Below are 71,364 nucleotides of genomic sequence, written 5' to 3'. Positions count from 1 at the left end.
GGACGGGCCGCATCTTGGATCCCTTCAGAAATTCGGCCCCCAAATGCGTCGTCCTAGTTAATATTCCATATGAGAAGCAAAACGAGCATGATCGCTAAGTTAGGTGCAGACTCAGGTAAGAAAAAAACATCGCTCGTCCATGTTAGATATTTTTGTAACATACACAAACACACACACACACACACACACACTGATACGTGCCATACTATCCACATGTGCTATGTTATAATGCAGCAAGTTGAATTAATTCAAAGTTAAATCTTCTCTCTCTCTTCCTTTCTCTCTCTCTCACTGCCTTTTTTCCCCCTTTCACACTCACACACTTTTTTGGCCAAGGGAGCCCAGATCCCAACGTTTGGGAGAGGAAGGCGGAGAAAGTTAGAGACGCAATGCAAATGGCAATCCCCTCAAGGCAGATGTGGTGTGTGTGTGTCGGGGGAGTTCCTTAGGCCTTCATCTGAATGGGATTTAAGAGATCCCTGGGCACTCTCCTTCCGCCTGCCTCTTCTCGAGCTGGATCCGCCAGCATGCTAATAATAATAATAATAATAATAATAATAATAATAATAATAATAATAATTTATACCCCGCCCCCCATCTGGCTGGGCTTCCCCAGCCACTCTGGGCGGCTTCCAACAAAATATTAAAATACAGTAATGCATCAAACATTAAAAGCTTCCCTAAACGGGGCTGCCTTCAGATGTCTTCTAAAAGTCTGGTAGTTGTTTATTTCCTTGACATCTGACGGGAGGGTGTTCCACAGGGCAGGCGCCACCACCAAGAAGGCCCTCTGCCTGGTTCCCTGTAACCTCACTTCTGGCAGGGAGGGAACCGCCAAAAGGCCCTCGGGAGCTGGACCCAGGTGTCCGGGCTGGACGATGGGGGTGGAGATGCTCCTTCAGGTATACTGGGCCGTTTAGGGCTTTAAATGTCAGCACCAACCCTTTGAATTGTGCTCGGAAACGTCCTGGGAGCCAATGTAGGTCTTTCAGGACCGGTGTTATGTGGTCTCGGAGGCCGCTCCCAGTCCCCAGTCTAGCTGCCGCGTTCTGGATTAGTTGTAGTTTCCGGGTCGCCTTCAAAGGCAGCCCCACGGAGAGCGCATGGCAGTAGTCCAAGCGTCTAATCCGGCATGCGGTTCTTGTGGCGCCTCAGTGGGAAACGCGCAAGCAGGACCCGATCCCAAGAGCCTTCTCTCCCCCCACCCCCACCCCCCACTCCTTCGGTTCCCAGCATCTTGGATTGAGAAGCATCGCTGCCTCCCACCGCGGAGGCGGAGAACACGGTTTGCTAGCCAACCCTGGGTTCCGAAGGGAGCGCGTTTGGCCACTTGCTTTCCAAGCTTTCCAAGACAGCTAGTTGCCTTATACCGAAGGTCCACCCAGCGTTGCCGACACGGACTGGCAGCAGCGGCCCTCCAGGGTTCCAGGAAGGGGTTTTCCCCCGAGGAATGCCGAGAACCGAACCTGGGACGCTGTGCGCAAAGGAGGCGCTCTATCATTGAGCTGCGGCACGTCCTCTAAAAACAGCGCAAGGCGCCAGTCCTCATTGTTCTGTTCAAAAAGGGCAGAGAAACAGGACATAGGAAGCAGGTTTCTACGGAGTCTTGAGCTTCGGTCTATCTCTCTCAGTAGAGCCTGCACTGACTGGAAGCGGCTCTCCAGGTAGGACACTCCCAGTCCTACCTGAAGATGATGCTCTAAACACTTGGCTTGCCAGCCCACGCCGCCAATATATGAAAATATCCACGTTTGACAAAACAAAAACAAGCACCCCCCCAAAAAGAAATAAACAAAAATAATCTGGAAAGTCGTGTCCTCGGGGGATAATTTTCGGCGTGATGATCCGAGTGTTGATTGTAGGCGCCACGGGGCAGAGACACCTCCTTTAAACCCAGCGGCTTTGAGTGTTATTTTTATTATTAGATTTATATACACCGCCCTTTGTCAAAGGATATCAGGGCGGTTCACGAGATAAAAGCAAGTTTGAAAGTGAAAACAGAAAGGAACTAATAACACGCCCCCATGGACGTAGCCGTGATTTATTTGAGGGGGCAGGCTTTATTTTTTTTTTGGGGGGAGAACCCAGTTATCTGCGACACAGTTGGTCAGTTAAGTATTTTTTCTTTATTTACTTGATTTGGAGGGGGGGACCTGCCTCCCTCCGCCACCGCCCCCCAGCCTAACTTAGTTCCATCGCTTTCCATAGGTCGGGTTTGGTGGAACGCAACTCCACTCTATTTCTGGAGAGATGAGAAGGAATCCGAACTCAGTTCTTTTAGGGATTTTCTAGGGGTGGTTGGCTGTCGACTGCCAACCCGCCCCCTCCCCACCCCCAAGAAAGGAAGACCTAGGTAAATTAAATTAAGACTTTGAATTAATTCATTTATATGCCGCGTATCTGACAAAATGCCTTCTTGGTGTTCCGGGCATCAGGGGTCTGAACATATAGAAATATTATCGCGATTGCAAGGTCTTCGGGGCAGAGCTCTCTCTGTGTGTATGTGTGTGTGTGTCAAAAAGTATACTAGGCAGACAGCGTAACAGTAAAGAACCAACAACATTTTATAATAATAATAGCTTGGGGGGGGCTGAATAATACACTCAATTATTATAAAATATAATAATATGGCCTGCCTGGGACGCTTCAAACGAAGGAAAGGAAGACGCCGGATCTCTGCCCCGAGGTCCATACAAAAAACGATAACTGTTTTTTGCGCGTGTTTTCAATATATTGCGGATCCTTGGAAGGTGAACATATTACCCCCTTCGCTCTCGCAGCTCATTCCTCGATTCCCTGAAAGCCGAGTCGTTTCTTGGGGAGAAACTATTCCGCACTGAGATGGATGAGGACTGTAAGCGCCGCGAGGGCAGAGACCTTTCCCCCCTTCTTCTTTAAGCCTGCAGCGCGCCCCCCCCCATTCCGGGGGGGAAAGGCGCATGGGGAAAGTCCCTCGCCCTCACCCCCACCCCCCAAATGAAATGCCCAAGGTGCGCTTCCTGTTCCACCGCCGACCCCTCCCCAAAATGTAAATCTTTCCTTTATTATCCCCCAGCCAACCAGGGCGCCTCTCCCACCGCCCCACCCGCCCACGGAAAGCTGGCTTGCGGTCGCCTTTGGACAACTGCGGGCGAGCCGAGGCGCCAGGAAATATTTTTCCCAGGGTATATCTATCGATTGCCCCAGCAGAGAAAACAAATCTTTATGTGTCGAGGGCTGAAGTGTTTATGATAGATCTGCGGGGAAGGAGGAAGGAGGAGCTGCGGCAAAAAACACACACAACAACAACACACACACACACACACACACACACGAAATTTAAAAGCCCTGGTGTCCTTTTTTTGACACCCCACCTCCTCCTTCCTTTCCTTTGTTTTTTCCTGTTTTCTTTCTTTCCATCCTCCTCACTTTTCTTTCAGTTTCTTTTCTCCTTCCTTCCTTAGCTCTAATATACTCTGCTAAGGGGTTGTTAGGGACGCGGGTGGCGCTGTGGGTTAAATCACGGAGCCTAGGGCTTGCCGATCAGAAGGTCGGCGGTTCGAATCCCCGCAATGACGGGGTGAACTCCTGTTGCTCGGTCCCTGCTCCTGCCAACCTAGCAGTTTGAAAGCACGTCAGAGTGCAAGTAGATAAATAGGTACCACTCTGGTGGGAAGGTAAACAGCGTTTCTGAGCGCTGCTCTGGTTCGCCAGAAGCGGCTTAGTCCTGCTGGCCACATGACCCGGAAGCTGTACGCCGGCTCCCTTGGCCTGAAAGCGAGTTGAGCGCCGCAACCCCAGAGTCGTCCCCGACTGGACCTATTGGTTAGGGGTCCCTTTACCTTTACTAAGTTCCCTTATATCCCTCTTAAAAGAATAAACATGCCACGATCTTGTGTAAAGTATATAAAAGAAGTTTACTCACGTCATCAGTTCGCAGTTGGATCCCTGAAGGCAGATTTACAGTGGTACCTCAGGTTACATACAATTCAGGTTACAGACTCTGCTAACCCAGAAATAGTGCTTCAGGTTAAGAACTTTGCTTCAGGATGAGAACAGAAATCATGGGGCGTCAGCAGGAGGCCCCATTAGCTAAAGTGGTGCTTAAGGTTAAGAACGGTTTCAAGTTAAGAACGGACCTCCCGAACGAATTAAGTACTTAACCCGAGGTACCACTGTAGTTACAAAGTATATTCATGTGGAACTATCCTATATGGCAGTGGTTTTCAACCTGTGGGTCCCGAAATGTTGTTGGACTACAACTCCCATCATGCTAGCTAGGGGTGATGGGAGTTGTAGTCCAACAACATCTGGGGACCCACAGGTTGAAAACCACTGTTCTCGATGCTGCTGGGCTCCAATTCTCATTATCCCCAGGCTGTCCCAGGTCCTGAATAACCTTAAAGGTAAAGGTAAAGGGACCCCTGACCGTTAGGTCGAGTCGTGGCCGACTCTGGGGTTGCGGTGCTCATCTCGCTTTACTGGCCGAGGGAGCCGGCGTTACAGCTTCCGGGTCATGTGGCCAGCAGGACTACGCCGCTTCTGGCGAACCAGAGCAGCGCACGGAAACGCCGTTTACCTTCCCGCCGGAGCGGTACCTATTGATCTACTTGCACTTTGACGTGCTTTCAAACTGGTAGGTTGGCAGGAGCAGGGACCGAGCGACGGGAGCCCACCCTGTCACAGGGATTCGAACCGCCAACCTTCTGATCAGCAAGTCCTAGGCTCTGTGGTTTAACCCACAGCGCCACCCGCGTACCTTACCATGGGTCTAAAACGATGTGAGGAACTCTTGGCCCTCCAAATGTTCTTGAAGTACAACTCGCAACATCCCTCGCTATCGGCTATCCTATCTACCAGGAGGCTCCAACAACATCTGGAGAACCAGTGGCTTCCTCATCCCTATTCTGTTAAGAGGCATTCTCCTCTCTTGAGAGGCCAATGCTTCTTCTGAACTCAGTCATTCTTCTTTCCATCTCTTGCATGCAACAGTGAATGCTGCTACTAAGATCAGGGAATGTGGGGAGTGGGACCACCTAGAACCCAGGCATAGGTAAACTCGGCCCTCCAGATGTTTTGGGACTACAATTCCCATCATCCCTGACCACTGGCCCTGTTAGCTAGGGACCATGGGAGTTGTAGTCCCAAAACATCTGGAGGGCCGAGTTTGCCTATGCCTGCTATAACCCAATGGATGTTGCTGGACTCCAGATCCCATAATCCCTGACTACTGGCTCCGCTCACTTCTGGGATTACTGGGGCTACCGTATCTTCAACAGCTTCTTCAATGGTGTTGTAGGTTTTGGGTTTTATTTACATTATATGAAAAGCAGACACACTGAAATTCATTGGCAGTTAGTCTTGTCCATTCGGGTCGGTCTGGAGTAGGATTAACGTTGGACCTTTTTTTGGTAAATTTATTTATTTGGGTTTTTCAAATTAAAATTTTACAATAGCATATCAACATACAATATAGAAACAAGATTCCACAGATTCTACTGGCCTTCCATTCTCCTAATCATTTCCTCCTGCATCTTTTATAATAATCCAAATCTTTTGCATCTCCATTACGTCCAAAATCCACCGTTAAACTACAAGTGTTATTCCACTAACGCTTTTAACTGTTTTACAATGGTTTTTCAGATGCTATAAATTTTCCCCATTCCTTATTAAAATTTTGGCCTTCCTGATTTCTGATTCTTCTGGTCATTTTTACCATTTCAGCACAATCCATCAACTTGATCTGCCATTCTTCTCTGATTGGGACTTTTTCTTCTTTGCATCTCTGGGCTGTTGTCTTTGTCCATGGAGTTTTCTTGGCAGGGAAACTGGAGTGGCTTGCCGGTTCCTCCTCCAGGTGGAACCATAAAGAAGGCTGATCGCCGAAGAATTGATGCTTTTGAATTATGGTGCTGGAGGAGACTCTTGAGAGTCCCATGGACTGCAAGAAGATCCGACCTCTCCATTCTTAGGGAAATCAGCCTTCCTAAAAATGACTAATGACTTCCTAAAAATCACTGCAACCCCCCCCCCGCCCACATGACCTGGGTTGCTGTGCGTAAGAGAAACGTAAACTGCAGCAGGGTCTCCTTTGATTTGGACTTGGCTTGCTACAATCATAGAATCTTAGAGTGGGAAGAGACCCCCAGGGGTCATCCAGCCCAACCCCCTTGCAATGCAGGAATCTCAGCTAAAGCATCCATGACAGGTGGCCGTCCAACCTCTGCTTAAAAATCTCCAAGGAAGAAGAGTCCACCACCTCTCGTGGGAGTCTTTTCCACGGTCAAACAGCTCTTACTGTCAGAAACTTTCCCCCTGAATGTTTAGTTAGAATCTCTGACTAACTTGAAGCCATGGGTTCGAGTCCTACCATCCAGAGCAGCAGAAAACAAGCTTGCTCCATCTTCCATGTGGCAGATATCTGGAGACGGCTATTATATCTCCTCTCAGTCTCCTCTTTTCCTGGCTAAAAATACCCAGCTCCTTCGACTGTTCCTCATCAGGCTTGGTTTCCAGACCCTTGATCACCTTGTTTGCCCTCCTCTGCACTGTGGAAATGTTCAGGGTGGCAGGAGAGGATATATAGTTCATTAATATCCTTCCTAACTTGCGTCAGCAAGTTCCTTTACTTAGCAGAGTCACATCCCCCTTTTTGTATGCACAGCAGATAGCTGGTTGCAGGCTCGTGTGAGTCTCTCGCTATTATACATTTCAGTCTGTCTCGGATTGAATTGTACGTTCCTGGTAAGTTTGCTTGAATCCCTCTTAAAAGAATAAAGACGCCACAATCTTACTCAAAGTCAATAGAAGAAGTTTACTCACATCAGTTCACAGTTGGATTCCTGAAGGCAGACTTAGTTACAAATATGTACATGTGGATTACCCCATATGGAGGAATAATCCCAGTGCCTCTGCTAGCTGAGAGCTAGCAGAGCAGTCCTAGCTAAAAGCTGTTCAAACGAAGGAGGAAGTCAAAAAGAGAGAGGTGTGCTGTGTGACTCGTCCTTTTGTTACCTGGACAGGTGAGGTCACGCCCACCTTCTATCTCATGCAAAAGGACGGATGCTCCAGCCAGGAAGAAATGGCTGAACCAAGCATTCCCTCGCATGTCTTCTCTAGCATTGCAAGGAATGTTGTACTTGACTGTCTCTCATGGGTCACATCCCACATGCACCGCTTCCAGCTTGTCAGTGTCCTTCTTAAATTGTGGTGCCCAGAACTGGACACAGTGTTCCAGGTGTGGTCTGGCCCGATTCAAACTGAACTATTCCTTTGTTCTTCTTATTCCTCTGTGTGTGAAGAAATGACTCCTTCTAAGCGGTAAATTTGGATTTCAGGGAGAAGGGGGTCTATTTGAAGCAGGGTTTAGGTTTGATGAGGCCCTTAGCTACTGAAGGTAATGGGGCCCTTTATATGTCCAGCTGTCCTTTGTCAATAACAAATGGTCACTGTTTTTTGTGTTGAATGTATGCTATATGGTCATTGATGGATCTAATAGGTATCTAAAGGCATTTGCACGTAACAAAATATGTATTTTATCCAAGTCATTGTTGAACTGAAATGCAATTAAGAAGAAGTATATTAATAGTGAAATACAATTAAGAAGAAGTATTTGAATAGTAAAATAATTGTTAAGCTCAAACTGTATGTAGGTTTGTTTTTTATCTTATATTTTGGAAATGTACATCTCCTTTAAATATTTTAGGGGGCCCCAAGAAAATGGGGCCCTAAGCTATAGCTTATTTAGCTTATACGTAAATCTGGCTCTGATTCGAAGCCTACATAAACACACACACACAGAGCAGACATAATTTTCTAGGTTCGGGGAGGACTTTAAATAAATTAATAAAATATTGTGGGTGTGTGGAGGGAGAGGGGTCACTGAATCGTGCAAAAACCTAAATGTCCTGCCTTCGATTGTATAAAGATGGACATTGCTGGTGTACAGAAGGTCCTGGCTTCAGGGAACACCCTCCCATCTCCCAGTGGATTATCGGTGGCTGTGGAGAAGCAGAAAGAGTTGACCATACAGTAATATTTATCTGCCACGTGAAACAGACTTCCAATCCTATGGAGGATGCGAATTAGCACCTGAGCTGCATCCATTGTTCTTCTTACCTTGCTTTTTCTACAAAAGATCTTCCCTGGTGGCTTAAAACAGCCTTTCCTTCTTCCTCCTTCCTTCCTTCCTTCCTTCCTCCTCCTCCCCTCGCTGCCTTACCACATTTTCTGGCCTTTTGCCTAATGACATTGTATTGATTAGGCTCTAGCAACGGGGTGTCACTGCCCAGTGGAAAGGAGAACAAGCCAGCATAGCTCAATTATATTTTATTAATTACAGAGCGGTTGGGGAGAAGAAAGTCCGGCCAACGTCACAGAGAGAGAGTGGGGGAGGGAGACAGATTGCACCGCGAAGCACCCTCGGCCAGGCCGCTTGGGGGGAAAACCAAACAGGGCAGGGGGGGACTTCATTTCCCCGGCTTTGAAATACTTTTTTCCTGATTGTGATAATAGTAAGGAGATGATAGATAGATGATAGATAGATAGATAGATAGATAGATAGATAGATAGATAGATGATAGATAGATAGATAGATAGATAGATAGATAGATAGATAGATAGATGATAGATAGATAGATGATAGATGATAGATAGATAGATAGATAGATAGATAGATAGATAGATAGATAGATAGATATAGATAGATAGATGATAGATAGATGATAGATGATAGATAGATAGATAGATAGATAGATAGATAGATGATAGATAGATAGATAGATATAGATAGATGATAGATAGATAGATGATAGATAGATAGATAGATAGATAGATAGATAGATGATTGATAGATGAGAGATAGATAGATGATAGATGATGATAGCTGGATAGATAGATAGATAGATAGATAGATGATTGATAGATGATAGATAGATAGATAGATAGATAGATAGATAGATATAGATAGATAGATTAGATAGATAGATAGATAGATATAGACATAGACATAGACATAGACATAGACATAGACATAGACATAGACATAGACATAGACATAGACATAGACATAGATAGATAGATAGATAGATAGATAGATAGATAGATAGATAGATAGATATAGATCGATACATATAGATAGATTGATATCACTGTTATGCACACATAGAGAAAAAGAGATGCTATTTTAATTTATCATTCAACACACACGTGATTTATTGCATTTATAGCCCAGCTTTCCCCCTTCCAAGGAGTTCGAGGTGAGTTCGAGGTGATGAAGGTAGGAGAGGATATATTGTTTATTAATATCCTTCTTAACGCGCTAGCAAGTTCCTTTATGTAGCAGAGTTACATTCTCCTTTTCACACGAACAGCAGATAGCCGGTTGCAGGCTCGTGTGAGCCGCTTGCTATTATACAAAGCAATCTGTCTCAGATTGAATTGTGTGTTCCTGGTAAATTCCCTTTAATCCTTCTTAAAAGAATAAAGACACCACAGAACGGCAGTCCAGCAACGTCTGCAGGGCCTCGGGTTCCTTACCGTCTTCCAACGATCACCAGTGTCTAAGCAATGAGTCTTCAACATCAACTTCGTTGGACTGGTCATGTTGTGCAGATGTCTGATTAACGCCTTCCAAAGCAACTACTCTATTCCAAACTTAAAAATGGAAAGCGTAATGCTGGTGGTCAACAAAAGAGGTTCAAAGACTCTCTCAAGGCAAATCTAAAAAACGAAACAGTAGTATAAACACGGACAACTGGGAAACACTGGCCTGCGAGCGCTCCAGTTGGAGAGCAGCCTTGATGGAAGGTGTCGTGGGTTTTGAAGACGCTCGAACTCAGGACGAAAGGGAGAAACGTGCTAAGAGGAAGGCACGCTTGGCAAACCCTCACCGGGATCAACTCCCACCCGGAAACCAATGTCCCCACTGTGGAAGGATGTGTGGATCCAGACTTGGCCTCCACAGACACTTACAGACTCACTTGAGAGCCAGTGTGGTGTAGTGGTTAAGAGTGGTAGTCTCGTAATCTGAGGAACCGGGTTCGCTTCCCTGCTCCTCCACCTGCAGCTGCTGGGTGACCTTGGGCCAGTCACACTTCTCTGAAGTCTCTCAGCCCCACTCACCTCACAGAGTGTTTGTTGTGGGGGAGGAAGGGAAAAGGAGAATGTTAGCCGCTTTGAGACTCCTTCGGGTAGTGATAAAGCGGGATATCAAATCCAAACTCTTCTTCTTCTTCTTCTACTGCTAAAATTGTGTTTATGGAAGACAATCTTACTCAGCTATGAGGGATCGCCAAAGAAGGAGCAGAAGAAGACCCCATCTTAGACCAAAGGTCAGATGCTTCAGGACTAGGGACAGCTCCCAGAGGGTTCCCTGGTGGATTCTCCCAGGGCTAGATCATAAAATGAGTTCTTATATCCCCAAGGAGACCATAGTCCTGAACCAGGTCTAATCAATAGTGACAGTCCAGTCAATGGAGGGTGGGACAAAGAAAGCCCCCCCTGCTTTAACACACCATTTACTCACAGCTGCCCACACCCGTCCTTTTCCAGGTGAGATGCTTCCCTCCTGAAAGAGCCTGAAGAGTCCACAGGTGGAACAAGCAAAAGGGAAACTGATCTGATTGGTTCTGAGGTCAGTGTCCAGTCCCTGCTGTGCTTGTATCAACGAAGGGCAGGTTAGGACTATATTCATTTATTATTGGACAAAATCAAATGTTGGCTGTACACAGAGCGGACCTATTAAAAAGAACAGACCTGGGTCACGTAGCTCCATTAATTTCAGTGGGGCTACTTTGAATAGAAGGGACACATTTGGTGCTGTGGGTTAAACCACAGAACCTAGAACTTGCTGATCGGAAGGTCGGCGGTTTGAATCCCCGCGACGGGGTGAGCTCCCATTGCTCGGTCCCTGCTCCTGCCAACCTAGCAGTTCGAAAGCACGTCAAAGTGCAAGTAGATAAATAGGTACCTCTCTGGCGGGAAGGTAAACGGCATTTCCGTGTGCTGCTCTGGTTTGCCAGAAGCGGCTTAGTCCTGCTGGCCACATGACCCGGAAGCTGTATGCCGGCTCCCTCGGCCAGTAAAGCGAGATGAGCGCCGCAACCCCAGAGTCGGTCACGACTGGACCTAATGGTCAGGGGTCCCTTTACCTTTACTTTGAGTAGAATGTAGCTGGAAACAACCCAAAGAGAACAGCCTTTATTCTTCAGCTGAGAAGCTGAAGAAGAGTTTTTTGATATGGGGGAGGAGGACCTGGGTGGGGAAACTGAGGACCAGACACTGAAAACAGCCCTCCAGGTCCATCTGCCAGGGCCCCAGAGCTGCCCCCAGGCTGCACACCCTCTCCCCAGGGACACACCCCACACTCTGTTCACGAATGGTGGTCCTTGAAAGCACTTCTACTTGGCCCTCAGAGCTGTAGCCTGGCCACGCCCCTTCTCAGCAAGCCACGCCCCTCAGTAACCTTGCTTGATGCCTGATAGGCCTGGGAACTGAGACCATCAAGAAGGCTGATGGCCGAAGAATGGATGCTTTTGAATTCTGGTGCTGGAGGAGACTCTGGAGAGTCCCATGGACTGCAAGAAGATCAAACCTCTCCATTCGGAAGGAAATCAGCCCTGAGTGCTCACTGGAAGGACAGATCCTGAAGCTGAGGCTCCAAGACTTTGGCCACCTCAGGAGAAGAGAAGACTCCCTGGGAAAGACCCTGATGTTGGGAAAGATGGAGGGCGCAAGGAGAAGAGGACAACAGAGGACGAGATGGTGGGACAGCGTTCTCGAAGCTACCATCATGAGTTTGACTTAGGGAGGCAGTGGAAGACAGGAGTGCCTGGCGTGCTCTGGTCCAGGGGGTCACGAAGAGCTGGACACGACTAAACAACGACAACAACAACAACAACAACAGAACTTATGGCATTCAGAAGACCCCCAGGTTCTATTGCCTATATCTCCCCCCCGGGGGGAGAGGGGGCTGGGAGAGACGCCTGGTCTGAAACCCCGAAGAGCTGTTCCTAAACCCATCCTTAAACCCAGGGCTATCTAGTTTAAGCTTCTGTTCTCGGTGTGGTCCGCCCTCCCCACGTAGGTTAAGGAGGCTGTCTCTGAGCATAGCTGGACCTGAGGCGTCAATGAAGACCCTTTGTGGAGGGGGGGGCGGCTCCTTAATCCGGGCCCATTAGGAAACGCTCCCCTCCCCCCCCCAATACTTCCCACAGACCATCTGCGAAATCCTTTCTCTCCCCCTTCCCCCGTGATCTGAAGTGATCGATAAGGGCACAGCGCGGGGAGGGCGGCTGTGCTACAGCGGAGCGCCGGAGCCACTCCCCCCCCCTTCCACGCCGTCTCCAAGGGCCGGTGGTGTCGGTGGGGATCTAGGAAGGAGAGAGGTCATTTTGGGACTGTGTGGGGCGCGTAGAGCGATCCCCACAAAGGTTAGGCAGATGAGAAGCCTCGGTTGCAGTAGGGGGGTGGGCAAGGCTGGCCTCCGGTGTGGACCACTCCCCCCCCCACGCGCGCGCACACACAACCAGAGCGCGCTCAGAGCCTTCCCCTGCGAGGATAGATAGACCAATAGAGCAGAAAAGCCCGTGATAGATGGAGGCAGAGATTAGGCGCGATGGAGTGTCGTGATGTATGGCTCGCTGATACAGTCGGGGGCGGAGGCAGACGGGGCCGAGGGGCGAAGAGGGCAGGCGGGGCAGGGGCGCTTGCTCAGGAGCTCAGCTAACCTGTCCCAAAAGACATAGCCTAAGTACTCCTTCCTTCCTTCCTTCCTTCCTTCCTTCCTTCCTGTTTTTTTCCTCCCTCTTTCCACTGCTCCCCTCTTTCTTTCTTTCTTTCTTTCTTTCTTTCATTCGTCTCGTTCCTTCTTATTTCATTCATTTTCTTCCTTTCCTCCAACCCTTCGATGCTCCTTCCTTCCTCCCTTCCTATTTCAATCCTTTCTTTCCTTTCCTGCAACCCTTCCCTGCTTTTTCTTTCTTTCCTTCCTTCCTTCCTTCCTTCCTTCCTTCCTTCCTTCCTTCCTTCCTTCCTTCGTCTAATTGCTTCTTATTTCATTCATTTTCTTTCCTTCTTTCCTTCCTTCCCCCCTCTCCTTCCTTCCTTCCTTCCTTCCTTCCTTCCTTCCTTCCTTTTCCACCCCCTCCCTCAATCTCACCCTCCCTCCCTCCCTCCCTTCCTTTTTCCTCCCTTTCTTTGCTCCAACCCTTTCCTTCCTTCCTTTCTTCTCATTGCTTCCTGTTTCATTCATTCCTTTCCTTTCCTCCAACCCTTCCCTGCTCTTTCTTTCTTTCCCTTCTTCCTTCCCTCTCTCTCTTTCCCTCCCTCCTTCCTTCCTTCCTTTTCCACCCCCTCCCTCAATCTCACCCCTCTCTCTCTCCCTTCCTTCCTTCCTTCCTTCCTTCCTTCCTTCCTTCCTTTCCGCCAACCCTTTCCTTCCTTCCTTCTTCTCGTTGCTTCCTGTTTCATTCATTTCTTTCCTTTCCTCCAACCCTTCCTTCCTTCCTTCCTTCCCCCACCCCTCCTCCCTCCCTCTCTCTCAATCTCACCCCTATCCCTCCCTCCTTCCTTCTCGCCTTCCCCACAGATTCACACTCCCCCCCTCACCGCCCGCCCTACAGCCCAGCTGAAACTCTCGCTCACCCTCCAGCCGCAATTGATTTTATATCGCTATTCTCCCTTCCTCCCGCTGCTGCCTCTCCTCTCACCCCCCGCTTCCCCCCCCCGCCCACCTCCCAGCACTCGCCTTTCCCTGTGGTGTGTGTGTGTGAGAGAGAGAGAGAGAGAGAAAGGGGGGAGAGGGAGAGAGAAAGAAAGGGGGGCACACACCCTTGTCGATGCCTTCTACACACAGAGAGAGAGGCAGAAATCACATTCATAATAGGAACCAGAGAAGCCACACTGGGGCTGGCAGGTGGGCGCTCGTTAGGAACACGCTGGGCAGGTTGTGTGTGTGTGTCTCTGTGTGTTTGGGGGTGGTGTCGGTGGAGGGGGGGCGGACAGACCGTAGCTGGGCGCCGTGACGTCAAGGCGAGAGGGAGGTTGAGCCGAGGAGCAGAGCCGCGCGATTCGCAGCCACGGCGCACAGAAGAGGAGGAGAAAAGCCAGCGAGCGAGAGAGACCAGCCAGAGCCTTGCGCCGAGAGGAAAGGAGCGCCCATCCCCGCAGCTTTGGGCAGGAGGGGGTGGGGGGGTGGGGACCCGCCGCCGCCGCCGCGGCCCCTGAGCACCACCCGCTCCTCCGCCTGCGCGCGCGCCCAGAAGAGATCCGGATGGAGATCTCCTGAGATGGATCTGGCTTAAGGCGGCGGGGGACACAGGAGGAGGGAGGGAGGAGGAGGCGGAGATCCAGGAGGGGGAGGGGGAGGAGGAGGAGGAGGAGGAGGAGGAGGGATCGCCTGGCCGGGGGAGAGCGAGCGAGCGATGGAGTTGAGCCTCGACGGGCTGGGCAGCCTCCACCAGGCCGGAGAGCTCTTGAGCCCCGCCGGGGCGCACGCCAGACAGCCCCCGCCTCCTCCGCCGCCGCCTCCCCCTCCGCCTCCTCCCCCGTCGGCGCACCGCAACCTCGTCTCCTCGCACGGCCGGCCGGCCATGGTCTCTAGCATGGCGTCTATCCTCGACGGGGCGGGAGACTACCGGCCGGAGCACACCTTGGGAGGCCCTCTCCACCCGGCTATGAGCATGGCTTGCGAGTCGCCCTCGGGGATGAGCACCTACACGACCCTGACGCCTCTGCAGCACCTGCCGCCCATCTCCACCGTCTCCGAGAAGTTCCACCACCACCACCACCCTCACCACCACCCGCACCACCACCCGCACCACCCGCCGCACCACCAGCGGCTCTCCGGGAGCGTCAGCGGCAGCTTCACCCTCATGCGCGAGGAGCGCAGCTTGGCCGCCTCCATGGGGAACTTGTACGGCCACTACCCGAAGGACATGCCGTCTATGGGGCAGGCGCTGTCGCCCCTCTCCAACGGCCTGAGCCTACACAACGGGCAGCAGTCGCTGGCCCCCTACGGCCCCGGCGCCCACCTGGCTGGAGACAAGTTACTTTCGCCCAACGGCTTCGACCCTCACATGCTATCCAGGAGCGAGGAGCACCTGGCGCGGGGTCTGGGGGCTCCGGGCTCCGGCATGATGCCCTCCCTCAACGGCATGCACCCCCACGGAGGGCACCCCCACGGGCAAGCCAACGGCGCCCTGCTGGGCGAGCGCGAGAGGCAAGGCTCGTCCGCGTCGGGCTCGCAAGGCGGCGGCTCCGGGCAGGTGGAAGAAATAAACACCAAGGAAGTGGCGCAGCGGATCACGGCCGAGCTGAAGCGCTACAGCATCCCGCAGGCCATCTTCGCCCAGCGGATCCTGTGTCGCTCGCAGGGCACCCTCTCCGACCTCTTGAGGAACCCCAAGCCGTGGAGTAAGCTGAAGTCCGGGCGGGAGACCTTCCGACGGATGTGGAAATGGTTGCAGGAGCCGGAATTCCAGAGAATGTCTGCCTTGAGGCTGGCGGGTAGGTGGCTTCGCTTTAGGGACTGGAAACATGGGGGGGGGGCTGCGTGGTGGGGTCCGGAGAGGGGTGCGGGGCGGGAGCCAAACAGCTGTAAATTTCGCGCGCGCGCGCACATACACACACTTGGCCGCCTGGACTCTCCACTTTGACGCGCGCCTCTCTGGAAGAGGGAACACGGTCGTCTGAACGCCCGCGTGGAATGTCATAGGCGGGCGGGGGGGAGAGAGAAAGAAGGGGATGGGGGGGTCTAGGGGAAGAAGCAGAGGAATCGTTGGGGAGCGGGAGGGGTGTGCTTGTGAAAGGAATGAGACAGGAACTCCCGCCCCTACAAGAAAAGTGTGATTTACAGGTGTGTGGGTCAGGATGCGTGTACGCCTGATTCGCGGCCCCGAGCCTCAGGGAAAGTGGCTGGCGTGTGTGAGGATCAGCTCCGGCGGAGATGACACCCCCTCCTCATCCCCTCTTGACGGCATAACTTTTCAATCGCCTGAATTTGCTACGCTTTCCAGGGTATTGGGGGGAAGGTCCGTTCACACGTTCCATCCCTGCCCGTTGCCGCGTGTCGAGAAAGGGAGCGGCGGCGTTCCAGGGAAAAGGTGGGGGGAGATGCGCAAGGCCGGTCGATGTTTATTCAGTCTTGCGCTCCCCTCCCCCGGTTTTCTGCACAATATACTGTACATTGGGGCCTATTCGTGTCTCCTTTCTGTCTGTGAATCGTACTGATCGCTGGCTGCAGAGAGCATTTGGGGACAATCGCAGCGCCCTAGGGTCTCTGCCTACTCAGGAGTAAGCCCGCTTGGGTTGAATGGGCCTTACTCCCGGGGCAAGAGAGCGAGGGAGCTTCTTTTGTTCATCCCTGTTCAGAACAGACCCGTTGAAATTGAAAGGGCACGACCAATTTAGGTGCGCTCATTTCAACGCCTCTGCTGTGATTCAGCTACAACCCTGAATATTTTATCCCAGAACTGATGGTGAATATAATGCCTGGTGTGAGCCACGTGTTTAACACACAGGCACAGCGTTCCGACGTGCGCAAGAGCAGAATCCGGGTGCTAGCTAAGGCATGAGCGAAGCGTGATCCGTTTTCTATTTCAGTTAGACACACACACAGAAATAGAGAGACACGCGTCGGTCCATCCATCTATCCAAACGTTTTAGGACACTGGGGCCGCCTCCGTTCAACCTCACGGGGTTGTCGTTGAGGATTAAATGAGGCGGGAGAGAGAACCACGTAGGCCACTTTTGAGAGCAAAAGTCCTGCTCAGAAGGATACCCGTTGAAACGAACCAAGGCCTAAACTAGGCACGTCTATCCGTGTCCATTAGTCTACCCTGAGCAGTGCGTAACCGTTGGAGGCAAAACCTATTAAAACGCATGGGGTCCACTCCTCTCAGTGAGTCTCTGAGCAGGACCGAGCGCTTTATGGCGCACCAGGCGCGCGCGATCCGCTGTGCGACGAGGATCTCTTCCTGAGATGCCCACAGACGGGTGGGGGAATAGACAGTTTCAGAACCCAGAGGGATCAAGGAGGAGAAAGAGAGAAAGCGGGGCGAGAGAGGACGCGCAGGTCTCTGCCTGCAAGGAACTTGCAAAGTCTAAAATCCGCAATTGCCTCAGGGATCGAATGCAGTTGAATCCGCTTATTTACACTACTCTGTGATCCCCTATATGTGTATATGAATGGGACTTGCTGATGAAGGGCGTGTAATAATAATAACAACAACAACAACAACAACAACAACAACAACAATCTGAAGGCAGCCCCGTATCGGAAAGCTTTTAATGCTTGATATTTTACTATATTTTTATATATGCTGTAAGCCGCCTAGAGTGGCTGGGTATAATAATCCTGTAATAATAATAATAATAATAATAATAATAATAATAATAATAATAATAAGGCCCACCTGACTAATTGCCCCAGCCACTCCCAACAGAATATTAAAAAACATAATTAATATTAATATTAATAATGTTCAAATGAATGAACACGCTTAACCTACAGAGAGGGAATTCTCCTCCGCCTTATCATTCTCTCATTCTCTCCTTCCCCTTATCCATCTGAACGTTTATTCTATCTATCCATCTCTCGCCAGCCGAAAGCTCGCTTTTAAACAGATGGATTCTTTAACTGGCCCTATTAATTAATAAACGAATCCCGAAACGGAATCCCCCTTGCTCACCCGTAGCAGCTTCCTGTCTGGTTGTACACTTGTCAATCGTGCGCGCGCGCGTGTGGACAGATATTATACGCGGTCTTGACAACTTGGCAACTGCGTTTTATTCACAGCAGATTTTGGCTGATCAACGGGTATAAAGAGGAATGTGGGCGTGTGTGGTGTCTTTAAAATGCCGTTCCGTTTTAAACGATTTTAATATTTTATATATATATATATACACATACACACTTTCATAGGGTCTACTCTGAGCAGGGCGCAACACTAGATATTATTATTTGCATTCCTTACCGCTCCTTCACCATTATCTATAGTAAGGAAAGCAAATAATAATATCTAGTGTTGCTCCCTGCTCAGAGTAGACCCTAAGGGACACGAATAACGAATGTCAACTCCAACTAAATTACACTAAAAGTAGGAACCCTTGAAATCGATAGGCCTAAAATCTTTTCGCCCGTCCATTTCAGTCTGAGCCAACCCATAAGGCAATTTTTCTTGATGGGAGCATGCAGAAATTGCGAAACTTACTGGAAGAAATAAGAAACCAAGAGGAGACGCTTTTAAAAATCAGAATGGGGGGAAATTTACTAGCTAGCTGAAGATGCATTGTAGACAACTTAAAACATTAGCAGGATCGACATAAGCATGTCCAGTAAGAAATAATGAAAAGGGAATACAAAGAGGAAATTAGAAATTAGGCTTGAACTGGATTAATAATAATAATATTTGTGTGACACCCATCTGATATAAACCAAGTGACCGCAGAAAGGAGGGGAGGAAAGTCGAGGGAAATGCAGATTGATTATGTAAAGATTTGGGGGGTGTTTTAAAAAATGAGAAAATGAAAAATTAATTTTTTAAAAAAGAGACAATTTTGACACCCCTTCCCTTCGATAGCTGCGGCCTGGGGCGGAGCAAACCCATTGAAACGGAGGGAGAAAAGGAAGTCAGTCAAGTCAATGGGTCTACCAGCTACTCTGAGCAGAATTCAGCCAAATCATTTCAGCCCATAGTAGCCGCAACTCCTTTGCTTAATAACAAGAGGGTCTCTGGAGCGGCAAGGAAAATAATGTTCCTTTCTAATAAAAAGCGAGGGTTTTAAATAGAAACGCGTGGGTGGATTAAATGCCGAGCACTTTGCGGATTCTGGAATCATCATTTTTTAAAAACGGATAAGGAACCAAACATTGAGGAATAGGTTGATAGCTTCGAAGATGGAGACGGCGGAATATATATCTTAATATCTGTGGTTAGATAGGCGAGACGAATCGGTGCCCTAAGGAACTCTTAGCAATAGGCGTGGAGAGGCGAGGGAGAATTTAAGGGCCTTGAAAGGTTTTCCAGTGAGCCCAGAGGTGAGGTATACCCCCTGCATGGTGGGCTACCTCTGTACCCCACCCCCGTGTGAAATTTCCACCCGTGACTTCAGAGGAAATAAATGGTTGGTTTGGGCGCACAGTCAGCCCCAGAAACCCATTATTCCCCCCCTTCCCTGTTTCCAACGCTGGTCAGTGCATTCTTCCGACCAGGGAACGTCTAGGGGGACAGCCATAGTTTGATTGATTGATTGATTGATGGTACTCCTCAAAACCTACCATGGCATCGCCAGTGAACACTGTCGCGTGTGCGCCAGTTTGGACACGGTGGCCCCTTCCACTGACAGGCCTGAAGAAGACAATAAGGGTTCTGCCGGATCAGGCCAGTGGCGAGCCCAGATTGTTGTTTAGTCGTTTCGTCGTGTCCGCCTCTTCGTGACCCCCTGGACCAGAGCACGCCAGGCCCTCCTGTCTTCCACTGCCTCCCACAGCTTGGTCAAACACATGCTGGTAGCTTCGAGAACACTGTCCCACCATCTCGTCCTCTGTCGTCCCCTTCTCCTTGTGCCCTCCATCTTCCCCAACATCAGGGTCTTTTCCAGGGAGTCTTCTCTTCTCCTGAGGTGGCCAAAGTCTTGGAGCCTCAGCTTCAGGATCTGTCCTTCCAGTGAGCACTCAGGGCTGATTTCCTTCAGAATGGAGAGGTCTGATCTTCTTGCAGTCCATGGGACTCTCAAGAGTCTCCTCCAGCACCAGAATTCAAAAGCATCCATTCTTGATGGTCCAGCTCTCACTTCCATACACCACTACTGGGAAAACCATAGCTTGAACTATAAGGACCTTTGTTGGCAAGGTGATGTCTCTGCTTTTTAAACGCTGCTGCTTCCTTAACCCCTCGAGTTTGCCTAGCCCCCTTTTCCAGTGCTCCGCAGAATCTTGTGGCCGCGAGTCCCGCGGGCCCAGCCTCTTCCCCGGTTGAAGGACGCTCTCCTCGGGCCTGAGCCGGAGGGAGATGTCGGTCGCAAGGGGAGCATTCAAAGCGCTTGGGACCCACCCACCCTCCCTCCCTCCCTGTCCGCCCCCTTTCTCTTACCCATATTTCTGCTGCTTTTAATCCTCCTTTTCCCAGTCCATATTTCATTATTTCCTTCCACCCAACCCTCGATTTCTCTCCTCCTTCCTCCCTCCTTTCTCAGTCTCTCCTTCCTCGACCTCCCTCCATCCGTCTCTTCCTAAACTCATATGCATATAAGATGGAGCCATTTTTATTACCCCAGCCCCCTATTCCCAAGGCTTGGGTGTTGCTGAATAGGTCAAAATCAGCTGATCTCAGTGACCTCTTTCCCCCCCCCATTGCCGCTCGACCCCCTCCTTCCCCCCCCCTCTCTCCCTCGCAGGCGGATCGATAGTATAGCTCCTTCATTTTACAAATGGCGGCGAGGATCAATTATCTATAACCGAGGCAACGCGGCTCAGATAGGGAGGTAGAGAGGCCAGCCTAGTAAACAGACCCTTTTGTGGGCGAAGGGTTCTGTTTCCTGTCCCATCCGGCTTAATTCGGATTCGGAGAGGGCTCTGTGTGAATGGAATCGCGCGCAAAAACGCGCGCACACAAACAACACAGCCCTTCAAGGCTTTCTGATGAGGACTATACGAAAATATTGTCAGCCAAACCTTACTAACGCGCTGCTTTCGGGAAAACTCGACACACCGGAGCGACTCCGTTTACACGGAGCTTGATCCTACTACGCGCAATCCGGTGTTTGTTTTAACTTAAAATAGCGTGGGTAGAAGGGAGATTACTTCATTTGCTACCTGTTATTTACCCAGACCGAAGTCCAACCCCCCCCCCCGCTCCGGCCGTTGCCAATCTGGAAAGCACACGAAACGAATAGCCCCCAGTCTCTCTCTCTCTTACTATCCCTTCTATCTTGTGTTCAAAGATAGACCGCCGTGGAAGTGGGAGGTTCCATCTTTTTCGCCTTTGCTTTCTCCTCCATGACTTTGCTTTCTCTCTCTTTCCCCCCAATTTTTAAAATTTATTTTCACAAAATTATAAACGAACAAAACACACAAACAAACATAAATCATAACCTTATTAAAATTACACTCATTAACATTGTTAAGTGACTTTCTCGCTTCCCCTTGGTTGAATTTCCATGCATATAACGGCTTTCCAAATCCTAATTCTTATATACTTAACTTAGTACATTAACATCCTTGTATCTTTTCAATTCAGAATTGTACATGTTAAACATCACTTAACTTATATAAATCCCTAAGCCAATCTGTTGCCTTTAAGCTATTTCCAATTAGCTTAACTTAACAAATTTAGCTAAATAATCGTTGAATTTTGTCCATTCTTCCTGATACTCCTCCTCCTTCTGGTTGCGGACTCTTCCGGTTAGGTCGGCCAGCTCCAAAAATTCATCATCTTCATCTGCCATTCTTCCACCGTTGGTAATTCTTGGGTTTTCCACTTTTTAGCTAATAAAATTCTAGCAGAAGTTGTGGCATACGAAAACAATTTAACATCTTTCTTGGGCAATTCCAAACCTGTTATTTCAAGAAGAAAGGCCTCTGGTTTCTTTATAAATGTATATTTCAACATTTTTTTCAGTTCATTATAAATCTTTTCCCAGAAGTCTTTCACCTTGGGGCAGGTCCAGTGACTTTGCTTTCTGGCCTCTCCCGCTTAGTACAACTTCACATGGCGGTGAGTTCCACCGATAATGAGTGCGTGTGTTGCGGTTTAATGAGTCGAGGAAGTGCCCGTTTGCCTTTCCTGGCTACTGCCTGGTTCATTCTCGTTCGCTTGAGATGAAAGAACCACTTTTAGTTTTCCATCGTAATTTACCGTATTTTTCGCTCTATAAGACGCACCAAACCATAAGACGCACCTAGTTTTTGGAGGAGGAAAACAAGGAAAAAAATATTCTGAATTTCAGAAGCTCCTTCAGGCATACAGGACTGAGGCCGTTTAGGGCTTTCAAGGTCAACACCAACACTTTGAATTGTGCTCAGAAACATACTGGGAGCCAATGTAGGTCTTTCAGGACCAGTGTTACATGGTCTCGGCGGCCGCTCCCAGTCACCAGTCTAGCCGCCGCATTCTGGATTAGTTGTAGTTTGTGGGTCACCATAAAAGGTAGCCCCATGTAGAGCGCATTGCAGTAGTCCAAGTGGGAGATAACTAAAGCATGCACCACTCTGGCAAGACAGTCCGCGGACAGGTAGGGTCTCATCCTGCGTACCAGGTGGAGCTGGTAAACAGCTGCCCTGGATACAGAATTGACCTGCACCTCCATGGATGGCTGTGAGTCCAGAATGACTCCCAGGCTGCGCACCTGGTCTTTAGGGGCACAGTTACCCCATTCAGGACCAGAGAGTCCTCCACACCCGCCCGCCCCCTGTCTCCCAAAAACAGTACTTCTGTCTTGTCAGGATTCAGCCTCAGTCCAAAGACTGTACCACTCCAGAAGTTGCGGAGGCACTACAACAACCTCTGGTCCCACTGGCTGAGTCTGTTGGGAGTTGGATAATGTGCCATCTCCTGTCGGCGATTATCACAGAATCACAGGGTGGCAAGAGTTGGAAGGCACTTTCTGATGGGCATCTAGTCTGACCACCTTGCAAATGCAGAAATATTTCGCCCAGCGCGGAACTCAAACCCAGGCCCAGAAATGACGAGGAGGACTGGAGAACGCTGATGGGTTCTCCTGTCACCTAGACATGCAAGTTGCTAGCAGGATTTGAGATATAAGCAGTGGATACGTGAGAGAATTAAACGACACTGGAGTTAAGATAGCGAAAACGTGTTTTTATTTTTATTATGTATTTTGTGGTTTTACATATCTTGGTTTTATTCTGTGAACTGCCCTGAGACCCCACCAGGTGTTTAATATATATATATTTTAGAGTATGATTTAGTTGGGAACACAATCATAATAATGCTTTTAGCATATAGCATATATATATATATATATATTTAAGAGTATGATTTAGTTGGGAACACATGGCATAATAATGCATTTAGCATATTGCCTTTGAGACCTGAAAGATGACCGAAAGAACTGACGATGAATTGTTGGGGTTTTTTTTAAAAGCCATAGGATATTGAAATATAAACCAGAACGCCATTAAAACAACAAGACGTAGTTGTTAAAACATTATAAACTCAGGAAGATAAAAACAGATCATAACCTCAGCAAAAATGCCACCTATGTAAAAAATTCCGCCGAGCTAAAATCTATAGAGACTATTGCTAATGTATTGCAGCGCTAATGTAGTCAGTTGCTTTTTCCAAAATGTTTGTGTTCATGGGAGAGGATTCAAGTATGATTCAGCTCAAGCAAACTGCTTTGGAATCCCATAGATTTTAAAGGAAACCTTCTGGGATATAATGGGCCTGCTCCCAGGTAAGCAAGCATGTAGGACAAAGGGTTATTATGGCCCAGTAACTCCACTCAGGGATGCGGGTGGCGCTGTGGGTTAAACCACAGAGCCTAGGGCTTGCCAGAAGGTCGGCGGTTCGAATCCCCGCAATAACGGGGTGAGCTCCCGTTGCTCAGTCCCTGCTCCTGCCAACCTAGCAGTTCGAAAGCACGTCAAAGTGCAAGTAGATAAATAGGTACCACTCCGGCGGGAAGGTAAACGGCGTTTCCGTGCGCTGCTCTGGTTCGCCAGAAGCGGCTTAGTCCTGCTGGCCACATGACCCGGAAGCTGTACACCAGCTCCCTCGGCCAATAAAGCGAGATGAGCGCCGCAACCCCAGAGTCATCCGCGACTGGACCTAATGGTCAGGGGTCCCTTTACCTTTACCTTTAACTCCACTCAAAGTGGACCCATTGAAATGAGCGGACCTCAGTTAGCCATGTCAGCGAATGCTGGATGCAACCCGCAATACCTAACTTGACCAAAGACCCATTGGAGTGTATGGGCAGCACTAACTGAGCTCCATTGATTTCAAAGGAGGGAAACAGGAAGCAGCCTGGGAGTCATTGTGGACTCACAGCTGTCCATGGAGGTGCAGGTCAATTCTGCGTCCAGAGCAGCTCCATGTGGTACGCAGGATGAGACCATCCCTCCCTGCAGACTGTCTCGCCAGAGTGGTGCATGCTCTGGTTATCTCCCGCTTGGACTACTGCCATGAGCTCTACGTGGGGCTGCCTTTGAAGGTGACCCGGAAACTGCAACTAATCCAGAATGCGGCAGCTAGACTGGGGACTGGGAGTGGCCGCCGAGACCGCATAACACCGGTCCAGAAAGACCTACATTGGCTCCCAGGACGTTTCCAAGCACAATTCAAAGTGTTGGTGCTGACCTTGAAAGCCCTAAATGGACTTGGCACAGTATACCTGACGGAGCATCTCCACCCCCATCGTTCTGCCCGGACATTTAGGTCTATCTCCCAAGGGTCTACTGGCGGTTCCCTCCCTGCGAGAAGTGAGGTTACAGGGAACCAGGTGGAGGGCCTTCTCGGTGGTGGCGCCCGCCCTGTCAGATGTCAAGGAAATAAGCAACTATATGACTTTTAGAAGACATCTGAAGGCGGCCGTGTTTAGGGAGGTTTTTAATCGTGTTTTTAATATTCTGTTGGGAGCTGCCCAGGGTGGCTGGGGAAACCCAGAGAGATGGACAGGGTATAAATAGTAAATGGAAGTGGGATTCGAACCCAAGAACCTGAGATTAGGAAGTATCATGCTCTACCAATTGTTTTTTTATATATATATGAAGAGTTTTGGACATTCGTCCAAAACAAAGTAATAAACAAAATTTTTTAATGTTTTGTTACGTTTTTATATACTGTATGTCGGAAGCCGTTCAGAGTGGCTGGGGCAACCCAGTCAGATGGGCGTGGTATTAATAATAAAATAAAATAAAATAAAATAAAATAAAATAAAATAAAATAAAATAAAATAAAATAAAATAAAATAAAATAAAATAAAATAAAATAAAATAAAATAAAAACAGTTCTGGAATAGGATGTCCCTATTTTCGTCGGAGAAATGTCAGAGGCTGTGTTTTGCTCTTTCAGATTTTACTTGTGCAGCAGGCAGTGGCGTAGCGTGGGTTGTCAGCACCCGGGGCAAGGCAAGTAATTTGCGCCCCCTAACCCCTAACCTGCCGCCGCTGCCAGCTTCTTCTTGCTGCTGCCTGGTCTGGGCTGGTGTAGTTCTCTCCCGCGCTCAGCGCTGCGCTGGGCGGCCGCTGCACTGTCCCTCCCCCAGATAGTCCCTCGCTCTCTCTCCGCACCGCACGCCTGGCACCCACCCCCTCCACAGTGGGCGGCGACCCAGCGGCTCGGATCGGATTCACACAGCCAGCGCTGCAGTGAGAGAGAGTGAGTGAGCCAGGTAGGGGCAGAGAGCTGCGAGTGCGAGCGCCCCCCCAGATGTTGCGCCCGGTGCGGCCGCCCCCCCTGCAACCCCCACGCTACGCCACTGGCAGCAGGGATGAAGGGAGCCAGTGACAGCCCCCCAGCCGAAACCCCCAACCTTATCATCCTGAACCTTCACCGTGGGGCCTGTGGGGAATCCTGAGAAATCCCAAAGGCCATCGGGGTCCTCCGTAGGTGTAAAACCTGTGAGGACTACCCATGGAGATGATGTTGAGAAGTCTAATGGGAAAAGGAGACCCAGGCAGAAGGGGGACTCATTCAGAGATGTTCGGTGGTGGGGCAACCTCTCTTTGAGCGCTGCAATCCAACATGGGGGCGTGGCTGTGGGATCGGGTCCCCACCCCTCCAGGGGCAAAGGCACGTGGCGCTGCTGCTTCCGGTTCCACCTCCTTGGGAGAAGTTTGGAGAACAGGGACTCTTGCATGGTTGCATCTTGTAGGACTTGTTGACCACAAACTTGACGTGAGCCAACAGTGTGACGCGGCAGCTAAAAAAGCCAACGCAATTCTGGGCTGCATCAATAGGAGTATAGCATCTAGATCAAGGGAAGTAATAGTGCCACTGTATTCTGCTCTGGTCAGACCTCACCTGGAGTACTGTGTCCAGTTCTGGGCACCACAATTCAAGAAGGACACTGACAAACTGGAACGTGTCCAGAGGAGGGCAACCAAAATGGTCAGAGGCCTGGAAACGATGCCTTATGAGGAACGGCTAAGGGAGCTGGGCATGTTTAGCCTGGAGAAGAGGAGGTCAAGGGGTGATATGATAGCCATGTTCAAATATATAAAAGGATGTCACATGGAGGAGGGAGAAAGGTTGTTTTCTGCTGCTCCGGAGAAGCGGACACGGAGCAATGGATCCAAACTACAAGAAAGAAGATTCCACCTAAACATTAGGAAGAACTTCCTGACAGTAAGAGCTGTTTGACAGTGGAATTTGCTGCCAAGGAGTGTGGTGGAGTCTCCTACTTTGGAGGTCTTTAAGCAGAGGCTTGACAACCATATGTCAGGAGTGCTCTGATGGTGTTTCCTGCTTGGCAGGGGGTTGGACTCGATGGCCCTTGGGGTCTCTTCCAACTCTATGATTCTATTCTATGATTCTATGACTTACAGGAGATTCAGAATGACCAAGTCTGCGCCCCAAGGGAGCCAGCGGAGACAGTTTCCGTCGGAACCTCCCTCCCCTCTCCCCGCAAACCGGTTCCAAACCGGTTTCTGTCGCCCTCAGCGCTTGGAGCCGAAGAGCACACACTCTCCTTTAAAAAAAAATAAAGTCCAAAGGGACTTGCCAAAAGCGATTTACACCTCCTGTCTAATGAGCGTCTTGGGCAGAGTCCACTTCCCACCGTGTGCCAATGGCAGCGGTCCAACGAGGTGGTTCTTCCAATCCACGAGGCCGCTTGCCTGGCGTAGATCTTCAGAGGCAGCCTCTCTCAGCAGCCCTGGCGGGGTTCAGAAGGACACGGGTTTCCGGCGGCGCTCTTTCGCACGTGGCGGCGTACACGTGTCGCCCTTGCGCGAAAGTCATCCCCCGTCAAGGGGTGGGTGTGGAGGTTATACGCCAGCCGTCCTCACTGATAATTCCACATATTTTTAAAGATTTACAAAACAATTGAAAGTGTGTGTGTGAGAGAGAACGCGCGAGAGAGCGCTGGGAAATCCAGCCAGTTGGGCGGGGTATAAATAATAAATTTTATTATTATTATTATTCCTAAAAACAGATCCAGTTGGTTTCAAGTTGTCTGCCACGGATTCGAGTAGGAGAGAAACAGAAATGATCCTTTTGAATACTCTCTCTGACACACTGTATGCAGATATTTATATGCATTTTAAATATAAATATATTTAAAATATAACCAGGCATCATCCAGTAAAAAAGGGGTATTTTTAAACTCTCTACCGGGGGCGGGGCGTGGATTTAGCACACGCCAAACCCTTCAGAATTGTGAAACGAATTAGGAATTAAAGGCTTAGTTTTGGCTAGATTAATAAAGGTTTAACGTTACCTCGCGTCCCCTATTCAATGCAGGAACTGTTTTTCTTAAAATGTTGTTTATAAAATTGTAATGCACATTTCGCTGCACACTAGAATAGTCACAAATATATTTTATTTATGATGATGATGATGATTTCTTCTTCCTCCCTTCATTCCTGCTATACGAGTAAAATCTGGAAGATTTTTTTACATACCCTCCAGCATTTCTCCGATGAAAATAGGGACATCCTATTCCAGAACTGTTGATGCTGCTGTTGTTGTTGTTGTTGTTGTTGTTGTTATTATTATTATTATTATTATTATTATTATTATTATTATTATTATTAACACCCCGCCCATCTGACTGGGTTTCCCCAGCCACTCTGGGCGGCTCGCACTATATATAAAAACAAAATAAAAACATCAAGCATTAAAAAATAAAAAATGTGTTATATAGCTCCATGGTGATATCCAGTGTTATTCTCATTTTGGCTCATGTTATAGTTCAAATCGGGGAAAAGAAATACAATAAATGGACAAAAGCACAGTGATTCACAAAATGTTTAGGAGCAGGCGTACCCCTGCGTACCCCCAGAAAAAAAGCAAGGGTAATAGGGGGGCGGAGCCACACTCGTTGTAGACTTCAATAGGTCTACTTGTCAGGGACTGGCCGGATGAGGAGTGGTTGAGACCTTCACCCCAGGACGCTTCAGGGCAGGAGAGAGATGGAGATAGGATGGACCTAGGACGCTGGCGGTTTGAGACAAGGAGACGCCCCAGAAGAGGAAGCAAAAAGCTGGGAAATAATGGAGGGGAGAAGCTAACAGATGCCTTGTTTCTGACCAGAGAGAGGAGACAGAAGTGATAGAAACAGGAGACCCCATGTCGCTTGAAACCCTTCCTGCTCCTCCAACCAAGCGCTGCCTTCCTTTCTCAGAGCAGAAAGCCAGAGGCAGAAATATTCATTCCCTTGGCAGCAGGAGGGGTCTGGCATGTGGGAAGTCATTGTCACGGGAGAGGGGTGCCCACCCCGGGGCAACAGCTCAAGCTTGAAGGAGCACAGACTCCATGTATTCTGTTTGATCTTCTTCTTCTTCTTCTTCTTCTTCTTCTTCTTCTTCTTCTTCTTCTTCTTCTTCTTCTTCTTCCTCCTCCTCCTCCTCCTCCTCCTCCTCTTTGGCGAGCCCTCATAGCCGAGTAAGATTGTCTTCCATAAACACGGTCTTAACAGTGAGTCCATAAGTGACTGTGGAGGCCAATTCTGGATCCCCACGTCCTTCCACAGCGGGGACATTGGTTTCCACGCAGGAGTTGATCATGGCGAGGGTTTGCCAAGTGCCTTCCTCTTGGCACGTTTCTCCCTCTTGTCCTGAGTTCGAGTGTCTTCAAAGCCCAGGACACCTTTGGTCAAGGCTGTTCTCCAACTGGAGCGCTCGCAGGCTACATTTTTTAAGATTTGCCTTGAGAGAGTCTTTAAACCTCTTTGGTTGACCACCAGCATTACGCTTTCCGTTTTTAAGTTCGGAATAGAGCAGTTGCTTTGGAAGACGATCATCAGGCATCCGCACAACATGACCAGTCCAGCGAAGTTGATGTTGAAGAATCATCGCTTTGACACTGGAGATCTTTGCTTCTTCCAGGACACTCGCATTCCTTCGCCTCTCTTCCCAAGTGATGTGTTTGATGCCTTTAAAAGGACTGAACAGTCGCGCCCTCTCCGTGCCTGGGTTTACGCAGCAGTTAGCTCCGTGCGCTGTGTGCCGGCTCCCTCTATTATTATGGCTGGATATATATACAACTTTTAAAATTACTATTCTGTATACTAGGATGCAGTGGCGTAGCGTGGGTTGTCAGCACCCGGGGCAAGGCAAGTAATTTGCGCCCCCTAACCCATGGATTTTAGCAGGGGGCAGAGAGCTGCAAGTACGAGCGCCCCCCTCATGTTGCGCCCGGCCCCCCCTGCACCCCCCACTCTACGCCACTGCTAGGATGTATCCAGCATTTGTCGCAGCGTAACCCAGTGAAAGTAAACCCATTAATTTCAACGGACCTACCCTGAGCTGTTTTTGGTAGGGTATACAACCTATGCTAGTTAACAAATAGTTACATTGCTATCCAGTTAATTTGCAAATAGTTATTTTTTGTGCGTGTGATATATTGTGTGTGCTTTACACACTTGATTCCTCCCCCCAATTATTTCTATTAGTTTTCCAAATTATTACAAATCATACCGGATCACTTTAATTCAATACGATTTCTTAAAATCGGGTTTCTTTCCTGTTGCAAACATATTTGACCTGCGTTATGTGTCTCTGTGTGTGACACCTCTACACATAACGCACATTTGTACAAACAATACGAGTGTCTTTTCCCCTCAAAGGTTAACTTCCATACGATGTGGGACAAGCGGATTGACTGAGCTTCGATCCGGTCTGCTTTTGAATCAGCGTCAAAAGCCTGTTCAGAGTAGTCGTATTCAGTGGCGTAGCGTGGGGGGGGGGGTGCAGGGGGGGCCGGCCGCACCGGGCGCAACATCTGGGGATTAGGGTTAGGGGGCGCAAATTACTTGCCTTGCCCCGGGTGCTGACAACCCACGCTACGCCACTGGTCGTATTTGGATCGGGCAATAGCAGCGGAGCGAAAGGAGTCAACGAGAGAGATGGAGGAAGGAAGGAAGGAAGGAGAGAGAGCGCGCGCTGAATCTATGGGAACCAGTCTATTTAGAAGCGATCCCTATTGGTTTGAAGGGGAAACTTCAACAATGGTAGGATACTGTCCGCGTGCCTCTGCAGGCGGGCGTCGTGGGGGGAGGCCGTGGGGGGGGGAAAGGCCGCGTGGGGGGTGTGCCTGGAAGACGCAGAAAGCCCCTTTTATTTTATAGAGCGTATAGATGCGAGTATATGTCCGTCACTCTCTGCGCGCAAGGGCGAAGATGGAAAAAGGAATGTAGCAGGCTTGCTGTGGAATGAGGGAGGGGAAGGAAGGAAAGAGAAAGCGGGAGGAGAGAGAGAAAGGAAGGAAGGAAGGAAGGAAGGAAGGAAGGAAGGAAGGAAGGAAAGAAACAGGAGGGAGAAAAGGAGCGAGAGAGAGAAAGAGAAAGAAAGGAAGAAGGGGAAATTAAAAAGAATAAAGGAAAAGCGGAAGAAAACTCTAAAAAGCGTGACAGGAGGAGGGGAGGGAGGGAGGGAAGGAGAGGGAAGGAAGGGGGAAGTAGCAAGAAAAAAGGAAGAGAAAGAAAGAAGCGAGGGACGAAAAAGAATGAAAAGGGAAAAGAACGAAGATGGAGGGAAAAACGAAAAAGAAAGGAAGGAAGGAAGGAAGGAAGGAAGGAAGGAAGGAAGGAAGGAAGAAAAAGGGAACAGGAAAGAGAGAGAAGGGGAAATAAAAAGAAGGGGGGTTATAATTAGGGGACGTGTGTGTGTGTGTTCACGCGGGCCCTTGGTTTCACACGGAGCCCTGTTCCCTACTCGTCCTCCGCCCGGGCCTTTGTCTCCCCGGGGTCCCGAGCCTCTCCGCCGTAGCCGGGCTCCTTCTCCGCCCCGGGGGACGCGCGGAGGCAGAGTCGGCGCTGTGCGCCCCTCCCGGATCCTGGCCTTCATCCCCTCCCCGCCGCCTCCCTCTTCCCCAAAGTGTCTGAGCGGATTATTTATGGGGGGCGAAGCGGTATTCATACGTATTTAGAGTAATTCCGCCAGTGTTTAATTAGGAAGGGCGAGTGGCGTCCTTTAGTTCCAGTCAATGCCCTATTGAAAAGCAGTTAATAGCGATGCAAATTGTCCCTCTGTCTTTACAAGGCTCTGGTAAATAAAGATTTAAACACTGGCCACAATTGGCTCCTTAAGTACCCCTGTTGTTCGCACTAATTGAGCCGTCGGTGTTTTATTTCCCCATCCCAACAAATAAATAATAATTTAAAAGGAGGAGGAGATAGAGCGGCGGACGACGCCAAGTCCTACTCCGAGGAGGAGGAGGAAAGGCCCGTGGAGATCAATGCTGGTGATGTCCCGCTTGGACTACTGCGATGCGCTCTCCCTGGGACTCCCTTTGAAGGTGACTCGGAAGCTACAACTAATCCAGAATGCGGCAGCCAGACTGGTGACTGGGGCCATTTATAACACCGGTCCTGAAAGACCTACATTGGCTCCCAGGACGTTTCCGAGCACAATTCAAAGGGCTGGTGCTGACCTTGAAAGCCCAGTTTACTTGAAGGAGCGTCTCCATCCCCATCGTCCAGCCCGGACACTGGGGTCCATCTCCGAGGGCCTTCTGGCGGTTCCCTCCCTGCGAGAAGTGAGGTTACAGGGAAGCAGGCGGAGGGCCTTCTCGGTGGTGGCGCCCGCCCTGTGCAACGCCCTCCCACCAGATGTCAAGGAAATAAACAACTGTCTGACTTTTAGAAGACATCTGAAGGCAGCCCTGTATGGGGAGGTTTCTAATGTCTGATGTTTTATTCTGTCTTTATATGTACTGGAAGTCGCCCAGATGGGAAAGTCAGAGAGCCAGTATGGTGAGGGGGTTAGAGCGACCTACTGGGACCTGAAAGACCCAGGTTCAAATCTCCGCTTGGCCCTGAAGCTCACCGGGGAACCCCTTCCAACTTACCATTCTGTGAAGTAATTAAAATGAAAGCCACCTTGGAGAGCTTGCCAGCAAGCTAGCAGTCCTACTGGTTGAAGCCAACTCTAGAGTAGACCCGTTGAAAAATCGACAGGCCTAAATCAGGCTCGCCCCATTTCATGTCAGCAGGTCTACTCCGTGTAGGGCTTAAGGTTAGGCTCCTCGCTGCTGCGCCTTGAAGGAAGAACTTCTGGTTTTCCGACTCTTGAGCTGAAGCTTTTTATCATTCCTTTAAGGAGAAAAAGCAAAACAGAGTAAGTGCAAGTCGGGAATGACTCCTGCCCGGGTGGGACCACGTCGCTGCTCTCCTGAAGCCCTCCTGCTCCGTCCCAGCTGAGGGTGTGTGATAAATGCGCTCTGCACACGCTCATGGGCACCGCTGCCCAGTAGGCGCCAGGGAATGCGCTCCGGTTTTTAGAGAGCCGGATGTCTAAGCAGAAATAGACAGGATGTTCTAGGAAAAGGACGGTGGAGGTCGACCCCTCTTCACAATAACAGTGGTTGTGCCCGGTGTTAGTCACGCTCAGAGAAATGTAAGAATATTTAAAGCACAGACCTCTCCCAGAATCCTGGGAACTGTAGCGTACTCTTCAGAGTGCTACAATTCCCAGCACCATTGACAAACTACACTTTCCAGGATTTAAATATATGGTGTGTGCACAGCCTAATTTAGGTCCCTTGCTCTGAGAATAAGAATAAGAATAAGAATAAGAATAAGAATAAGAATAAGAATAAGAATAAGAATAAGAATAAGAATAATAGTAATAGTAATAGTAATAATAATAAACAGAGCTTCAATGTCTACAGTGCTTTACAGAGCGCAGTTTTCTCGCAAGTAAGCAATGCATCTTAGATCCCATAAAAGTCTGTTAAGCGTCGGGGTCTTTCAGTGGGGTAGCGAAGGACCCGATCCAACCAAAATGAAGCCCTTTCGAAACCCAATGGCCTTGATTTTTTTTTTAAGGGGGGGGCTTAACAGACCGATCGCAACTCCTTGCTTACTCGCAAGTAAGCCTTACCGAGCGCGACGAGGCTTACGCCTAAGTAAGAAAGTGCTGGAACGCGAGGTCTTAGCCTCTTCGACGCAACTGAATGTGGAAGAGAAGGCAGCCTTTGTCTCATTATCGTTGTGTTTCGCTATTGACTCTGGAAAACGTAAATCGAGGGAGACACAAGAATTGGCGACGATCGCGGGCCAGCAATATTATATTTGGGTGTTTTTAATCCGGGACGGGAGGGAAATGAATAATCGTTTGAAGCTTGTCGCGCGCTCTTAAGCGGAGTGAAACTGAACCTCTGCCTTTGCTAGGCACGGTCTCAGATGTTTTAAATAAATTGAATTGCATCCGTTTGGATGTCGAGGTCTTGTAATTCGAACAAGCAAAAAACAGCAACAATGAATTATTATTTTATTATTATTATTTATTTATAGTGTTATACACAGTCAGCTTACCTTGAATATTGGTGACCTGGGGTTGCATCGAAGTCCTGATTACAACCAGGTAAACTGAAATTAAAGGGCAGGTCCATTAATTTCAATAGGTCTACTCTGAATTTGGTCAATGTTAATGGTATTATAGAACTGTAGAATTGGAAGGGAATCTTTGTTGCACGCAGCAAGCTAACAGCACCAAGAATATTGTGTTTTTAGATAGATATACATAGATGATGGATAGATGATAGATAGATAGATAGATAGATAGATAGATAGATAGATAGATAGATAGATGATAGATAGATAGATATAGATAGTTTGGTAATCAATACACATATATCGCCTAACAGCCCTTTCTATGCATATTTACTTGGGTGTAAGTGTATTCTACGGAGCTTACCCCCAGAGGAAGTTGTAGTCCACCCGACGTCATCATCATCATCATCATCATCATCATATTTATACCCCGACCATCTGGCTGGACTTCCCCAGCCACTCTGGGCGGCTTCAAAAAAAATATTAAAATACTGTAATACATCAAACATTAAAAACTTCCCTGAACAGGGTGCCTTCAGATGTCTTCTAAAAGTCTGGTAGTTGTTGTTCTCTTTGACATCTGGTGGGAGTGTCTTTCCACAGGGAGGGCGCCACTACCCAGAAGGCCCTTACATACATTTAAAGCGCACACCTCAAATATTGAGAACTGTAGTTCTTTAATTTCGGTGTGTGTGTTAAACTACAGCTCACAGGATTCTTGGAAGAAATGTGTTTTTTCGAACAGTACGATGTGCACACAGAAATCAGGGAACAGGTTGTTTGGTGAGAGAAGGAGCACATGATGGGAGTCGTGTTTGTGGGGAAAGGAAGGTTGGGAATAAATATAATCTGGTGAGGAAGGCAGGGGCGCTGGAAGAAAATGATAATATTTGAAATTAGTAGGTTCCAGAGTCATTTATCTTGGAGACGACTGAATTTGAGAATGGGGTGGGTGTTCTTTCAGTTTCTAATCTAGGGAATCCGTGTTGACCTATCCAAGCTGCGTTTTATTTCATGCCACCCTCTGGAAAAACCCGGTGGAATCCTGCCCTGAAATTGTTAACAGACGGTTTTAGATGCGTTTACTCGGAAGTAAAGGCCCGTCGTTACCAAGCCAATCGTTTGCCAAAGGCGTCAGGACAGCCGTTGGCGTTTGGGGAATGCAGAGCTTCCATCTAGAATAAAAACCATTTTCATTTCGGGTGAAATAATTTTCTTGGGTGTGCCGGGGGCCGGGCAGTATTCGTATTTTGGGTTTTTAAGGCAAATTGGGAAACCGTTCCTAGTTCCCTGACACGTTTCCTCCCCCCCACAAGTGAAACAAAACATTAAATCCCCAACCCAAGTAAAATCAATTATTAAATCTACAGAGGCTGTTCATCGATTTGAGACTAGGTGTTGCCAGAAACCTTAAAAAAAAAATAGCAGCCTAAGACCCAACTCGAATATCGCAGCAAAAATGACCGAGGAACGTGTGGATCGTGACCAATTCAATTTTACCCAGTGAAAACAGCAGTTTATCAAGTTTATCGTGTGGATTGGTTTCAGCGGGTCTACTCGGCTTAGGTTTTACTTGGACGCAGCTTATTCACGGGGGGTGGGGGAATCGATATAACGCCCTATTTTAAGAGAAGGGGAAAAGCAAGATACTAAACATTAAAACCAAAAATTAAAACAGCCACAATTAATAATGGCCGCTGTGCTTCGCTTGTTTATTTAAGATACGATTAAATTAAAGAGAGACTTTGACGTTTGCTCGCCACTATTCTGCTTTAGGGCCGGCGGGTAGATATAAATCAGATATTTTTATTTACTTGTTCATTTTGACTACAAACACCACTACTAGAGACCGGAAAGGCTGATGGTTTAAAAATGTCTTTTAGGAATGAGACAGTGGTATTTTTTTCTGGGCAAAACCGGATTTAACAAACCGGCTCAGCCGGAATTCGTGGAGTCCGAGCCTCGGCGCGTTTTCTTGGGAGTAAGTCTCAGTGAACTCGTTGGTTTTGGGTAGACAGGCGCCAGGATTTAGGGAAGTACACGAGGAAAGGTTTTCGGGAGCCAAACGGGATCCTCGCCCACGAAGTCAGATAATTCTGACGACTCTTAGATGTTAATTTGCAGGTTTAAGACTGGGAAAGGAAGGTGAAAGGGAAGGAGATGGGGAGCTTAGAGAGGGAAAGTTGATGGCAAAGGAAGGGGCAAAATGTGTGTGTGAGAGAGAAAAAGGGAGTGAGAGAATGAGAGAGAAAGAATAAGAGAGAAAATAGAGAGAGAGAATGAAAAAGAGAATGGGAGAGAGAATGAGAGACAGAATGTAGAGAATGAGAGAGAGAGAATGGAGAGAGCAAATGAGAGAATGAAGAGAGAAAATGAAAGAGAGAATGAGAGAATGAAAGAGAGAGAATGGAGAGAGAAAGAATGAATGTGGGGAGAGAATGAAAGAGAGAATGAAAGAGAAGGAGAGAATGAAAGAGAAAAGAGAGAGAATGAAAGAGAGAGAAGGAGAGAGAGAAGGAGAGAATGAGAGAGAGAAGGAGAGAATGAAAGGGAAGGAGAGAATGAAAGTGGGAAGGAGAGAATGAAATAGAAGAGAGAATGAAAGAGAAAAGAGAGAGAAAATGAAAGAAAGAATGAGAGAATGAAAGAGAAAAGAGAGAGAGAATGAAAGAGAGGTGGGGGGGAGTGCTGGCAAAGGAAAGGAGCGAAATGAGGGCGCTGTATGAGGGAGGGGGAAATCACAGAGAGGGGGGAAACAGTAGCAGGAAAAATGGGGTGGATGGGGAAAAGAATTACAAAGAAATTCGGGATGGGGGGGAGATGGGAAATGAGACAGGAGAAGAACCTTCGAACCGAGGGGGAACGGCAGGAGGAGATTCAAAGGAACAGGGCGGGGGGGGGGCGTGGAGAAGGGGGGAAAAGGAAGGAAGGAGAGAGGAACGAAAGGAAGTTAAGAAACAAAAGAGAAAGGAAGAGAGGAGCGGAAGAGGAGAGAGAAAAGAGAAAGAAGAAGTAAAATAAAGAAGAGAAATGATGGTAAAAGAGAGAGGAAGAAGCGGGGAGCGAATGTGCGCCCCCCCCAATCCACTCCGTATTGGACCCCCCCAATCCACTCCGGTTTTTTTGCTGGCGCCCAGCCCTCTCGGCGAGGGGCCGGCAAGCCTCTCCTCTCGGCCCGGCTCCCATTTCCCTGATTGCATTTAAACGCGTCATTATCCAGAGCGAGGACTCTCGGAGGTGGGGGGCGTCCCTGGCCGCTCCGATCCTCATCGATTCCTATCCCTAATTCATCACCGTCTCTCCCCCATCGATCCGTCCGCCCCTGCCTGCCTGCCGTAGATACAGCTTCGACCCCAACCACCAACTCCCCGTCTCCCCCTCCCCCAGTTTCTCCGCGCGCAGGGCCTCCCAACGTGGCGCCGGGGGCCAATCCGGAGTGAGACCGGTTTGGGAAAAGGAGCAGCCGTGTTTTACTGCTCCTCCTCAGGGTTGCAAACCCCACTGAACAGGGCTGCCTTCAGATGCCTTCTACAAGTCAGATAGTTGTTATCTCCTTGACATCTGGTGGGAGGGCATTCCACAGGGAGGGCGCCACCACCGAGAAGGCCCTCTGCCTGGTTCCCTGTAACCTCACTTCTCCCAGTGAAGGAACCACCAGAAGGCCCTTGGAGCTGGACCTCGGTGTCCGGGCAGAACGATGGGGGTGGAGACGCTCCTTCAGGGATACCTGTGTAGGTCTTCTAGGTCTCTGAGGGTCTTCTTGCGGTTCTCTCCCTGCAAGAAGTGAGGTTACAGGGAACCAGGCAGAGGGCCTTCTTGGTGGTGGCGCCCTCCCTGTGGAACACCATCCCATCATCCCATCCCTGCGCAGGGAGGGAACCGCCAGAAGGCCCTCGGGAGATGGACCCAGGTGTCCGGGCTGAACGATGGTGGTGGAGACGCTCCTTCAGGTCTACTGGGCCGTTTAGGGCTTGAAAGGTCAGCACCAACACTTTGAATTGTGCTCGGAAATGTGCAGGCCATTCAGTCTTCCCTGGTCTGAACACCTGGGCGTCGTAAATATCAGCTGGCCCAGTGGCTAGAGCACGAGATTCTTAATCTCAGGGTTGCAGGTTCGAAGCCCAGGTTGGGCAAAAGATTCCTGCTTGGCTGGGGGTTGGACTGGATGAACCATAGTCCCAGGGCTGGATTTAGGTTTGATGCGGCCCTCAGCTCCTGAAGGCAATGGGGCCCTTTATATGTCCTGCTGTCCTTTGTCAACAACAAATTGTCGCTGTTTTTTGTGTTGAATATATGCTATATGGTATCTTAGGGACCTAATAGGTATCTAGGGACACGGGTGGTGCTGTGGGTTAAACCACAGAGCCTAAGGCTTGCCAATCAAAAGGTCGGTGGTTCGAATCCCTGCAATGACGGGGTGAGCTCCCGTTGCTCGGTCCCTGCTCCTGCCAACCTAGCAGTTCGAAAGCACAAAGTGCAAGTAGATAAAAAGGTACTGCTCTGGCGGGAAGGTCAACGGCGTTTCCGTGTGCTGCTCTGGTTCGCCAGAAGTGGCTTAGTCCTGCTGGCCACATGACCCAGAAGCTGTACGTTGGCTCCCTCGGCCAGTAAAGCGAGATGAGCGCTGCAACCCCAGAGTCGTCTGTGACTGGACCTAATGGTCAGAGGTCATAGAATCATAGAATCATAGAGTTGGAAGAGACCACAAGGGCCATCGAGTCCAACCCCCTGCCAAGCAGGAAACACCATCATCCCTTTGCCTTTAATAGGTATCTAAAGCAATTTGCACATAACAAAATATGTATTTCATCAGAGTGATTTGTTTTTTCTCTTATTTTTTAGAAATGTACATCCAGTGTTTTTTCTCCCCTTTAATTTTTTTGTGGAGGCCCAAGACAGTGGGCCCCTAAGCTATAGCTTTTTTAGCTTATACGTAAATCCGGCACTGCCTCTGCTCACTGTTGTGAAGAATATTACTACGTCATGAATGGTCAATGTCGCCATTCAATCACAGCCTGTCCGTCCTTTGAAAAATAAAACCTTAGAGCCACCTTGCCCCAAAATGGCAACTGGACATTCCATTTGTGGGAATCTTGTGGATAGTAGGAGGTAAGGGTAAAGGTACCCCTGACCGTTAGGTCCAGTTGTGGCCGACTCTGGGGTTGGGGCGCTCATCTCGCTTTACTGGCCGAGGGAGCTGGTGTACAGCTTCCGGGTCATGTGGCCAGCAGGACTAAGCCGCTTCTGGCGAACCAGAGAAGCGCACGGAAACGCCGTTTACCTTACCGCCAGAGTGGGACCTATTTATCTACTTGCACTTTGAGGTGCTTTCGAACTGCTAGGTTGGCAGGAGCAGGGACCGAGCAACGGGAGCTCACCCCGTCATTGCGGGGATTCGAACCGCCAACCTTCAGATCGGCAAGTCCTAGGCTCTGTGGTTTAGACCACACTGCCACCCACGTCTTTGACATTCCCCTGTATATTGCAGGAAGCTAGTTGTTAGATTCGTTTCAATTTCTTGAGTTCAGCAATCCAGTTTGACTTGTCCAGATTGGATTGTTCCTGGTAAATTCCCCTTTAATCCCTCTTAAAAAGAATAAAGGCACAACAGCCTTCTCTTAAAAGTAGTAAGAGGTTTACTTACATTCAGTTAACAGTTTGACCCTGAAGGCAGGCTTTACCTTGTAGTAACAGAAGAGAGTGTGGGTTTATCCCATTATAGGGAATGAGCCCATGTGCTGCTGGCTGAGAGCAAGCAGACAGCAAAAGAACATCAAAATGAAACAAGGTGAAACAGAAAAAGGAGAAGGGTCAAGAGAGGAAGATGGCTGCTTGACCATCCCTTTTAGCCATCTCACTGTGGGATGTGATACGTAAGTAGCAGTCAAGTACAACATTCCTTGTTTTCCTAGAGTAGACATGCAGGGGAATGTTTGGTCCAGCCAGTCGAAAACTTCCTGTTTCCTCCTGGCTGGGACATCCTGCCTTTGCATGTGGCTAGAGGTGGGCGTGGCATTACCTGTCCAGGTAACAAAAGGACGAGGCACATAGCACTCTCTTTCTCTTTTTGACTTCCTCTGTCGTTGGAGGAGCAGCTTTTAGCTAGAAATGTTCTCTCAGCCAACAGAGGACGCTAAGATTATCCCGATACGGGATAGATCCACATGTATATACTTTGTAACTAAGTCTGCCTTCAAGGATCCAACTGTGAACTGATGATGTGAGTAAACTTCTTTTATATACTTTACACAAGATTGTGGCGTGTTTATCCTTTTAAGAGGGATATAAGGGAACTTAAGGTAAAGGGACCCCTGACCATTAGGTCCAGTCGTGGACGACTCTGGGGTTGAGGCACTCATCTCGCTTTATTGGCCGAGGGAACCAGCGTACAGCTTCCGGGTCATGTGGCCAGCAAGACTAAGCCGCTTCTGGCGAACCAGAGCAGTGCACGGAAACGCCGTTAACCTTCCCGCTGGAGAGGTACCTATTTATCTACTTGCATTTTGATGTGCTTTTGAACTGCTAGTTTGGCAGGAGCAGGGACTGAGCAACGGGAGCTCACCCCGTCGCGGGGATTCAAACCGCCAACCTTCTGATCGGCAAGTCCTAGGCTCTGTGGTTTAGCCCACAGCGCCACCCGTTTTCCTTATAAGGGAACTTACCAGGAACCTAATAGCAAGAGGCTCACACTAGCCTGCAACCAGTTATCCGCTGTGCGTTTAAAAAGGGAATGTAACTCTGCTAAGTGAAGGAACTTGTTAGCGCAAGTTAGGAATGATATTAATAAACAATATATCCTCTCCTGCCTCTCTGAACAGGGTCACGCCCATCTACCTGGTCACATACAGGGGAGGATGCTATAGACCAGGTGTGACAGGAAGTCCACTCTAGGCAAACAGGAAGTGTTGTACTCGACTGCTTTCTGTGATGTTACATCCCACACCTTTGGGCACCTTAACGCAACCGATAGCCAGGTGAAAAACGAGCCTGGCGCCTGGCTAATTCCGAACACCGGTTGGAGACCCCAGTTTGGGAAACAGCTCTGTTTGAAGGAATGGAGCAATAGCTCGATAAGAAAAATGCAGTTTCCTGCATTCTGCTACAGTGCGAAAGAATATTTTGTGACTCTAACTAGGACTGGTTCCATCCAGCTGTGTGTCCCTCGTCCCTCAATCCCTCTCAGCATGGCTCTTCAGATCTCCCTCAATGTCGCAATTTTAACTGCAGGATACCAGCTTTCTGTTCCATTCGCCTCCCCTGTTAGGTTATTTTCCCACCAACGGAGATTATTTTATTTTAAAGGTGCATTCTTTTTTTGGGGGGGGGGCCCTGTTGTTTGTTTGTGGATCTGCAACTTCTTTACAGCGGCGGAGCCAAGGGGTGTGTGGGAGAGAAAATGAAATCAAGGGAAAGGGGAAGAAAGAAAGGGGGGAATTTTCAAGCCTGTATACTGCTAGATGAAATGAATAGGCCAGAAATCTTAAAAAAAAAAAATCAGCAAAGCTCAATCGATATCAGGCACAAAACAGCAAGCAGAGATATTGACAAACACATCTCCTAGACCCCCAATCTGGGAGGGAAGAAAATGTGGGGGGGGGGTGGTTGAGAGAGAAGGGAGGGGGAGGGAGAAAACTGTTGGAAGGAAGGACAAAGGGAACGAAAAATAAGGCAGGGAGAGAGAGAGAGGTCTGAACTGGGAGGGTTTTCATGCAAACAAATCTATGTGTTGTGTTGTGGTGTGTGGTGTGTGTGTGTATCCTTTGTTTGTGTATGTATAGCTGAACAGAGTAGAAATCTAAGCCATGAATGGAAAATACATACACACAAGGACTCGCTGGAAGGGCTTTATCCAGAATTAATCCTGAGCAGGCCTGGAAATGATGCCTTATGAGGAACGGCTAAGGGAGCTGGGCATGTTTAGCCTGGAGAAGAGGAGGTTAAGGGTGAAATGATAGCCATGTTCAACTATATAAAAGGAGGTCACATAGAGGAGGGAGAAAGGTTGTTTTCTGCTGCTCCAGGGAAGCGGACACGGAGCAATGGATCCAAACTACAAGAAAGAAGATTCCACCTAAACATGAGGAAGAACTTCCTGACAGTAAGAGCTGTTTGACAGTGGAATTTGCTGCCAAGGAGTGTGGTGGAGTCTCCTCCTTTGGAGGTCTTTAAGCAGAGGCTTGACAACCCTATGTCAGGAGTGCTCTGATGGTGTTTCCTGCTTGGCAGGGGGTTGGACTCGATGGCCCTGGTGGTCTCTTCCAACTCTAGGATTCTATGATTCTATGAAACTGGCTGGCGTGGCTAAACCAAGCCCATTGAGGTCAATGGTTCTAGAATGGGGATGGCTCCAACCCATAATATCCTCTCTCTCCCTGGGCGTCTGTGAATGTCTGTGCACCACACACAGAATCTCACGAGGAAGAGGGGGGGGGGTTAGGATGTATACAAGGGGAGGCAGTTTAAATGGCTTGCCTGGAGATTCGCTGCAAAAATCTGTGCAAGGTACACACTGAAGAGCCTGCGGTTGGCTGCAGTAAAGGGGGAATGTAAAAAAAAGAAAGAAAGAAACAGCTGCTTAGAGAGAAGTCTTCAAGACTTATCTGGGTCTTTCCAGACCCAAATATACATTCGGGAACACATTTCTTCATTTTTCTTTCTTTTGAAAAAACCCCAGTTACGGGTCCCAACTCGCCAGGTGTATATGTGGTCCAAAGGTCTGTCTGAAGGGCACCTGCTGAGGATTAAATGAGCGAGTTCATCGCCATGCAGGTAAAGGGTAAAGGGATCCCTGACTGTTAGGTCCACTTGTGACCGACTCTCGGGTTGCGGCGCTCATCTCGCTTTACTGGCCGAGGGAGCCGGCGTACAGCTTCCGGGTCATGTGGCCAGCAGGACTAAGCCGCTTCTGGCGAACCAGAGCAGCGCACGGAAACGCCGTTTGTCTTCCCGCTGGAGTGATACCTATTTATCTACTTGCACTTTGACGTGCTTTCGAACTGCTAGGTTGGCAGGAGCAGGGACCGAGCAACGGGAGCTCACCCCGTCATTGTGGGGATTCGAACCGCCGACCTTCTGATCGGCAAGCCCTAGGCTCTGTGGTTTAACCCACAGCGCCACCCACGTCCCATTATATATATAATAAATGTTCATAAATGTACCAGCCAAGCACGTACATAGATATGTGGACCACATATCTGGAGCAGCATGGGAAGACCGCCCTGAAACCGTTTTGACTCCCAAACTGACCAAATGTATTCTCTGCAAGGAGGGAGGGGGTGAGGGAACCTTCCCATTGTCTCAGGAATTGGGTAATCACCATCTCAAAGGAATGGATAGACTACCAGGAAAGGCAATCAGATGATAAGGCAATATCAGATAACCTGGCAGACAGGAAAAACAACAGCACTCAAATTTCTGTTGTAGACCGCCTTTTCCATGATGTAGGTATGATGTTTGTAGAAGGAAGAAAACCAAGTGAGGCTTGAGTTCAGGGGTCAGCCTCTTTTCTTTGGCCTTAGCCCCACCCCGGGCCGTCTGTCCACTGTCCTCCCTGGCCGAGGGTGGGTCAAAGGCCGGCCCAAGCAGGTGGGAGGCACCCGCCCAGGTGAGCCCCCCCTCTCGGTGCCATAAACCCTACCCACTTGTAGGGAAGGGAGGGTGGAAATTGGTGGTGGTGGTCTTAGGTTACACCCCTTTTGTGATGTATGTGGTCTTGAGCTACCAAGTAGGCAATTTTAAAAGTCTATACAATGGTGCCTCGCAAGACGAAATTAATCCGTTCCACGAGTATCTTCGTCTAGCGGTTTTTTCGTCTTGGGAAGCAACCCTATTAGCGGCTTAGCGGATTAGCGCTATTAGCGGTTTAGCGGCTATTAAAGGCTTAGCAGCTTAGCGGCTTAGCTGCCAAAAGGCTATTAAAGCCTTAGCGGCTTAGAAAAAGGGGGGGGGAGGCGGAAAAAAATCTCAAGACTCGCAAGACATTTTCGTCTTGCGAAGCAAGCCCATAGGGAAATTTGTCCTGCGAAGCGCATTGAAAAACGGAAAACCCTTTTGTCTAGCGGGTTTTCTGTCTTGCGAGGCATTCGTCTTGCGGGGCACCACTGTATAAGAGCTTGCACACCTATGTTCTCGGTTCATCTCCTCCCTCCCTGCGTGGAGTGAGCAGGGGACCCTGTTGCAACAGTTTAATAAAGATCAGGCTTACTAGCTGCTTTGCTTCTCAATATTCTCTGGTTGGCCTCTGTTATTTTCTCCTGTGGTTGTTGTTGAGTCGTTTCGTCGTGTCCGACTCTTCGTGACCCCCTGGGCCAGAGCACGCCAGGCACTCCTGTCTTCCCCTGCCTCCTGCAGTTTGGTCAAACTCATGCTGGTCTCTTCGAGAACACTGTCCCACCATCTCGTCCTCCGTCGTCCCCTTCTCCTTGCGCCCTCCATCTTTCCCCACATCAGGGTCTTTTCCAGGGAGTCTTCTCTTCTCATGAGGTGGCCAAAGTCTTGGAGCCTCAGCTTCAGGATCTGTCCTTCCAGTGAGCACTCAGGGCTGATTTCCTTAAGGATGGAGAGGTTTGATCTTCTTGCAGTCCATGGGACTCTCAAGAGCCTCCTCCAGCACCAGAATTCAAAAGCATCAATTCTTCAGCGATCAGCCTTCTTGATGGTCCAGCTCTTGCTTCCATATGTCCCTATATTTTCTCCTACCGGTAGAAAAACGTACTTAAGGACTCTATACGGGTTCTTGGATACCCCATAAGGGCAGATTTTGTTTACAACAGAGGGTTTACAACCCATGACAGGCCATTGTTGTTGAGCTTTTTTGGTGGGGTGGGGGGAGGAATTCGTCCATAAAAGACAAACAGTGATACTCAAACACACAGTTCCTGCTTCTATTGGCAACAACCCGGACGTTGTTTTGACGGTTTTCTGAAATTCCTCCCGGACGCTAAATTCGCTGTTTGAATTCCAGACGTGGCAACCCAACTTGGAGAGTTGTGGAATCTCCTTGCTTGGAGGTCTTCAAGCAGAGGTTGGGCGGCCCTCTGCCATGGATGCTTTAGCTGCGATTCCTGCATTGCAAAGCGGGTTGAGATGGATGACCTCTGGGGTCATTTTATGACTGAGCGTTGGCAAACCTCCTTTGCACGCAGAAGGTTCCAGGTGCGATTCCTGGAGTTTGCAGGAAGGGCTGGGAAAATCCTGGCAGCCTGAGGTCCTCCATTGTCAAGCGAGATGAACCAGCGGTTTGCTTTGGTATGAGACAGCCTGTTAGCTTCCTATTAAATCAGCCATTCCTTCATGAGGACTGGTTTATTGCTTTTTTTTTTAAGGAGAGCATCTATAGCTCAATGGTAGATCATTTCTTTTGCATGCAAAAGGTCGCAGGTTCTATGCTTGGGGGTCTTCAGGGAGTGCCAGAAAGCCCCCCCCCCAACCTGGGCCTTTGGATGATAATAATAATAATAATAATAATAATAATAATAATAATAATAATAATAATAATAATTTATTTATATCCCACCCTACCTAGCTGAAGCCAGGCTCAGAGTGGCTAACAACAGTAAAATATACAATATGCTAAAATCATTTCATTATAAAATCAGTTCAAATCAATATATAATCCAAATTAAAACAATAACCCCCAGTAACCCAATTCATTTGAAGCAAGCGGCTTCCTGCAAAGGATCCTGGGAACTATGGCATGCTAAGGGTGTTGGGAATTGTAGTTCTTTGAGGGGGAACCCACAGTTCCCAGGATTCTTTGATTGGAAGTCATATACTTTAAAGATATGGGGTTTGTGGGGGGTAGCGCTGGTGAGATCTCCGCCCCCAGCAGTCTAAAAGGGGCGCGGAGTTGTGCTGCACGGGAGAACGGGCCCCCATTCGCCCAGCCTGCTTTCACACGTGCGGCTAAACACGCGTGTTGGCCGGGCTGTGAACGTTCTAACACAGGGTGGAGGTCTGAAAGCCGGTTGGAAACCGGCGTTGTTCACCTTCCCAGCCTCTTGCGCACGAAGGCGCAAGCCCCACCCCGTGAGAAAATGACCCGGCTCCGGGTCGCCTCTGCCCTTAAATCGAATTGACGCCCAACTACTCAATCCCGCTAAGCCAAGCGAGGTATTAAACGCAGCATTTGATGTCAGGCGAAGAATTTACGAGGCGGTCGATCTTCTTTTCGCAACCTTCTCCCACACAGGGAGAGCTTCAGGGAATCTTTCTTGGAACCACCTATCCAATCGACTGCATCATCCGCTTGATATTCATTCATTTGGGAGTCGCGGGTTCGAGTCCCGCGTCGGACAAAAATATTCCCGCATTGCCCCTGGACGTTTACCCAGAAGTCAGCTCCACCGGACACAGTGAATTTTACTTCTGAGTAAATATCTATAGTCTCGCTCTGTCATTTGAGACTTTTGCCACTACAATAATTGGGATCCTATTTCCTTGTTCCAATCCAGCTGTGAACTTCTTGATATATATAGACACACATACATATATATATCAAAAAATTCACAGCTGGATTGGAACAAGGAAATAGGATCTCATTTACTGTAGTGGCAAAAGTCTCCTCAAATGACAGAGCGAGACTATAGATATTTACTCAGAAGTAAATTTCACTGTGTCTGGCGGAGCTGACTCCTGGGTAAATGTCCCACACTCAGTGGAGTTTACTCCGGAGTTCACGTTTATAACTTTGTGCTGCGAATCGGATTGGAACCACTTTCGTTTAATCCGGATTTACCGTTTCCCTTGGAAGTCTGGGATTTTTTTTTCCCTTTCAAAAATACATTTTATATATATATTAAAACCCTCTACAAAAAACCGCAGAAACTGTAAATCCGGGTTCGAGGGGCGTTGGCGGGATATTCATCCAGAGATTATTTACTGGGCGCGTTTGGTTTTAAGAAAGGATGAGAATTTTCTGTGTGTGTGTGTTTGCAAAAAAATAAAATACAAAATCCTGTTATTTTGTAATTGTTTTGTAACGATTCATTTTAGCTTTTAAAAAATTATATTTTGTACATCGCTGTGGAACATACCTTGAAGGCGAATTATTATTATTATTATTATTATTATTATTATTATTATTATTTCAGCTTAATCTTTCGGAACTGCTTTTAACGAGTCCCACTCCCCCAGGCGTGACAGAACCCCGTTTCGATTATCTCAAATGTCCCCCCCCCCACCAACCACTTCGCTCCAGATGCAAATCTAGGAGCCACTCCGGATTCGTTTTCCGTTCACACGGAAACAGGTCTACGCGTCGGATCCCCTCGGAAGTTCCAAATTAAGCGAGCGAGAAGCTCTTTCGGGCGAAATCTTCTTTGGGAACCAGATTTTTTTTCTCTCTCTCCCCACCCCTGTTCAAGAAATATAGATAAATATCTCAAAATCTTGACTTGCCAGCGTTTGGGGGCGGGCGGGGGCGGGGGAGAGGATACGCTTAAGCTTCGGCTAATTTGCTCCCCTGTGCATTCATTATAAATAGAAATATCCCCCAGAACCTCAGCTTTCCCAATCTATTAGCGGGACTTAATTATGATAAATAATTAACGGATAAATCTTTGCTTGCTGTTCCACAGGGCTTGTCAAATTCATATCAGGATTTCCATTTAATTCCCTCGCAGCTAAGTAAGAGGCCGTTTCTCGCTCTCCGGTTTGAGCCACTTAGTTTCAAGAAAGATTTCTTTCTCTTGCTCTGCTACTTCCCCTTCCTTCCTTCCTTCCTTCCTTCCTTCCTTCCTTCCTTCCTTCCTTCCTTCCTTCCTTCCTTCCTTCCTTCCTTTCCTCCTTCCCTTCTTTCCTCCTTCCTTTCTTTCCTCCTTCCTTCCTTCCTTCCTTCCTTCCTTCCTTCCTTCCTTCCTTCCTTCCTTCTTTTCTCCCTCCCTCCCTCCCTCCCTCCCTCTTCCTTCCTTCCTTCCTCTCTCTCTCTTGCTCCTTTTCTCCCTCCCTCCCTCCCTCCCTCCTTCCTTCCTTCCTTCCTTCCTTCTTTCCTTCCTTCCTTCCTTCCTTCCTTCCTTCCTTCCTTTCTTTCTTTCTTTCTTTCTTTCTTTCTTTCTTTCTTTCTTTCTTCTCCTCTCTTCCTCCCACCACCAGCCGCCTCTTCCACTCCCCCCCCACCACCCAACCTCTTCCCTCCGACTTCCTTCTTCTCCCCGTTGCCCCTGGAACCTTCTGGGGGAGAGATAACAGAGCCTGAAAACTTCTCCGGGTGACCTCTGAATCAATTTGAAAAAGCTCATTTAACTGATAAGTCCTGAAAGCCCCAGAACTAATTTGAAAATACACCTATTAAAATCCCATCGATGGTGCCAGAGCGAGGCTGGGAGAGCCGTGAGAGGGCGAAGGCCCAGCCGCCCTGTCTGCCTGGACCCATGGGCAGAAACGGTCAACAAAGAAATTATACCTTTGCTGGGGAGCGTTGGGGAAAGAAAGAAAGGAAAAAAGAAGAATTATGAGGGTTGAAGGATACAGCTCCTTCCTCTCTGCTGCTCCTTCCTAATGGAATAGGCTGGGGCAAAAGCTATTCATTTCCCCCAGGAACCAGGGAGACAGAATATTGAATTTTAAGTAAATCCAATATGTTATAATTTGGCGCAGTTTTAACGGTTAGGCTGGAAAGCGGTGATTCAAGGGTCATAAGCAACATAGAGGGAGTCAGGTCAGTGGTCCGCCAAACTCAGTACTGTCCACACGGATTGGCAGGGTTTTCCAGGGTCTCAGAAAGAGGTTCTCTCCCACCACTACTGGGCGATGTTGCTGGGAACAGAGCCTGGGGTCGTTTGCGTGCAGAGCGAGTGCAATACAACTCTGCGATTCCCTTAAATATATTGCAAGACCCTAGTCCTCATGGTCTGTATAGTTAAAGCCGTGGTTTTCCCAGTAGTGATGTATGGAAGTGAGAGCTGGACCGTAAAGAAGGCTGATCGCCAAAGAACGGATGCTTCTGAATTCTGGTGCTGGAGGAGACTCTTGAGAGTCCCATGGACTGCAAGAAGATCAAACCTCTCCATTCGGAAGGAAATCAGCCCTGAGTGCTCACTGGAAGGACAGATCCTGAAGCTGAGGCTCCAAGACTTTGGCCACCTCAGGAGAAGAGAAGACTCCCTGGAATAGACCCTGATGTTGGGAAAGATGGAGGGCGCAAGGAGAAGGGGACGACAGAGAATGAGATGGTGGGACAGTGTTCTCAAAGCGACCAGCATGAGTTTGACCAAACTGGGGGAGGCAGTGGAAGACAGGAGGGCCTGGCGTGCTCTGGTCCAGGGGGTCACGAAGAGTCAGACATGACTAAACAACTAAACAACAAGTCCTCATGGTCCTGAATTAAACAGTCTGCGAGCGCTTCAAAAAGGATGCTGTGATTACTCAGACCCAGCACGGGTTTCTCAATAGAGTTTCAAGACTGGTGGATCAGGGGAAAGCTGCAGATGTAGTGTCTACCCGGACACCGGGGTCCAGCTCCGAGGGCCTTCTGGCGGTTCCCTCCTTGCGAGAAGCGAGCTTACAGGGAACCAGGCAGAGGGCCTTCTCGGTGGTGGCACCCTCCCTGTGGAACGCTCTCCCATTAGATGTCAAGGAGATAAACAACTATCTGACTTTTATAAGACATCTGAAGGCAGCCCTGTTTAGGGAAGTTTTTAATGTTTGAAGTTTTATTCTGTTTCATATGTACTGGAAGCCGCCCAAAGTGGCTGACGGGAAAGTCAGAGAGCTGATATGGTGTAGGGGTTAGAGAGTGACCTACTGGGAACTGAGAGACCTGGGTTCAGATCTCCACTTGGCCCTGAAGCACACCAGGTGTGACTTTAGGCCAGTCACCGCCTCTCCACCTGACCTAGTGAGCTTACAGGGAACCAGGCAAAGGGCCTTCTCAGTGGTGGCACCTGCCCTGTTGACTGCCCTCCCATCAGATGTCAAGGAGATAAATAACTATCTGGTTTTTAGAAGACATCTGAAAGAAGCCCTGTACAGGGAAGTTTTCAATGTTTGATGTTTTCTCATGTTTTTAATATTCTGTTTGGAGTGGCGTGCAGGGAGGGTCTCATCCTGCGCACCAGATGGAGCCGCCCGACAGCCGCCCTGGAGCACAGAATTGACCTGCGCCTCCATGGACAGCTGTGAGTCCTAAATGACTCCCAGGCTGCTCACTGGTCCTGTATGGGGAAATTGCATCGTAAAGACGACGGGATATATATATATGCAAGTGTGCTTTGCCGTGGCTACTGATTTCCACCGCAGTTATTAATGACCCAACCTGGGCCTGTGTGCCAGGAGACAGGCAAGTTCTGCTGATTGAATGAAAATTGGAAAACTCGTTAATACCTCAAGCGATATAGATCATCTGGAAGAAGATTTAAACTCAGCCCGGGAGTGACTGATGGGTTTTAACACCTCTCGGATCTTTAAATTATATCTATCATAAAGCCCAAAACGCGACGTGTCTCGCCTAGGATGATGTTAGAGGTTGAGCGTGTGACGATGTGCTTGAGACCTTCAGATGGGGCCAGCTCTCTAACTCTGAGTCCAGACATGATGGGAATGAGCTGCCTGGACCTTCCCCAACCCGGTTTTGGACTACAACTCCCATCATCCAAGACCACTGGGTGTGAAGAGCCAGGGGTTGATGGGAATCAGAGTCACGCAGCTCTGTTGAGCCACGGGTTCTCATTGCTGGGGGAGAACTGAAGTCCAAAATTCCTAGAGACACCAGGCAAATTTGAACAATTTTAAACCTGTTTTAGGACAACATCGCCCTAGACCAGCCTTTCTCAACCTGTGGGTCCCCAGATGTTGTTGAACTACAACTCCCGTCACCCCTAGCTAGCAAGGCCAGAGCTCAGGGATGATGGGAGTTGTAGGCTGGAAGAACACAATAAGGGTTCTGCCAGGTCAGGACAGTGGTATCCAGTGGCCAGCCCAGATTGTTGTTGTTTAGTCGATTAGTTGTGTCCGCCTCTTCGTGACCCCCTGGTCCAGAGCACGCCAGGCCCTCCTGTCTTCCACTGCCTCCCGCAGTTTGGTCAAACTCATGCTGGTCGCTTCGAGAACACTGTCCCACCATCTCGTCCTCTGTCGTCCCCTTCTCCTTGTGCCCTCCATCTTTCCCAACATCAGGGTCTTTTCCAGGGAGTCTTCTCTTCTCCTGAGGTGGCCAAAGTCTTGGAGCCTCAGCTTCAGGATCTGTCCTTCCAGGGAGCACTCAGGGCTGATTTCCTTCCGAATGGACCGGTTGGATCTTCTTGCAGTCCATGGGACTCTCAAGAGTCTCCTCCAGCACCAGAATTCAAAAGCATCCATTCTTCGGCGACCAGCCTTCTTGATGGTTCAGCTCTCACTTCCATACATCACTACTGGGAAAACCATAGCTTTATGGAATAGGACACCCCTATTTTCATCGGAGAAATATCAGCGGGTATGTGAGGTTGCCACCCTGAGCTAGAAAAGAGGGCGATTGCAGCTGTCGGTGTCAGACAGCAGTCCAGGAACAATAAACCTGACACAGGATTGGCAAAGCCATCCTCATCGCTTGCCTTTCACGCCTCTTAACAAGCGTATCTGATGCGTATAACAAGCTCCTGGCCAGCCGGGCGAAATTCTTGGGTTCCTGGCTCCCATCTTCGATGGCGAGATTGATGGGGAAACATTTCCTCCTGGCTTCCCCATAAACCTGCTCCTGGCCTGCTAGAAACACCCTAAGCCAAAGCCATTCATTAGAGGCGTCAATCGATGTGGTGGTTTTTTTTTTTTTTACGATTATTCTCATGCTCCCCGCACCACGTGCGCTCCAAGGCCGGGGCTTGGAAATATGTCAGCGTAATTGGAGGCAAGGAGACGCGCTGTGCACCCGGGTAGATTTTATTCTGCATGTTGGTGTCTGCTTGATTGTTAAGAAGCAGAATCATGGAACTGTAGACTTCGGAGGGACCCTCAAAGGTCCTGTAGCCCAACCCGCTGAAATGCAGGAATCACAGATTAAGCGTCCATGACAGTCGAAGGCTTCTCCTTTCCTGGTTTCACCGTAGAACTAATCCTTTGAACTAATGTTTGTGGCAGCTGAACTCATCTTGGATTTGCCTAGGTAATTACAGTATAATCTTTCTTGGGGGTGGGTTATTCTTCATCATGCAGTACATCATTAATCTGCAGAACTCACTCCCACAGGGGGCAGAGATAAGCCATTCATCACCCTTAAAGGCAAAGGGAGCCCTGACCATTAGGTCCAGCCGTGGCCGACTCTGGGGTTGCGGTGCTCATCTCGCTTTATTGGCAGAGGGAGCCGGCATGCTGCTTCCGGGTCATGTGGCCAGCAGGATTAAGCCACTTCTGGTGAACCAGAGCAGCGCACGGAAACGGCGTTTACCTTCCCGCCGGAGTGGTACCTATTTATCTACTTGCACTTTGACGTGCTTCCGAACTGCTAGGTTGGCAGGAGCAGGGACCGAGCAACGGGAGCTCACCCCGTCATTGCGGGGATTCGAACCACCGACCTTCTGATCAGCAAGTCCTAGGCTCTGTGGTTTAACCCACAGCGCCACCCGCATCACCTTTACTGTGATGTAAATAACCCATGAAGGTTGGTGGGAGGCGGGAGAGGAGAGAGGACTCCCTGGGAAATCTGTTTCGAATCTCCTGCGTGGGCACGACACTTGGAACTGCATGCCAGAGAGTGATTCTTCTGATCTGCCCATCTCAGGTTCCGCTGGCAAGCAGCCCAGTGGCGCTGCTGACATCTCTCCAGCCCCATCAAAAAACCCCGACTTGGAGTAACAAGCAATCAATTCCCCTGTTAAGCTGTCGAAATATTTAACAGATATTACGGCTAATGGGCGCGGGGAGGGGGAGAGAGAGAGAGGGAGGAACCTCAAGCAAAGGGAGAGGGATGATGCAAAGAGGTCTTCGTAGTGAAAAGGCAAAGAAGGAGGCTCTCCTTTAGAAACGTGAACATGGCCTACGCTTCCCGCCTGCCCCAATGTCCCCTCCAGAAGCACTCCCTCCTTGTGACCATCTCTGGTCAGAAGCTGTTTGTGGCGAAGAGGCAAAATAGCGTCTGGGAGCCTGTGATCGTCTGAATTTGACCTTCCTGCTTCTGTTACTCTGTGACTTTGGGAGTGGGGGACTCAAGGAGAGTTGGGGTGCAGGAACAAAGCACCTTTTATGTACCCATGTTTTGATACTGGGTCACAAGAAGGCTGGAGGCTCCTTGGACACGTTGTAAGGTAAAGGTAAAGGGACCCCTGACCATTAGATCCAGCCGCGAACGACTCTGGGGTTGCGGCGCTCATCTTGCTTTATTGGCCGAGGGAGCCGGCGTACAGCTTCTGGGTCATGTGGCCAGCAGGACTAAGCCGCTTCTGGCGAACCAGAGCAGCGCACGGAAACGCCGTTTACCTTCCCGCCGGAGTGGTACCTATTTATCTACTTGCACTTTGACGTGCTTTCGAACTGCTAGGTTGGCAGGAGCAGGGACCGAGCAACGGGAGCTCACTCCGTCATTGCGGGGATTCGAACCGCCGACCTTCTGATCGGCAAGCCCTAGGCTCTGTGGTTTAACCCACAGCGCCACCCGCGTTGTACATTCTGCTTAAAGGCTTCGTGCCATATAGCTCCATATAGCTGTGGGCGTGATGGTGGTATGTGAAATAAAGTTCTTTGAAAAGAGGAAAGAAGAAAAAGAAAAAAAAGAAGGGAGAGCGCTGAGGTCAAGGCCTTGGTAAGCCAGGGCCTGGCTGGAGCGATGGGGTGGGGATTGGCACCAAGGGGGGCAAAGAGCTTGCCTAAAAGGCTCTGTCACTCACAGGAAGAACAGGCCATGCGTGTGTGAGAGCGGCGCCCAATTATTCTCTCTCCTCTCTCCTTCCTTGGAGGTTTCTAAGCAGAGGTTGGATGGACACCTGTCAGGGATGCTTCAGCTGAGATGCCTTGCCTCGGCCCATTATACCTGAAGGAGTGTCTCCACCCCCATCATCCAGCCCGGACACCGGGGTCCAGCTCCGAGGGCCTTCTGGCGGTTCCCTCATTGCGAGAAGCGAGGTTACAGGGAACCAGACACAGGGCCTTCTCGGTGGTGGCGCCCGCCCTGTGGAACGCCCTCCCATCAGATGTCAAAGAGATAAACAACTACCTGACATTCAGAAGACATCTTAAGGCAGCCCTGTTCAGGGAAGTTTTCAATGTGTGACATTTTTGTGTATTTTTGGTCTCTGTGGAAGCCACCCAGAGTGGCTGGGGAAACCCAGCAAGATGGGCGGGGTATAAATAATAAATTATTATTATTATTATTGCATTGCTATGGGGGGTTGGGCTAGGGGGGGGTCCCTTCCAATTCTACGATTCTATGGTTCTATGGTAGGCAAATTAAGGCCTGGGGGCCGGATGCAGCCCAATTGCCTTCTCAAGAATGTGTCCTTTTATTTAAAATGCAACTTGGGTTATTTGTGGGGCATAGGAATTCATTCATTTCCCCCTTCCTTCAAAATATAGTCCGGCCCCCACAAGGTCTGAGGGACAGGGGACCGGCCCCCTGCTGAAAAAGTTTGCTGACCCCTCTATTAGAACCTCTCTGTCTTATCTGTATTGAACTTCAGTTCGGGCAAGAAGGCTGGGGAACCACCTGCTACTAGAACATGGGAAGGCAAACTAAGGCCCGGGGGCTGGATCCGGCCCAACTGCCTTATCAATCCGGCTCACGGACAGTCCAGGAATCAGCATGTTTTTACATGAGTAGAATGTGTGCTTTTATTTCAAAGGCATCTCTGGGTTATTTGTGGGGCCTGCCTGGTGTTTTAAATGGGTAGAATGAGTGGGTGCCACCACCAAGAAGGCCCTCTGCCCGGTTCCCTGTAACCTCGCTTCTCGCAGGGAGGGAACCGCCAGAAGGCCCTCAGAGATGGACCCAGGTGGAGACGCTCCTTCAGGGATACTGGGCCTTTGAGGCCGTTTAGGGCTTTCAAGGTCAGCACCAACTCTTTAAATTGTGTTTGGAAAGGTCCTGGGAGCCAATGTAGGTATTTAAGGGTTCGTAATGAGTTCTGGTGGACAGCATCTTAAAAAACAGAGGCATCACCTTGCCAACAATGGTCTGTATAGTTAAAGCTCTGGTTTTCCCAGTCGTGATGTATGGAAGTGAGAGCTGGACCATGAAGAAGGCTGATCACCAAAGAATGGATGCTTTTGAATTCTGTTGCTGGAGGAGACTCTTGAGAGTCCCACGGACTGCAAGAAGATCCAACCTCTCCATTCGGAAGGAAATCAGCCCTGAGTGCTCACTGGAAGGACAGATCCTGAAGCTGAGGCTCCAAGACTTTGGCCACCTCATGAGAAGAGAAGACTCCCTGGAAAAGACCCTGATGTTGGGAAAGATGGAGGGCACAAGGAGAAGGGGACGACGGAGGACGAGATGGTGGGACAATGTCCTCGAAGCTACCAGCAGGAGTTTGACCAAACTGCGGGAGGCAGTGGAAGACAGGAGGGCCTGGCATGCTCTGGTCCAGGGGGTCACCAAGAGGCGGACACCACTAAACGACTAAACAACAACAACAATGAGTTCTGCACCTCTTTTTTCTGCAAAAACAGCACTGCACGCAACCATACAAACAATAACAAAGGCACTGCAAGCAGTATGTTCAGTACACACACAAACACCCCAGATGGAAGGGGTGTAGATTAACCAAGAGTTTGCACAGCCCAACGAGAACGAAGAGCGATTCATGTCGTCATCAAGGCATTCTGGCCCCAACCTCTTTTGTTCTTAAAGCTGCTTCTGGGGGTTTCAATAAAATTGACAGGTTCAGGGGAATCAATGGTCTATCCAGGGTTCTCCGTCGTCCCACCCCCTTTCTCCGCCCACCAGAGTGCCCAGAGAAATTGGGATGGCAGCAGTTGGTGAGCGGGGGTGGGGTGGAGAAGCGATGTTTGGAGGGAGAGCAGGAGGAGTCCTACAGCTGCAGCGAGGCTGCTTGTGGGAAGAGAAATTTGATTGGAAATCTATCAGCTCCTTCTTGTGATTTATGGGTTCTTTGCCAGCAGAAGCAGCCCCAGATGGGGGTCATTTTTTAAAGGGCAATGCCAGGAAGTTTTCCAGCTCGCAAGCGCTGCACGATCCGTCCATTTGATACAAGAAAGGAGCGTTCTTTCCTTCTCTCTCTGTCTCTATCTCTCTGCACCCCACGACAATCAAATCCTGGTAGGCTCTTGACTCCTGTAATGTGCTTTTCGTGGGGCTGCCCTTTGCAGCTGGTCCGGAAGTTGCAATCAGATTGAGGTTGAATCCTGACAAGACAGAAGTACTGTTTTGGGGGGACAGGGGGAGGGTGGGTGTGGGGGACTCCCTGGTCTTGAATAGGGCAACTGTGCCCCCAAAGGACCAGGTGCGCAGCCTGGGAGTCATTTTGGACTCAGAGCTGTCCATGGAGGTGCAGGTCAATTTTGTGTCCAGGGCAGCTCCATCTGGTACAAAGGATGAGACCCTCCCTGCCCGCAAACTGTCTGGCCAGAGTGGTGCATGCTCTGGTTATCTCCTGCTTGGACTACTGCAATGCGCTCTACGTGGGGCTACCTTGGAAGGTGACCCGGAAACTGCAACTAATCCAGAATGTGGCAGCTAGACTGGGGACTGGGAACGGCCACTGAGACCACATAACACCGGTCCTGAAAGACCTACATTGGCTCTCAGGATGTTTCCAAGCACAATTCAAAGTGTTGGTGATGACCTTGAAAGCCCTCAACTGCCTAGTAGGCCTGAAGGAGCGTCTCCACCCCGGACACCTGGGTCCATCTCCAGAGGGCCTTCTGGCAGTTTCCTCCCTGCGAGAAGCGAGGTTGCAGGGAACCTGGCAGAGGGCCTTCTCGGTGGTGGCGCCCTCCCTGTGGAACCCCCTCCCGTCAAATGTCAAGGAAATAAACAACTACCTGACTTTTAGAAGACATCTGAAGGCAGCCCTGTTTAGGGAGGTTTTTTAATATTTGATGTTTTATGGTGTCTTTAATATTCTGTTGGGAGCTGCCCAGAGTGGCTGGGGAAACCCAACCTGATGGGCGGGGTATAAATAATAAATTATTATTATTATAGCTGTGCAATTCTATGATTCTGTGAGTAAAACCTAGTTGATTGCCCGTACTTTGTTGTTTTTAATAGTAGGCGGGTGTGTGATCTATCCCTGAAAATTGGGGACTGTTATTCCTGGTGGTTCTTTCCAACTTCTTTCCGTTTAGAGAGCCTCTTCTGCGTCTCGATCTATCCTTCTCCTTGCGTCTCTCCTCCTCCTCCTCCTCCTCACACCAGGTACAAATTGAGCTGTCACTTGGTTTCTCCAGGTACCCTCTGGCACCGTCGCAGACTCTCTCCTGCCAGGTTGCGTTACTGTGGCAGTTTATTAGGAGCAATTGGCTCCCGTCGCATTAGCTGGGGCTGGTTCAGAAGAAGAGATTGAGAGTGAAAGGAGGCGAGGGAGGGAAAGGAGAACGGCGAGAGTGAAGAAAAGAACGAGACACTGCAGAGAGCTGTCAGGAGTAAGCATGGACCAGTGGTACCGAATAAGACCCTGATGTTGGGAAAGATGGAGGGCAGAAGGAGAAGGGGACAACAGAGGACGAGATGGTGGGACAGTGTTCTCGAAGCTACCAGCATGAGTTTGACCAAACTGCGGGAGGCAGTGGAGGACAGGAGGGCCTGGCATGCTCTGGTCCAGGGGGTCACGAAGAGTCGGACACAACTAAACGACTAAACATCAACAATGGTACCGAATAGTATGGGAAACAGCCTTACTGAGAAAATTAACCAATAAACTGAAACTGACACAGGGCAAATAGTATTATTAACAGAATATTAAAAACACGATAAAACATCAAACATTTAAAAACTTCCCTAACCAGGGCTGCCTTCAGATGTCTTCTAAAAGTCAGGTAGTTGTTTATTTCCTTGACATCTGATGGTAGGGTGCCACCACCGAGAAGGCCCTGCGCCTGGTTCCCTGTAACCTCACTTCTCACAGCGAGGGAACCACCAGAAGGCCCTCTGGAGGAGGACCCCGGTGTCCGGGCTGGACGATGGGGGTGGAGGCACTCCTTCAGATATACTGGACCGAGGCCGTTTAAGGCTTTAAAGGTCAGCACCAACGCTTTGAATTGTGCTCGGTAATTTATGGACCTAACAGGTATCTAAAGCCATTTGCACACAACAAATAGGAGCCTACAAAACACTATCACTATATGTAGGTTTTATTTTATTTGTTTGTTATCTTATATTTTGGAAATGTACATCCAGGTTATTTTCCTTTATTTTGGGGGAGTCCCTCCAAGAGAGTGGGGCCCTAAGCTATGGCTTGTTTAGCTTATTTGTAAATCCAGCACTAGGTATCATACAAAATGCATCGTGCGGAATGATACTCAGCCATGTGAATATTGTGCCAAACTTGTCTACAGAAGTCCTTCCTTCCTTCCTTCCTTCCTTCCTTCCTTCCTTCCTTCCTTCCTTCCTCCTTCCTTCCTTCCTTTTTCTCCTTCCTTCCTTCCTTCCTTCCTTCCTTCCTTCCTTCCTTCCTTCCTTCCTTCCTTTTTCTTCCTTCCTTCCTTCCTTTTTCTTCCTGTCTTCTTCCTTCCTTTCTTCCTCCCTCCCTCCCTCCCTCCCTTCCTTCCTTTTTCTTCCTGTCTTCTTCCTTCCTTCCTTCCTTCCTTCCTCCCTCCCTCCCTCCCTCCCTTCCTTCCTTCCTCCTTCCTTCCTTTTTCTTCCTGCCTTCTTCCTCCCTCCCGCCCTCCTTCCTTCCTTCCTTCCTTTTTCTTCCTGCCTTCTTCCTTCCTTCCTTCCTTCCTCCCTCCCTCCTTCCCTCCCTCCTTCCTTCCTTTTTCTTCCTGTCTCCTTCCTTCCTTCCTTCCTTCCTTCCTCCCTCCCTCCCTCCCTCCCTCCCTCCCTTCCTCCCTCCCTCCCTCCCTCCCTCCCTTCCTTCCTTCCTTCCTTCCTTCCTTCCTCTTTCTTTCCCTTCCTTCCTCTTTCTTTCCCTCCCTCCCTCCCTCCCTCCCTCCCTTCCTTCCTCCTTCCTTTTTCTTCCTGCCTTCTTCCTTCCTTCCTTCCTTCCTTCCTTCCTTCCTTCCTTCCTCCTTCCTTCCTCCCTCCCTCCCTCCCTCCCCTTTCCTTAGACGACTAAGTTATCCCACCCCAGCCCACCCCAAAAAAAGAGAGAGGCGAAAATAGATTCCACAGCAAAGCTCAGAAGCCTTTTGTATTGTCTTACATCCTAATTTGCACAGTTCAGAGGAAGATTTAATTTGCGTCGCTGCAGACAGTCTGCTTGGGAGAGCGCGGGGGCTCAGGGCATGCCGGCTGCATCCCAATCACAAAGAGCTCCCACTTCTCTAAGGGAACCAATCCTGAAATCATGGCTTGCAGGTCTGTCTAACCCAGTACCCTGTCTCTGACAGAGGATGGTAAAAGGAAGTAGAGTTGAAGGAACAGAACCCAGGTATTCTATCACCTATCTATCCCGCAGTAGCATAACCGCCAACATTTCTCTGATGAAAATAGGGACATCCTATTCAATAATAATAATAATTTTTATTATTATTTATACCCCGTCCATCTGACTGGGTTGCCCCAGCCATTCTGTGTGGCTTCCAACTTATAAAAAAATGTAATAAAACATCAAACATTTTAATACTTCCCTCTACAGATGTCTTCTAAACAGTTACCTATCTCCTTGGCTCAAGGGTTGCATAACTCCATCCCCTCCAACGTTTCTCCTGTGAAAATAGGGACGTCCTATTCCATCCCCTCCAACGTTTCTCCCCTGAAAAGAGGGACGTCCTATTCCATCCCCTCCAATATTTCTCCCCTGAAAATAGGGACGTCCTCTTCCATCCCCTCCAACGTTTCTCCCCTGAAAATAGGGACGTCCTATTCCATCCCCTCCAACGTTTCTCCCCTGAAAATAGGGACGTCCTATTCCATCCCCTCCAACGTTTCTCCCCTGAAAATAGGGACGTCCTCTTCCATCCCCTCCAACGTTTCTCCCCTGAAAATAGGGACGTCCTATTCCATCCCCTCCAACGTTTCTCCCCTGAAAATAGGGACGTCCTATTCCATCCCCTCCAACGTTTCTCCCATGAAAATAGGGACGTCCTCTTCCATCCCCTCCAACGTTTCTCCCCTGAAAATAGGGACGTCCTATTCCATCCCCTCCAACGTTTCTCCCCTGAAAAGAGGGACGTCCTCTTCCATCCCCTCCAACGTTTCTCCCCTGAAAAGAGGGACGTCCTCTTCCATCCCCTCCAACGTTTCTCCCCTGAAAAGAGGGACGTCCTCTTCCATCCCCTCCAACGTTTCTCCCCTGAAAATAGGGACGTCCTATTCCATCCCCTCCAACGTTTCTCCCCTGAAAAGAGGGACGTCCTCTTCCATCCCCTCCAACGTTTCTCCCCTGAAAAGAGGGACGTCCTATTCCATCCCCTCCAACGTTTCTCCCCTGAAAAGAGGGACGTCCTCTTCCATCCCCTCCAACGTTTCTCCCCTGAAAAGAGGGACGTCCTGTTCCATCCCCTCCAACGTTTCTCCCCTGAAAAGAGGGACGTCCTCTTCCATCCCCTCCAACGTTTCTCCCCTGAAAAGAGGGACGTCCTATTCCATCCCCTCCAACGTTTCTCCCCTGAAAATAGGGGCGTCCTATTCCATCCCCTCCAACGTTTCTCCCCTGAAAAGAGGGACGTCCTCTTCCATCCCCTCCAACGTTTCTCCCCTGAGAAGAGGGGCGCCCTATTCCATCCCTTCCAATATTTCTCCCGTGATGCACTCGTGTAGCAAAAAATAAGAATTCTTAGGGTGGAAGGAAAAAATAATCTGTGCATTTGCCACACTCCCAATGGCCCTGAGAAATTGTTACTCACACCTCCTCTGTTTTCCCAATTTTTTTTATGGCTGGTGGATTTTGAGAGGTCAGTTTGTGAATAGCTCTAGGTGAAAGAGCCTAGTTTGCAGACGAAGCCATAGTTCCACCTGGTGGCCAGCAGAATACATTGCAACAGAATGCTTTCAGTTGAGATGGGCTTACAGGAATCTCTCTTGAGCTTGCTGATCAGCAGGTCAGCGGTTCGAATCCCCGCGACGGGGTAAGCTCCCGTTGCTCTGCCCCAGCTCCAGCCAACCTAGCAGTTCGAAAGCAGGCCAGCGCAAGTAGATAAATAGGTACCACAGCTGCGGGAAGGTAAACAGTGTTTCTGTGCGCTCTGGTTTCCGTCATGTGCCAGACGTGGTTTAGTTCTGCTGGCCACATGACCCAGAAAGCTGCCTGTGGACAAACGTCTTCTCCCTCGGCCTGAAAGCGAGATGAGCGCCGCAACCCCAGAGTCGCCTTTGACTGGACTTAACCGTCCAGGGGTCCTTTTTACGTCAGAGCATCTTCTAGCTGTGATTCCTGCATTTCAGGGTCTAAATGACCCTGGGGTGTGTGTGTGTGTGTGTGTGTGTGTGTGTGTCTCTTCCAAGTCTACAGCTCTACGATTCTATGACCGGGCCTCAGTCTCACAGTCATTCATCCGCCACGCACACCCATCGCTTGCAGGAGTCTTCGCCCTAGCGCAAAAACCACTGTGTTGTTGCTGTCAACACACGGAACAAAAAACACCCCCTCTTGTTAACAAACAACCAGAGCCAGCCCACCTCGTATCGCCAACCTTTTGTCGTTTGCCTAAATTGCCGGCGCTTGAGTAATAGCCATGCAATTGCATGCATGTGTGTGTGTCTGTGTGCTGGGAAGAAAACTGCAGGCTGCGTTGCAAACGGGGCTGAGGATAAAAAGATGCATTTAGGGGTACAATGGGGAAACTGGTGCTGGGTCTCTCAGCACCTTCGCCCTGCAGGGAGGCATCAGGTATATTTAGTCACCGAAATCCTGAGAGGAGCTCCCACAGGGAGAGACAATCGCCGCCTATCAATGGCAGGCCCCCTCCATTCCCCCATTACAAACCCCCTTCTTTTTAGAAGCAATTCTTCTCCTCTCCGCTCCCCCTTTACTTTTCTTCTTTCTCTTCTTCGCCCGGAGACTTGCAGAAGAAAGAACGGAGGGAGATGGAGGACAGCAGACCGTTGCTTTGTGCAAGGCAGGTTTCTGGAGAGTAGAGGGAGGTTGGCTTCGCGGTGGAGCCTGCTTGTTGCACGCAGACGGTGTCAGAGTCAGTCCCCGGCTGGAGAGTCACTGCCAGTTGTGGGAATGTTCAGGGTGGCCGGAGTGGATATATTGTTTATTAATATCCTTCCAAACTTGTGCTAGCAAGTTCCTTTATGTAGCAGAGTTACACCCCCTTTTTTTACATGCACAGCAGAGAGCTGGTTGCAGGCTCGTGTGAGCCTCTCACTATGATACAATTCAATCTGTCTCAGATTGAATTGTATGTTCCTGGTAAAAAGGGTAAAGGGACCCCTGAACATTAGGTCCAGTCGCGGCCGACTCTGGGGTTGCGGCGCTCATCTCGCTTTACTGGCCGAGGGAGCCGGCGTACAGCTTCCGGGTCATGTGGCCAGCAGGACTAAGCCACTTCTGGCGAAACAGAGCAGCGCACGGAAATGCCATTTACCTTCCCGCCGGAGCGGTACCTATTTATCTACTTGCACTTCAACGTGCTTTCGAACTGCTAGGTGGGCAGGAGCAGAGAGAAAGAGAGGATAGAGATAGATAGATGATAGATAGATAGATAGATAGATAGATAGATGATATATATATAGATAGATAGATAGATAGATAGATAGATAGATAGATAGATAATAGATGATAGATAGATAGATATAGATAGATAGATAGATAGATAGATAGATAGATAGATGATAGATAGATAGATAGATAGATAGATAGATAGATAGATAGATAGATGATAGATGATAGATAGATAGATGATAGAGATAGATTAGATAGATAGATAAATAGATAGATAGATAGATAGATAGATAGATGATAGATAGATAGATAGATAGATAGATGATAGAGATAGCGATAGAGATAGAGATAGAGATAGAGATAGAGATAGATAGCTATAGACTTAGCCAACTAAGTCCTATTTGCAGCAGCAGACCCACTGAAATGACTGGGCCCAGGGTCACCATTGTTTTCAATCAGTCTACTCTAAGTAGAATTGCATGCAGCTGGAGCTGTAAGCGAAGCTTCACCGTGTTATTTAATCCTACCTTTTGCCGAAGAGGGAAGACCCCGGCGAGTCTGTGGAGCAAAGGAACGTAGTGGCCTTCAACACAAATGCCCCCTGGAGCCCGTGAACGGCTAGACCAAAGGCTGCCTAGACCGTCATACACAAAGAATGAGAAATATGAACAGAGGCTTTGGTGGTGCTCTTGTGTATAGATCCGACTACAGCAGCTATTGATTCCTGCTCTGCTGAGCTGTAATTATATTGAATTGCAAAGGGACATGTTAAGCCGCTTCTTGGAGGGGGAGAGAGAGAGATCACACCTCAACCCCACTCCAAAAGGAAGGGAATAATTTATTTGAGATTTACTGGTATATGTGCTTAAGATGAGAGATGCTGGGATTCACTCTGTCCAGAGAGTAACCCCATGAAGAAGGGTGGTGGTTTCGTCAGCTGTAAAAGGGGACGCGCTCGGCACATGTTCAGAAGGTTCGCCTGGTGCCTTCATTACATACCGTATTTTTCGCTCTATAAGACGCACCAGACCACAAAACGCACCTAGTTTTTGGAGGAGGAAAACAAGAAAAAAAAATATTCTGAATCTCAGAAGTGCAGCGAAAGCAGCGATCCCTCTTGCTGTTCTGGCTTCTGGGATAGCTGCGCAGCCTGCATTCGCTCCATAAGACGCACACACATTTCCCCTTACTTTTTAGGAAGGAGAGTCTTATAGAGCAAAAAATACGGTATATTTTAGGTGCCGGGCGAAAATGTTACTCTTCCTCCAGGCTAATCAATATTCCTACATCCTTTTAAATATGTCTGTGCAAAGGGGGTGGGTTTGTTATATTACTTGTGCTTTAGCATGTATTTTATTCCGTGAAATGCCCTGAGATCTTTCAATGAAGGATGGTATATTAATTCAATAAATACTAAAATAAAGAGGCCGAAATGGTTTGACTGGGCTAGGTCTTGATTCTGGCACCTAGGCGTGGCTAAAGCATGAAACGGGCTCTTGAGCACAGGTAGTGGCAAAAATTTAAAGTGCAGGGCCTCCTCACGACAGGCCCCCGGATCCACACCCCCATAGCCACATACTCCTTGTTCCCCAGGAGCACCCATAGCTGAGTGGCAGAACACAGGCTTTGCATGCAGAATGTTCTAAGTCTGATCTTCGGCATGATCCGTAAGAAACATCTCAGGAAGCATACATCTCGGAGGGCTGGCATCTCCTGTTCTGGCCCCATGGTGAAGCTCCTGCAGCAAGACAAGTTGGGCGTTTCAGGACCACGGAGAGCTCCAAGTGAGCCGCTTGCTCCTGGGGCAGAACCACGGAGAGCTCAAAGGCAACAAGGAGTGCAGTGGTACCTCAGGTTAAGTACCAATGCATACACGGAAAATGACCAAATCGATTTTGTCTGTTGGGAGTTGATGGGAAAGCTGCTGGAGGGGGGGGGAGGTTGTGGACTGGGGAGAAGGGATGAAGGAATTGGTGGCGGGTGGTCTGCCTGTCGCAAATGCTTTGACCCAACTTCTAATTTTGCGAATCCTGTTTTTTTTTCCCCTCCTCCCTTTCCTTTTTTAAGCTTTCTGAAATTTTCGTGTGTGTGTGTGTTTTTTTCAATTAAAAAATGACTTTTAAATAATGAGTAAATATTACCTGTTGATGTGCCAAAAAGGTTTATATCTTTTATTTGTTTTCCTTGCAAGCATCTGATGGTCATAGGGTAGGTTTTTTAATTCCTCTGCTGGGGGTTTTTGGATGGAGAAACACCCAAAGCTTCGCCCAATCTTTAAAAAATAAAAAAAGGAAGAGAGAGAGAGAGAGAGAGTCGCCCAACCTTAAAAAAAAAAAGGAAGAGAGAGAGGGAGAGAGAGAGAGAAATACTAATAATTAAAATTCATACTAATTCTAATAACTAATGATGTTTGGAGACATTAGACGCATCAGCACTACACACCAGAAAGGTCTGAGAACCAAGTCATAAGGAACGGTTGAGGGAGGTGGGTACATTTAGCCTGGCAAAGATTTGATAGCCGTCTTCCAATACAGTGGTACCTCGGGTTAAGTACTTAATTCGTTCCGGAGGTCCGTTCTTAACCTGAAACTGTTCTTAACCTGAAGCACCACTTTAGCTAATGGGGCCTCCTGCTGCTGCCGGAGCACGATTTCTGTTCTCATCCTGAAGCAAAGTTCTTAACCCGAGGTACTATTTCTGGGTTAGCGGAGTCCGTAACCTGAAGCGAGGTACCACTCTATCTGAAGGGAGAGACTTGGAAGACAGAGCAAGCTCGTTTTCTGCTGCCCCAGGGGGGTAGGAGCCCAACCAATGGGTTCAAATGATAAGCAAGGATATTCCAGCTAAACATTAGGAATGGACTCTCTAGGAAGATGGACTCTCCATCCTTGGAGGTCTTAAGACAGAGCTTGGTTGGTCATCTGTCAGGGAATCTTTAGATGTGGTTCCTGCTTTGCAGGGGGGTTGGAATCGATAACCCTTGAAGCACTATATAATATCACTTTAGCAGCCATAGCCTCCTCCTCCTCCAGTGAATCCTGGGAGCGGTAGTTTGTTTAAGGGTGCTGAGAGTTTATCAAGAACCGCCTCCTATCCCCCTTACAGAACTACAATTTCCAGAGATCTCTGAGAAGAGGGATGGATTGTTAAACGGTACGGGCTTCTGAGCAAGGGGTTTGATAACCGTTCAGAGGTTGGCGCCTAGTCCTAGAATCCTAGAATCCTAGAGTTGGAAGAGACCACAAGGGCCATCGAGTCCAACCCCCGCCAAGCAGGAAACGCCATCAGAGCACTCCTGACATATGGTTGTCAAGCCTCTGCTTAAAGACCTCCAAAGGAGGAGACTCCACCACACTCCTGGGCAGCAAATTCCACTGTCAAACAGCTCTTACTGTCAGGAAGTTCTTCCTAACGTTTAGGTGGAATCTTCTTTCTTGTAGTTTGGATCCATTGCTCCGTGTCCACTTCTCTGGAGCAGCAGAAAACAACCTTTCTCCCTCCTCTATGTGACATCCTTTTATATATTTGAACATGGCTATCCTATCACCCCTTAACCTCCTCTTCTCCAGGCTAAACATGCCCAGCTCCCTTAGCCGTTCCTCATAAGGCATCGTTTCCAGGCCTTTGACCATTTTGGTTGCCCTCCTCTGGACACGTTCCAGTTGGTCAGTGTCCTTCTTGAATTGTGGTGCCCAGAGTGCCCAATTGTGGTGTCCTTCTTGAATTGTGGTCCTCCGTTTGCAAAAGAAGCAGGAGGTTTTGTCCAAATGTAAGATTTGCACCATCTGTAGGCAAGGGTGCAGAAGTGGGGGAAACTGGGCGAATCTTCTTTCCTAAAAAAAAAAGGAATACAGAACACAGATACACTGGAACCTCGGTTTTCAGATGTAACCCATACCAAACGACCGTCCGGCTTCTGAAACGTTCAAAAACCGAAGCAGCTTCGATTCCGGAAGTGTTTGCTGACGGAAAACTCAAAACGGGAGCGGCGTGTCACGTTCGGCTTCAGAAAAGCGTTCGGAAACCGGGTTTTCGGCGTCCGAAAGCCGAAGTGTTTGACTTCCGAGACGTTCGGAAACCGAGGTTCCGCTGTAGCCTTAATGAAGGACCACAGAAGTACCAATTAATGGGGTGGGGTCTCTTGCCAGGGGAAAGGTCAGAGCAGATTTGTTGTCCTCTGTATGGGGGAGGGTCCCCCGAAAAGTTGGAAGAAGCCTTGTTCTGCATCTTGTTTGATGGCTGTGTTCTTTTTGTCTCCTCCTCCTCCTCCTCCTCCTCCTCCTCCCCCTCCCTCCTTCCCGGCCCCTTCCTCCTCCTCCTCCGACGACATATAGCATGCAAACGTAAAGAGCAGGAGCAGCAGAAGGACCGGAACCTACAGCCGAAGAAGCAGCGCCTCGTCTTCACGGACCTCCAGCGCCGCACCCTGATCGCCATCTTCAAGGAGAACAAGCGGCCTTCCAAGGAGATGCAGATGACCATCTCTCAGCAGCTGGGCCTGGAACTCAACACCGTTAGCAACTTCTTCATGAACGCTCGCCGGAGGTGCATGAACCGTTGGCAGGAAGACCCGGGCGCCAACCCCGGCGTTCCCTCTTCATCTACAAGCACTTTTTCCAAAGCATGATCTCTTCCTCCTCCTTCTTCTCACCCTCTCCCTACATCTCCCCCCTCCTGTCCAACACCACACAGCAGCCAAAAAACTCATCACCTTCTCCATGCTGGCTTTCCTTCTCCTCGCCGCCATGCGCACGCCTTGAGCAACCAGCCACTCATCCCTCAAGCACAGCCATCCACACCAGGTGCAATTGGAATGCTGCTAGAGCTCTGGGAGCATCCATGTGTCTTAGATGCACAACTGCCATGCGTCTTAGATGCACGAGAGCCCTTGCCCCCGGCCGCCATCTAAAAACTGGTGCCTGATTTGCAGAGAGTTACTTGCTTGGCGCCATCTCACAAGCAGCCCCCAAAATCTTTGGCTTAGGTGAGAGACGCCACTTGCCCCACAAACAAACAAACAAACAGCCCAGAGGGTGTTGTGCCATTCTGATGGCTGGGCAAGGGGATTAAGGGGCTGGTTTAATTGCAGACGTTTTCAAGGAAGTCTGTTTTGAAGTCCCCGTTATGGGGGAGGCGAAAGCCATATCGCTGAGGGGCGGTGGGTGCCTTGGCCAAAACTGAGTGTGCGCTGGATGCCTTAAACACAGGCCAGCACTGGGCAATTGTTGGGAGGGCAAGTAACCATGTAACCATGTCAAACTGGTACACCTTCCTTCTGCCCTTTCCCTGTCCCTGGGTTTCAACCCCTAGACCATTCACCTTTCAGTAGTAAAGCATCCGCTTTGCATGCAAAAAATAAATAAATACCAGGCATCTGCAGGTATGGCTAGGGAAAATTCCCAGCCTGAAATCCCTGGAGAGCTGCTGCCAGTCAGTGTATACAGTGCTGAGTGAAATGGACCTATGGTCTGTCTCAGTATTAGGTAGCTTTCTATTTTCCTACCATGGCTACCTTGGCACCAGCAATGGTCTTGCATTCTAGGACACAGCTGAGCCCCCAAGTTTCCAGACCCCTGCCCCCACAGCTCCATTTCAAACGAGGGTCATTGTTGCGAAGCTGATAACAGCCCTTTTGGATGCGGGGCAGGGAAAAGGCAAGCGACCGTGCCGCGTGGGAACGGTTTGCAATTCGTTTGGGGACAAGCTGTTGCATCCTAGGCAATGGCGAGTGGAATCAATGGCGGCTTGCATGAATAGTGTTTATGGGGTGTTTCTCAGTTTGCAAACCAAAAATGCGTAAGGGGGCTGAGAAGTTTTTTAAAATAATAATAAAACCAGTAATGAGCATGGCATTCGTAGGACCAACAAGGGGAAAGCATGGAGAACCATATTTGCAAACATCACCAAAACATTACCATGCTGTCCTCACGCACATTTGTTCCCCATTCACCTGCTCAACACCTTTCCTTGCATCCCATCGTCTACGCAGCTCATGAACAGAAGGCGTTACTCTCCAAACCAACCCCTCCATGAATATACACCCTAAAACTAATGGTCAACTGCACAACAACATGATTCACGTCTACCAAAAAGAAAAAAAAAGAGCAACCAAAAAGTGTAGGAGAATCAGCCGAAGAGAAGACTTCTTGTTCTATCAATGGTTCCTCCCAAAGGAATTCCAAGCCAAAGTATGGAAAGGAAGAGGGAGAGTCGCGACTCACATGAAAAAATACCCCCTTCCTCCCCCCTGGAATCAGTCGTGCAGGGGGGTCTAAAGCTAAGTTGCACTGTGTCACCTCGAGAGAGAGAAAATATAAGCGGGTCACGAAGCACATTTTAGGTACATAATTCGGGTATTTAAAAAGAGAGAGAGAGAAACGAAAAGCTTTAACGAAACCAAAGGAAAGGAGAGGACAGGATTTCCGTTCTTTTTTCCGGACGCTGGGCCACCGTCTCGCCTTCTGTCTTGACCTTGGTTTCATTCCAGAAGACAGCCCCAGATTGGACCGATTCTGTCCATCTCCTCGCAGAGTACCCAGAAGGCCCCCACCTCCTTTATCCTGCTGTCAACAGAGAGAGGTGGGGAATGAGAATTGACCGATATGATAAGAACTGGACTGGTGGACGAAGGCCCCAATTGTGAATCTGCTTGCAGAACAGAGATAGAGATATATTTAAGTACGGATTGACGTTGCGGGTGGCGAGAAATGCAAACTTCCTTCTCAACCACCCCCTGTCCCCATTCCACTCCTCTGCTCCTGGAAAAAGAAAAACTCTACAACAAGCTCAAAAAAATATATAAATGGATCTCTGGCAACGTATGAAATATAACTGACTATTTGAGTGTGTGCATGGGTGAATGTGTGCCAATTAACAGCCTGCCTTAAAAAAAAATAATTACAAGATAGATACACCACTATTCTCTTCCTCATTTCTGGAAGGACCATTGTCCTCAACAGGGGCCGGCACCACGAATCACGAGCGACTTGCAAAGGTGAAATAAAACGAGACAATGGCGGGGTCAAAAGAGGATGAGGGACGCTTTCGCGAGCCAAGCCTCCCAAACGTTTGAACCCAAAGGGCCGAAGAGGAGACGACGTCGAGAAAGCCCAGGGGGGCAAGAGAATCTCACCCTCGCCACCTCCCCAGTAAACGTGGGGTTTCTTTGTGTGTCTGTGCGTCCGTGTGTCTGTGTGTCTTCTTGTTTTTGATTTTTAATGGGACAATACCAAATTGATGCGGGTACAAATAGCACGGTCTGTGTGGAGGTCTTTTTCCCCCCTGTTCACTTTACGTTGAAGGCGAAGTGTTGAATCCACGGTTAGGCGACTTCTGGAACGACGAGGAAGAGAAGAAGGAAAGCCACGCCATCGGATAATATTATTTGATTCGAAAGGAGGATGAACTTTGAAAAGAAAAGAGAGAAGAAACTTTAACCAGAAACCCACCCACCCACCCCCAAGATTATGCCCTGATCTATTGAGCGGGTGTGACCATCAGGGTGTCAGAAGGGGAGAGATGATTGAACCAACCCAAACAGACGATGGAAGGAGGGGAATGTAGCAAATGCTGAGCTGTGTTTTGCCAAAGGAAAAAGAGAGGGTGCGAAAGGGAAGGGAAGCAAATATATATATATTTCTCTCTCCGCCCAGTGTCCACCCGCCTCTCCAAGCGCCCCCAATTCCCCCCCATCCTGTCTTGTCTTTGTCATGACGTGTCGACGCTAACGGACGATGGAGGGCGAAGACAGTGGATTTCCGTACCTGATTTTGTGGAGTATTTAAAGGGCTGAGAAGCCACGCCAGAAAATAAAAGAAGAAAGGTAATAGACGGGGGGCTGACCTTGGCTAAAAAATAAATAAAGAGAGCACCCCAAGGACAAGGAAGCTGTCGACGAGCGACTGGCCCCCCGAGCGTGAGAAAAAAAAAGACGTTTGTAGTGAGACCCAAAAAAATATAGGCTACCTCACTTGAGTTTTCGAGTTTTTCGTGATTTGAGAATCACACCTGATACCAAAGATTTGTTCCCCTTGCCTGGTTTGTGGTGGAATCTAAACACCCCCACCCCCAACCTTCCTTATCCTCGTTCCCATGCTACCGCCATAACCGTTCCTAGATGGTTATGTCACCCACCATGACCCATAGATGTTGTAGCCAACCTTCTTCCTTCCCAAGACCCCCATACCTTGCTCTTTCCATTGCTCCCCCCAGAGAGAAAGACAGACAGACAGAGACAAAGAGAGAGAGAGGAGAGAGAGAGAGAACATGATCTTTAGAGTGATAGAGTGCCTTTTCCTGTACCAAAGGTGGTAGACCACGTTTCTTTGTCCTATAAACTCACACAGTAACTTACCTCAGTTCTCTTAATCGGACGGATCCCGGCTACTCTCGTTTGCTTTTGGGTGATGGGGCACAAGCCCAGTCTACCCCTTGCTCCCTCCTTGTCCCTCCCTTCTCGCCCAACCACCAAAGAGACTTATTCTTCCTCCCCAACTTGAGTGCCTGCGAATGCGCACAAGAACCAAAATGTGCTTAGTGGGCTCTTAACGTTCATGGATATTAATGTTCTGGAACTTTGTCTGTACCAATGAATCGGGTGAGAAGAGACTCCATAACTCACTGGCAGAGAACATGATCAGCTTGTAGGTCCGGTCCCAAACATCTCCGATTTGAAGCGTACCTCACACAGCCAGTGAGGAGGAAATCGTCTCTCTGTCACGTTCTGTGGGACCCTGGAGAGCCTTGTGGGGTCTCCCACCTGCCAATCGCCTGGTTCAAGGTGCTTTGAAGCTCCAAAGTTTGGGTCTTCAAAGCACCTTGGAAGTTGGCGAATGAGCAGGAGCTGAAACCTGTTCGCTGTTGCCAGTGCGCAGTTGTTGTCCAGGGCTCTCCAGATGTTCTTATGAATAACAGAGAGAGAAAGAGAGACAGAACAGCTGTTCCCTGTATGCCCTGCCCATGTGTTTCCTGAAGGAATCTTGATTGGTTACCAAGAGAACAGGTGGCTGGACCTGATGGGAATTTGGCTTCACCCAGCAGGTCTCGTTTGAGGTTCTCCAGAACCTATCTCCACCTGAGAAGGAAATTGACGTTTTTTCTCGCATTATCATCACCTTCCGTGGGTTGCAGGTGCCAGACCCCCCAGAACACAAGCGACCGACCCACCTTCTCTCCCAAGACCCCTCTTTCCCAAGCTAAATCACACCCCCTCCATCTTTTGACCCAACACCCAAATAGCCTTGTTGATACCAAAGAAATTCTCCGCTCAGGAGGAAAAAATAACAACCCTTTG

At 49.0% G+C, this 71,364-nt stretch overlaps 1 protein-coding gene across 1 annotated transcript; it reads left to right on the top strand.

The window, feature by feature from the left end:
* Window positions 1–14,339: 14,339 nt before the first annotated feature.
* On the top strand, window positions 14,340–69,513 carry ONECUT3 (one cut homeobox 3). Its single transcript, XM_082206513.1, has 2 exons — window positions 14,340–15,486; window positions 66,407–69,513. Exons 1-2 carry the CDS (start codon window positions 14,403–14,405, stop codon window positions 66,697–66,699), a joined length of 1,377 nt encoding a protein of 458 aa, XP_082062639.1. The 5' UTR covers window positions 14,340–14,402; the 3' UTR covers window positions 66,700–69,513.
* The last annotated feature ends 1,851 nt before the right edge of the window (window positions 69,514–71,364 follow it).

This window comes from Podarcis vaucheri (genome assembly GCF_965113315.1).
Source record: "Podarcis vaucheri genome assembly, chromosome: 18".
Lineage (NCBI taxonomy): Eukaryota > Metazoa > Chordata > Lepidosauria > Squamata > Lacertidae > Podarcis > Podarcis vaucheri.
The sequence above is the reverse complement of the archived record's forward strand: the minus strand, read 5'-3'. Positions and strand labels throughout refer to the sequence as shown.

Excerpts from the sequence above, each read along its gene's own strand:
- ONECUT3 (XM_082206513.1), top strand. The coding sequence starts at position 14,403 with ATGGAGTTGAGCCTCGACGGGCTGGGCAGCCTCCACCAGGCCGGAGAG. Across the intron at positions 15,487-66,406 it reads GTCTGCCTTGAGGCTGGCGG|CATGCAAACGTAAAGAGCAG; the intron begins GTAGGTGGCTTC and ends GACGACATATAG.